This window comes from Carcharhinus amblyrhynchos, unplaced genomic scaffold (genome assembly GCF_965287045.1).
Source record: "Carcharhinus amblyrhynchos unplaced genomic scaffold, sCarAmb.v2.hapA scaffold_43, whole genome shotgun sequence".
Classification (NCBI taxonomy): Eukaryota; Metazoa; Chordata; class Chondrichthyes; order Carcharhiniformes; family Carcharhinidae; genus Carcharhinus; species Carcharhinus amblyrhynchos.
Genome location: NW_027649784.1, coordinates 1 through 71338, shown reverse-complemented (window position 1 = coordinate 71338; position 71338 = coordinate 1). Strand labels below are relative to the sequence as shown.

The window sequence follows — 71338 nt, the reverse complement described above, 5'->3', positions numbered from 1 at the left end:
ATGGGGGGGGCGTGCTTTGTGAAGTGGTCCTTTCCTTACTGACCTCCCTCACGATCGTTCACCTCCACCATCCCCCCACCCCCCACCAATAAATATCCCCTCCACTTTATATGTTGGCGCATCTGTACTGTTGACCCATTGTGTCTCTCGCCCGAGGAGGGGGGGGCAGTGCGGGCATTTTTAAGCTAATAGCGTTGTTCGATCATGTGATGTGTAATTATAGAGAAAAGTGAACGAACTGGAAGCAAAAACAAACACCAAAACAGTTGCTGACAATAAATCACTTATTGTTTGAAGTCTCATTTTATTTTTTTCTTTGCCAGGTGAGCAGTGTTTGCGCTCAGCAAGTGTCGAGGAGTAGAATTAAAGTAAGGTTAATTTATTAATGTCACGAGTAAGGCTTACGTTAACGCTCCAGTGACGTTACTGTGAAAATCTCCCAGATCGCCCACACTCCGACACCTGTTCAGGTAACACTGAGGGAGAATTTAAGTTTAAGGTTTATTCATTAGTGTCACAAGTTGGCTTACGTTAACGCTGCAATGAAGTTACTGTGAAAATCCCCCAGTAGCCACACTCCAGCTCCTGTGAGTAACACTGAGGGAGAATTTAAATTTAAAGTTTATTAATTAGTGTCACAAGTTGGCTTACATTACGCTGCAATGAAGTTACTGTGAAAATCCCCCAGTCGCCACACTCCAGCGCCTGTTCAGGTAACACTGAGGGAGAATTTAAGTTTAAAGATTATTTATTAGTGTCACAAGTAAGGCTTATATTAACACGACAGTCGCTACATTCCAGCATCTGTTTGGATAATACTGAGAAAGAGTTTAAATTTGAAGTTCATTTATTAGTGTCACAAGTAAGGTTTACATTAGTACTGCAATGAAGTTACAGTGAAAATCCACACAGACAGTGACCCAAACTGGGAATCGAACCCGGGTCGCTGGTGCTGTGAGGCAGCAGTGCTAACCACCGTGCCACTGTGCTGCCCTTGGTGGGCAGTGGGGTATAACAGTCACAGATTGGAAAACACCTTCTCATCCTCCCAATGTGTTTTGACTTGACGTTTTCCCCCACGATTCCTCAATGACTGTCTGCCTCCGAGATTCCTTAAGCACAGGAGTGGGAGGGAAACCTTAAGTAATTTGCCAGCGTATGAAATAGGAGCAGGAATAGGCCATTCGGCCCCTCAGGCCTGCTCCACCACTTGATGAGAGTGTGACCGATCTACTAAAGTTTGTTTTATGACTGTTGCAAGTCGGCTTACATTAACACCGCAATGGAGTTACTGTGAACATCTTCCAGTCGCTGCACTCCAGCGCCTGTTCAGGTAACACTGAGGGAGAACTTAAACTTTATTTATTAGTGTCACAAGTAGGTTTACATTAACACCGCAATGGAGTTACTGTGAAAATCCTCTAGTCGCCACACTCCAGCGCCTGTTCGGGTAACACCGAGGGAGAATTTAGCACAGCCAATGCACCCTAACCTGCACATGCTCTGGATTGGGCAGACATGGGGAGAACATACCAACTCCACACAGGAGGTGACACAGTGGGTTTGCACTGTTGCCTCACAGCGCCAGGCATCCGGGTTTGATTCCCGGCTTGGGGGTTGCAATCTGTGTCCAGCCTGCATGTTCTGCACACCCCCCCATGTCTGTCTGGGTTTCCTCCGGGTGCTCCAGTTTCCTCCCCCAGTCCAGAGGCCACACTAAATTCTCCCTCAACTCATCCAACCTTTCCTCATAAGCCACTCGTTCCAGGTATCAACCTCCTGTGAGCCACCTCCAACGTATTTCCACCCCACGGTCGGCTCAGTGGGGTCCTCACATACCTGCCCCCACCCCAGGACTGGTCAGCGCTCACCAGGAAACAGAGAGCTTCAGGGGAACTGGGCAACGTGCTGGCACCCACTTCCAGATGAGCAGTAACTCTTCGCCTGCGTCCAACAGAGAAAGCGTTTTCTATGGACGCGGCAGTAGGAAGCTTCCCCCAATGCTGACAACAATTCCTCCATCCCCCTCCCGCACTTTGTAATCCCCACTACGTTGGGGTGGGGAGCGACACAGCCAGTGTCAGAGATGTCACAGAAACATAGAAAATGGGAGCAGGAGTGGGCCATTCAGCCCTTCAATCTGCTCCGCCATTCTTCACCACCATGGCCGTTCATCCAACTCAATAGTCTAATCCTGCTTTCTCCCCATATCCTTTGATCCCATTTGCCCCAAGTGCGATATCCAGCCTCCTCTTGAATACATTTGGCACCAACTACTTTCTGGGGTAGTGAATTCCACAGGCTCACCGGGTGAAGAGCTGTCTCCTCACCTCTGTCCTAACCTGAATCCTCAGACTGTGATCCCTGGTCCCCACCATCGGGAACACACTTCCTGAATTTACCATCTAATCCTATTACCCGGTCTGGCCTACGTGAGACTCCAGAGCCATAGCCAATGTGGTTGATTCTCAACTGCCCTCCAAGGGCAATAAGAACATAAGAAATAGGAGCAGGAGTCGGCCATCTAGCCCTTCGAGCCTGCCCCGCCATTCAATAAGATCGTGGCTGATCTGAAGTGGATCAGTTCCACTTTCCCGCTTTCTCCCCATAAACCCTTAGTTCTCTTGTCTATCAGAAACCTATCTACCCGTGACTTAAATATATTCAGCGAGGCAGCCTCCACCACTTCAACGGGCAAAGAATTCCAGAGACTCACCACCCTTTGAGTGAAGAAGTTCCTCTTCAACTCTGTCCTAAATTGCACCCCCCCCCCCCCCCCCCCCCCCACCATCTTATCTTGAGGCTGTGCCCTCTAGTCCTGCTGTCCTTTCTAAGTGGGAAGAATCTCTCTACCTCTACCCTATCCATCCCCTTCATTATCTTGTAACCTGTAACCTGCAACTAGGGATGGGCAATAAATGCTGGCCCAGCCAGTGACGCCCATATCCCACGAATGAAGAAAAGATTCAATCTTCTGACCTCCAGTGAATACAATCCTAACTAACTCAATCTCATATTAAGAAGTCTCTCAACACCAGGTTAAAGTCCAACAGTTTATTTGGTATCAAACGCCACGAGCACTGCTCCTTCGTCAGGCGAGTGGGAGTTCTGTTCACAAACAGGGCATATAAAGACACAGACTGAATTTACAAAATAGTGGCTGGAATGCGAGTCTTTACAGGTAATCAAGTCTTAAAGGTACAGACAATGTGAGTGGACAGAGGGTTAAGCACAGATTGAAGAGATGTGCGTTGTCTCCAGACACAGTGAGACTTTGCAAGCCCAGGAAAGTCGTGGCGGTTACAGATAGTGTGACATGATCCCGGTTGAGGCCGTCCTCATGCATGCGGAACTTGGCTATCAGTCTCTGCTCAGCGACTCTGCGCTGTCGTGTGTCGTGAAGGCCGCCTTGGAGAATGCTTACCCGAAGATCAGTGCTCTGAAAGCTCGTGGCTTTTGCTACCAAATAAACCTGTTGGAGTTCAACCTGGTGTTGTGAGACTTCTTACTGTGTTTACCCCAGTCCAACGCCGGCATCTCCACATCAGTCTCACACGACAGATCTGCTATCCCCGGAATCGGCCTGGTAAATCTTCACTGTGCTCCCTCCAGAGCAAGGACGTTCTTCCTCAGGTAAGGAGACCAAAACTGCACACAATACTCCAGGTGTGGCCTCACCAAGGCCCTGTATAATTGCAGCAAGACATCCCTGCTCCTGTACCCGAAAACTCTTACAATGGAGGCCAACATGCCATTTGCCTTTTTTACCGCCTGCTGCACCTGCATGCTTACCTTCAGCGACTGGTGCGCAAGGACACCCCGGTTTCCTTGTACATTCCTTTCTCCTACTTTCAGATAACCTGCCTTCCTGCTTTTGCTACCAGAATGGATCACCTCACACGTGCCCACGTTATACTGCATCAGCCATGCACTTACCTACACACTCAGCCTGTACAAATCACACTGAAGCATCTCTGCATCCTCCTCGCAGATCACCCCCCCACCCAACTTTGTATCGTCTGCAAATTTAAAGATCTGGATTCCCTTATCGTTAATGTATATGTTGTGAATTGCGGTGATCCCAGCACCGATCCAGAAGGAAAAAAGGACGGGCTGAATGGCCCCTTCCTGCACTGTATGGATTCTATGGGATAGAACAAAGAAAAACACAGCACAGGAAACAGGCCCTTTGGCCCTACAAGCCCGCACCGCCCATTTTAACACTGTGCCTCATTCTAATCCTCCTCCTACCTACGACTTTTGTCTACGCCTCTTGGACTCCACAATAAAGGGGTGCAAATTTAGAGAATTATATGTGCGCCAGATTAAGGGAGGTCTAATTTAGGGACAATTTGTTAACACCAATCAGCCTAAGAGCGCGTTTTTGGGGTGTGGGAGGAAACCGAAGCACCCGGAGAAAACCCACGCAAGCACAGGGAGGATGTACAAACTCCCACAGACACCGACCCAAGTCGGAGATCCGACCCAGGTCCCTGTATCTGCACAGCAAACAGTGATAGTCACTAAGCTGATAGCGTTGCCCGTCAGTTGGTCCAGTTTAAGCGTACACTAACGACGTGAAGCACTAGGCAGCTCTCGCAGCAACATCCAACAGCAGCCCTGGCAGGACCCACCGCGTGTATGCCCCTTGTTGGACGACAAGGCGGACAAGGGATGTCCTCATTACAGGAGGGATGTGGAAGCTATTGAAAGGGCGCAGAGGAGGTTTACAAGGATGTTGCCTGGATCGGGTGGCATGCCTCATGAGGATAGGTTGAGGGAGCTGGGTCTTTTCCGCTTGGAGAGACGAAGGATGGGGGGGGGGGTGACCTGATAGAGGTGTATAAGATGTTGAGAGATATTGATCGAGTGGATTCTCAGAGGCTTTTTCCCAGGGCTGAAATGGTCGCTACGAGAGGACACAGGTTTAAGGTGCTGGGGAGCAGGTACAGAGGAGATGTCAGGGGTAAGTTTTTCACTCAGAGGGTGGTGAGTGAGTGGAATCGGCTGCCATCGGTGGTGGTGGAGGCAAATTCGATAGGGTCTTTTAAGAGACTTCTGGATGAGTACATGGGACTGAATAGGATTGAGAGTTATAGGTAAGCCCAGTAAGATGGGATATCATCAGTGCAACTTGTGGGCTGAAGGGCCTGTTTGTGCTGTAGTTTTTCTATGTGGTGGGAGACGCTATCCCGATGCAAGTTTTTCCATCGCTGTGCAGAATTGCCTGCTGTGCCTTTTTGCTTGCGAGCAGCACTTGATAACCCCTGCGTCTCTCTCCCTCTCACTCACTTCCCACTGATAAAGGGAGGAGAGTGTGCGGGGTGAGAGATAAAAGTGGGTGCCGGGCAGAAGGACGTATATTTGTCGGACTGTTCCAGAGTCAGGGAGGTCGCGATTACTCGCTTGTCTCGCCGCTGGATTCTTCTGGGGAGTCAGGACCCTCGCGTTTCCGTGCCAACAACGCCGCGTCTCTGGGAGAAGATAAGTGGGGGGGGGGCCTTCCCTCTGGAGAACGGTGTGGGTAAGCATATCTGCATTCTACTCTCCATCATGTCTTTGTTCTGATGTCGGGGGTCGGGGGGGGTGGGTGGTGGGGGATAAGGGCTGAAGGAACCTCCAGGCACGTTTTGTTTCGGAATCCAGAATCTGTCCCGGTTATATACAGACTGAAGCTCCCTTCTCTATGTCTCCAGCTCTCGCAGTTCACCCCAGTGTTATAGGAAAGGTGGGCTTGCAATTGTCTTAAGCTCTGAGATTTCCACACAAAATCTGCTTGCCCCTCGATCTCTTTTAAGACGCTCCTTAAATCCTACATCCTACACCCTGCTTTTATTGATTCCTCCCATCGGTTCTTCCCCCTTTCTTGCTTGTCGATTTGTGTCCAACATCCCTGTGAAATGCTTTGAGATAGAATCGTAGAATTCCTGCTGTACAGGAGGTCCATCGAGGCTGCACCCACAACAATCCCACCCAGACCCTTTCCTGTAGCCCCACGTATTTACCCTGCTAATCCCCCGACACTAAGGGGCAATTTAGCATGGCCAATCCACTTAACCTACACATCTTTGGACACTAAGGGACAATTTAGCATGGCCAATCCACTTAACCTACACATCTTTGGACACTAAGGGACAATTCAGCATGGCCAATCCACCTAACCCGCACATCTTTGGACACTAAGGGGCAATTTAGCATGGTCAATCCATCTAACCTACACATCTTTGGACACTAAGGGGCAATTAGCATGGCGAATCCACCTAACCCGCACATCTTTGGACACTAAGGGGCAATTTAGCATGGCCAATCCACCTAACCCACACATCTTTGGACACTAAGGGGCAATTTAGCATGGCCAATCCACCCAACCTACACATCTTTACACACTAGTGAGCAATTTAGCATGGCCAATCCACCTAACTTACACATCTTTGGACACTAAGGGGCAATTTAGCATGGCCAATCCACCCAACCTACACATCTTTACACACTAGTGAGCAATTTAGCATGGCCAATCCACCCAACCTACACATCTTTACACACTAGTGAGCAATTTAGCATGGCCAATCCACCCAGCCTACACATCTTTACACACTAGTGAGCAATTTATCATGGCCAATCCACCTAACTTACACATCTTTGGACACTAAGGGGCAGTTTAGTATTGCCATCCAACTTGCTCATCTTTGGGACTGTGGGGGGAAACTGGCTCACCGGGAGGAAACCCTTGCAGAAATGGGGAGAATGTGCAGAACTCGCACAGACAGTCAACCAAGCTGGGGATTGCACCTGGAAGTTCCCCTCTGAGCCACTCACCATCCTGAATTGGAATTTCATCAGCTGTTCCTTCACAGTCGCCGGATCAAAATCCTGGAACTCGCCCCCTAACAGCACTCCGGAGAACCAACTCCACACGGACTGCATTGGGGGTCAAGAGGGTGGCTCACCCACCACCTTCTCAAGGGGCAATTAGGGATGGGCAATAAATAATCCAGCAAGCCCATGAACTAAGATTAAAGAAATGTAGAACGTGGCTTGAAGGGGAACCCCAAGTGCTGGTGTTCCCCAGGTATCTGCTGTCCTAAGTGGTAGAGGTGGTGGGTTTGGAAGGTGCTGTCTAAGGATCCTGGTGAGTTTCATTTTGTGGACCATACTTACTTTAGTGACCTGGTCTGATGCGTAAGAACTTGCCTCGCTATGATGCTAAAGTGGTTTTTTTTTTGAAAAGGTAAAGTTTACTGATTAGTCACAAGTGAGACTTGCATTAACACTGCAATGAAGTCAATGTGAAATTCCCCTAGCCGCCACACGCCAGCACCCTGTTCGGGTCAATGCACCCGAACCAGGCAGCAGTGCTAACCACTGTGCTGCCCCCACTCTTCAATAATGAGTGACCTATGGTTATTATTGTGTTTAAAGCTTTATTTATGAGTGTCACAAGTTGGCTTACATTAACACTGCAATAAAGTTACTGTGAAAATCCCCTAGTCGCCACACTCCACGCCTGTTTGGGATAACACTGAGGGAGAATTTAGCACGGCCTGTGCACCCTAACCAGCACGTCTTTCGGACTGTGGGAGGAAACTGGAGCATCCGGAGGAAACCCACGCAGACACGGGGGAGAACATGCAGAATCTGCATAGACAGTGACCCAATCGAACCCACTGCTGCTTCACAGCTCCAGGGTCCTGCGTTCGATTCCTGGCTCAGGTCACTGTCTGTGTGGAGTTTGCACGTTCTCCTCGTGTCTGCGTGGGTTTCCTCCGGGTACTCCGGTTTCCTCCCACAGTCCAAAGATGTGCGGGTTAGGTGGATTGGCCGTGCTAAGAAATTGCCCCTTAGTGTCCAGGGATGCGTAGGTTAGAGGGATTAGTGGGTATAATATGTAGGGATGTGGGATTGTGGTCGGTGCAGACTTGATGGGCCGAAGGGCCTCTTTCTGCACTGTAGGGTTCTATGATTCTAACTGCTGTGGTGTCAATAAGCAGGTCACATCAGATCTGGGAGAATCCCTCAACATGAAACTCAGTGGGTGGTTCTGTTGGTAATGTGGAGTCAGATGCTTCTGGGTTCTAGTCTCACTCTCAACACACACAATCCAAGCTGATCATTTCATAAGACCATCAGAAATGGGAGCAGAATGAGGCCATTCGGCCCATTGAGTCTGCTCCGCCATAGTTGATATTTTGCTCAGCCCATTCTCCTGTCTTTTCCCTGTAACTCTTGATTCCCTTATCAATCAGGAACTGATCCACCTCTGTCTTAATTTAAAGACACTCAATGACCTGGCCTCCACAGCCTTCTGCGGCAAAGAGTTCCACAGATTCGTCAACCAGTGGCACAGTGGTTAGTGCTGCTGCCTCACGGCGCCAGGGACCCAGGTTCGATTCCCAGCTTGGGTCACTGTCTGCGTGGAGTCTGCACGTTCTCCCCGTGTCTGCGTGGGTTTCCTCTGGGTGCTCCGGTTTCCTCCCACAGTCCAAAAGACGTGCTGGTTAGGGTGCCTTGGCCGTGCTAAATTCTCCCTCAGTGTTACTGGAACAGGCGCCAGAGTGTGGCGACTAAGGGATTTTCACAGTAACTTCATTGCAGTGTTAATATAAGTCTACTTGTGACACCGATAAATAAACTTTAACCTTAAATTTTCCCTCAGTGTTACCTGAACAGGCGCTGGAGTGTGGCAACTAGGGGATTTTCACAGTAACTTCATTGTAGGGTTAATGTAAGCCAACTTGTGACACTAATAACTAAACTTTAACAGGCTCCGGAGTTTGTTGACTGGGGGATTTTCACAGTTACTTCATCGCAGTGTTAACGTAAGCCTACTTGTGACACCAGTAAATAAAATTTAACAGGTGCCGGAGTTTGACGACTAGGGGATTTTCACAGTAATTTCATTGCGGTGTTAATGTAAGCCGACTTGTGACACTAATAAATAAACTTTAAACTTAAATTCTCCCTCAGAATTATCCAAACAGGCACCGGAGTGTGGCGACTGAGGGATTTTCACAGTAACTTCATTGCAGTGTTAATGTAAGCCTACATGTGACAATAATAAATAAAATTTAACAGGTGCTGGAGTGTGGCGACTAGGGGATTTTCACAGTGACTTCATTGCAGCGTTAATAGAAGACCACCTGTGACACTGATACATAACTTACACTGAGAGACAATTTAGTACTTGTGACACTAATAAACAAATACACTTTCAACCTCTGGCTGAAGAAATTCCTTCTCATCTCGGCTCTAAAGCGCGTCCCTTCACTCTGAGGCTGCGTCCTCGGATCCTGCTCTCTCCTACTCAAGCGGGCGGTGCCGAGAGAGTACCGCACTGTCGGAGGAGGGAAGGAATTCTGTCCACGTTGCGTCACTGCCAGCGAGGACAGAGAATTTGGCGCTCAGCCACACATTCACCACAGCGGGCCGGGGGGGATCACGGCCCTGAGGGAGGTCAGAGAACCCGACCTTCTCTGCCTCTCCATCTCGAGCACCCCACAGGGAGAAGAATAAGGGGAACTCAGCCTGGTATCCTGGCCAATATGTGCCTCTCACCTTTCCCCCAGCTACTCTTGTAGCCAACGTCTGCACAGCAAGATCCCATAAACAGCAGTGAAAAGACGATTGGATCATCAGTTTCCAGTGCAATTGCTCTCGGGACTTAGATTTGATTTATTACTGTCACATGTATTGGGATACAGTGAAAAGTATTGTTTCTTGCACGCTACATATACAAAGCATACTGTTCATAGAGTACATAGGGGAGAAGGATTTGATTTGATTTATTATTGTCACATGTCTTGGGATACAGTGAAAAGTATTGTTTCTTGCATGCTATATAGACAAAGCATACCGTTCATAGAGTACATAGGGGAGAAGGATTTGATTTGATTTATTATTGTCACATGTCTTGGGATACAGTGAAAAGTATTGTTTCTTGTGCACTATACAGACAAAGCATACCATTCGTAGAGAAGGAACCCATAAGACCATAAGGCACAGGAGTAGAATTAGGCCACTCGGCCCATCGAGTCTGCTCCGCCATTTAATCATGGCTGATATTTTTCTCATCCCCATTCTCCTGCCTTTTCCTCAATAACCCCTGATCCCCTTATTAATCAAGAACCTCTCTATCTCTGTCTTAAAGATTCTGAATGACCCAGCCTCCGCAGCCTTCTGCGGCAAAGAGTCCCACAGATTCACCACTCTCTGACTGAAGAAATTCCTCCTCATCTCTGTTTTAAAGGATCGCCCCTTTAGCCTGAGGTTGTCTTCAAAGGAGAGGGTGCACAATGTCGTGTTACAGTCATAGCTAGGGTGTCGAGAAAAATCAACTTAATGCGAGGTAGGTCCATTCAAAAGTCCGACAGCAGCAGGGAAGAAGCTGTTCCTGAGTCGGTTGGTACGTGACCTCAGATTTTTGTATCTTTTTCCCGATGGAAGAAGGTGGAAGAGAGAATGACCGGGGTGCGTGGGGTCCTTAATTATGCCGGCTGCTTTTCCCGAGGCAGTGGGAAGTGTAGACAGAGTCAATGGATGGGAGGCTGGTTTGTGTGATGGATTGGGCTACATTCAAGACCTTTTGTAGTTCCTTGCGGTCTTGGGCAGAGCAGGAGCCCATACCAAGCTGTGATAGAACCAGAAAGAATGCATCTGTAAAAGTTGGTGAGAGTCGTAGCAGACATGCCAAATTTCCTTAGCCTTCTGAGAATGTAGAGGCATTGGTGGGGCTTTCTTAACTATACTGTCGGCATGGGGCGGGAACTAGAGCAGGTTATTGGTGATCTGGACTCCTAAAAACTTGAAGCTCTTGACCATTTTGACTCCGTCCCCGCTGATGTGGACGGCGGGGTAGATAATGTCCATGACACTGAAGCCAACCGCAGCCTGACGAAGGAATTAAATTATCTCTTTCCTGTCATTTTATCAGAATTGGACCTTCAGAGTACCAACTCATTTCCTGTTCTTTGATATGCAGATTGACAGCGGTGAGATATGGAATTGTTCAAACATTCTGTCCTGCTCCCTGCCTGTCCCAGATAAGGCATTTCGCTGCTCCATGCCAGAGCAGCAGATTTGTTAACGCACCCCAGCCTGCGTCCCAACCCGCTCCGAGTCTCTCACAGCCAACTGATCTAGTGTCCACTGGCCCCCCACCGAGCATCTGGACTCCTCATACAAACACAGAATTGGTATGGTGTAGAACGAGGCCGTTAGATGGATGGTGTCTGTCCCAGTACTCTGTCGAAAGTCAGTGTTCCATGGTCCCCCTGTTCCCCAGCCTTCTCCCCGTATCCCAGCACTTTCCTCCATTGCAGAACAGATTCCATTGAATCTGCCTCCACCGCACTCTCGGATGGTGCATTCCCAATCCTAATCCCTCACCCAGTGTCAAGGTTTCTTCTTGTGTCTCCATCTCTCTCTCCAGCTACATCTCTTTCTCTCTGTCTATCTCCATCTCTCCCTCTCTCTCTCTCCATCTCTCTCTGTCTCTCGCTCTCTGTCTCATTCTCTCCATCTCTTGCTCTCTCTGTTTCTCTCTCTCTCTCTCCATCCCTTGCTCTCCGTCTCTCTCTCGCTCTCTCTCTCCATCCCTTGCTCTCCGTCTCTCTATCTCTCTCTCTCGATCTCTTTCTCTCTATCTCTCTCCATCTCTCTCTTCATTTCTTTTTCTCTCCATCGCTCCTTCTCTTTCTCTCAATCTTTCTCTCTCCACCTCTCTTACTTTGTCCATCGCTTCTCTTTCTTTCTCTCTCCCTTTCGCTCTCCACCTTGCTGTCTCTTTCTTTCTCCATCTTTCACTCTCTCCAACTCTCTCCCCCTCTCTCTCCATCTCTCTCTCTCCATCTTTGTCTCTCTCTCTCTCTCTCTCCACCTGTCTCTCTCTCCATCGCTGTTTCTCTCTATCTCTCTCTCTTCATCTCTCTCTCTCCATCTCTCTCTCCATCTCTCTTTCTCGCTCCATCGCTCTCTCTCTCACCATCTCTCGCTGTCTCTCCATCTCTCTTTCTCTATTTCTATCTCTATCTCTCTCTCCATGTCTTGCTCTCTCTCTCTCTCTCTCCACCTCCCTCTCACTCCATCTCTGTCTCCTTCTCAAATTTCTTTTTCTTCACTTTCTCATCCCATTTCTCTCTCACTCTCTCTCTGTCCCTCCCTCTCTCTCTCTCTCTCTCTCTATCTCTCTCCATCTCTCTCTCTCTCTCTCTCGCCCTCTCTCAATCCTCTCACCCTCCCTCTCTCTCCTCCCCCCTCCCTCCCTCTCATTCTCCTCACCCTCTCTCTCTCTCTCTCTCTCTCGCCGTCTCTCCCCCTCCCTCTCTTATCCCCCTTTCCCCTCTCTTGCTCCCTGTCTTTCTCCCTCCCTCCCTCTGTCTCACCCCTCTCTCTCGTACCCCTCTCTATCCAACCACTCTCCCTCCCTTCTTCCCCACTCCCTCGTTCCCCCCATCGCTCCCCTTTCCCATCTCTCTCCACCTCCCTTTCTGACCCCCTCTCTTTCTCTCTCTCTCTCTCTCTCTCCCACTCCCCTGTCTCTCTCTCTCTCTCTTTCTCTTTCTCTCTCTGCAATGCCACCTCCAGCAGACACACGTGGCCAAAATTTTAGTCATCTGTCCAAATCTCCCTAAGTGTCAAACTGGGCGGCACAGTGGTCAGCACGGCCGCCTCACAGCACCAGGGACCCGGGTTCGATTCCCGGTTTGGGTCACTGTCTGTGCGGGAGTCTACAGGTTCTCCCCGTGCCCACTAACACTATGCCACCCTGGATTGCAGGATGAACTTCAATAAATTGAACCCCAAACCACTCTTCCATCCCATATTCACTGGAGTTTCGAAGAGTGAGAGGGGACCACTAAATTCAGAAACTTATAAAATTCGAACAGGGTTAAGACAGGGGTAGATTCAGAAAGAATGTTCCCGATGGTGGGGGTAGTCCAGAACTAGGGGTCAGAGTTTAAGGATAAAGACTGAGGTGAGGAGAAGTTTCTTCACCCAGAGGGTGGTGAATGTGTGGATTTCACTCCCACAGAAAGTAGTTGAGGCCAAAACGTTGTGTGATTTCAAGAAGAAATTAGACGGAGAACAGAATCCCTACAAAGCAGAAGGAGGCCATTTGGTCCAAGCCCTAACTGCAGATATTTACCCTGCTCATCCCCTGACACTAAGGGGCAATTTCGCATGGCCAATCCACCTAACCCGCACATCTTTGGACACTAAGGGGCAATTTAGCATGGCCAATCCACCTAACCCGCACATCTTTGGACACTAAGGGGCAATTTCGCATGGTCAATCCACCTAACCCGCACATCTTTGGACACGAAGGAGCAATTTAGCATGGCCAATCCACCTAACCCGCACATCTTTGGACACGAAGGGGCAATTTAGCATGGCCAATCCACCTAACCCGCACATCTTTGGACACGAAGGGGCAATTTAGCATGGCCAATCCACCTAACCCGCACATCTTTGGACACGAAGGGGCAATTTAGCATGGCCAATCCACCTAACCCGCACATCTTTGGACACTAAGGGGCAATTTAGCATGGCCAATCCACCTAACCCGCACATCTTTGGACACGAAGGGGCAATTTAGCATGGCCAATCCACCTAACCCGCACATCTTTGGACACGAAGGAGCAATTTAGCATAGCCAATCCACCTAACCTGCACATCTTTAGTTATTAAGGGGCAATTTAGCATGGCCAATCCACCTAACGTATACACCTCCGGAGACCAGAATGCTAGCTCTTGGGGTTAAAAGGATCAAGGGATATGAGGGGGAAGACGGGGGTGGGGCGGGGGGCATCAGTGAATTGAATTTGATGATCAGCCATGATAATAATGAATGGTGGAGCAGGCTCGAAGGGCCGAATGGCCTACTCCTGCTTCCAGTTTCTATGTTTCCATTGGGATGTCAATGACCAGGGGTTGATCCCTCAGTGGAGATGGGTCAGGAGTATGGAAGTGATGGTCGAGACTTACAATTGTTGTGTTTCTGGTTTTCACTCTTAGGAATGAGGCTGTTGAGAATGTTGTATCTGCAAATCTTCTGCCTCCAATTCCTCTTCAAGGATTCTTTATCTGTGCCCCAGTGCAACTCATATATCGATCTGGAAGGTAAGAGAGGTACCAACTGTAGTCATCGGTCCCTTGTGTCCTTCCCTCATCCTCTCCCACCGGAGACAGAGATCCTCTTACTGAACTACAACAACCTCCCCTCCGTCCCCTCAACCTCCTTCCAAAGCCTCCCGCACCTCAAAGACCTCGATCTCTCCCACAACCAGATTCAACACTTTGACCCAGTCTCTCCACTCCCCTTGGAAAAGTTGGATCTCTCGTCCAACTCCTTGACCACAATCCCCGACTTCAGGAACCTCCGGAACCTCAAGAAACTGGTCCTCGACCACAATCAGATTCCCGATCTCCCCGCGGGAGCGTTCGACGTCTTGGTGTCTCTGGAAGAGCTCAGCATCAAGGGGAACGCAATCCGGGTCATCCCCGATGGCATCTTTGACCACTTGGAGGATCTCACACACTTGATCCTGTCTGGGAACCGGATCGAGAGATTCCCTGGAAACTCTCTGCAAAACGCCCCAAATCTCGACACCTTGGACATCTCGAGCAACAAACTGAGTTCAGTTCCTCAAGACTTTGCGAGCATCCTTGCCCCTTACATCTATCTTTACAACAACCCCTGGCACTGCAATTGCGACACTGTGAAGAACTTTGCAGAATGGATTCAGGATGTCGATGGAAACATTTACGATAGTACAGGACTGTCCAATTCCAGGAGCGTTGTTTGTTCCAGTCCGCCGGCATGGAAAAAGATCCCGATTATCGATGACCGGCTCGTGCGCATCTGTCACGTTGTGACGACCATCGGAACGACCCTTCCGACACCCACAGGCACAGAAAGATCCCACATATCCCCTTCCACTGTCAATTTATTCAAGACATCTCCTCCCCTGGAGATTTGTGCCTCGTACACCGATCTGGAAGGTAAGAGAGGAAGCAACTGTAGTCATCGGTCCCTTGTGTCTGTTCCTCATCCTCTCCCACCGGAGACAGAGATCCTCTTACTGAACTACAACAACCTCCCCTCCGTCCCCTCAACCTCCTTCCAAAGCCTCCCGTACCTCAAAGACCTCGATCTCTCCCACAACCAGATTCAACACTTTGACCCATTCTCTCCACTCCCCTTGGAAAAGTTGGATCTCTCGTCCAACTCCTTGACCACAATCCCCGACTTCAGGAACCTCCGGAACCTCAAGAAGCTGGTCCTCGACCACAATCAGATTCCCGATCTCCCTGCGGGAGCGTTCGACGTCTTGGTGTCTCTGGAAGAGCTCAGCATCAAGGGGAACGCAATCCAGGTCATCCCCGATGGCATCTTTGACCACTTGGAGGATCTCACACACTTGATCCTGTCTGGGAACCGGATCGAGAGATTCCCTGGAAACTCTCTGCAAAACGCCCCAAATCTCGACACCTTGGACATCTCGAGCAACAAACTGAGTTCAGTTCCTCAAGACTTTGCGAGCATCCTTGCCCCTTACATCTATCTTTACAACAACCCCTGGCACTGCGATTGCGACACTGTGAAGAACTTTGCAGAATGGATTCAGGATGTCGATGGAAACATTTACGATAGTACAGGACTGTCCAATTCCAGGAGTGTTGTTTGTTCCAGTCCACCGGCATGGAAAAAGATCCCGATTATCGATGACCAGCTCGTGCGCATCTGTCACGATGTGACGACCATCGGAACGACCCTTCCGACACCCACAGGCACAGAAAGATCCCACATATCCCCTTCCACTGTCAATTTATTCAAGACATCTCCTCCCCCGGAGATTTGTGCCTCGTACACCGATCTGGAAGGTAAGAGAGGAAGCAACTGTAGTCATCGGTCCCTTGTGTCCTTCCCTCATCCTCTCCCACCGGAGACAGAGATCCTCTTACTGAACTACAACAACCTCCCCTCCGTCCCCTCAACCTCCTTCCAAAGCCTCCCGCACCTCAAAGACCTCGATCTCTCCCACAACCAGATTCAACACTTTGACCCAGTCTCTCCACTCCCCTTGGAAAAGTTGGATCTCTCGTCCAACTCCTTGACCACAATCCCCGACTTCAGGAACCTCCGGAACCTCAAGAAACTGGTCCTCGACCACAATCAGATTCCCGATCTCCCCGCGGGAGCGTTCGACGTCTTGGTGTCTCTGGAGGAGCTCAGCATCAAGGGGAACGCAATCCGGGTCATCCCCGATGGCATCTTTGACCCCTTGGAGGATCTCACACACTTGATCCTGTCTGGGAACCGGATCGAGAGATTCCCTGGAAACTCTCTGCAAAACGCCCCAAATCTCGACACCTTGGACATCTCGAGCAACAAACTGAGTTCAGTTCCTCAAGACTTTGCGAGCATCCTTGCCCCTTACATCTATCTTTACAACAACCCCTGGCACTGCGATTGCGACACTGTGAAGAACTTTGCAGAATGGATTCAGGATGTCGATGGAAACATTTACGATAGTACAGGACTGTCCAATTCCAGGAGCGTTGTTTGTTCCAGTCCACCGGCATGGAAGAAGATCCCGATTATCGATGACCGGCTCGTGCGCATCTGTCACGTTGTGACGACCATCGGAACGACCCTTCCGACACCCACAGGCACAGAAAGATCCCACATATCCCCTTCCACTGTCAATTTATTCAAGACATCTCCTCCCCCGGAGATTTGTGCCTCGTACACCGATCTGGAAGGTAAGAGAGGAAGCAACTGTAGTCATCGGTCCCTTGTGTCTGTTCCTCATCCTCTCCCACCGGAGACAGAGATCCTCTTACTGAACTACAACAACCTCCCCTCCGTCCCCTCAACCTCCTTCCAAAGCCTCCCGCACCTCAAAGACCTCGATCTCTCCCACAACCAGATTCAACACTTTGACCCAGTCTCTCCACTCCCCTTGGAAAAGTTGGATCTCTCGTCCAACTCCTTGACCACAATCCCCGACTTCAGGAACCTCCGGAACCTCAAGAAACTGGTCCTCGACCACAATCAGATTCCCGATCTCCCCGCGGGAGCGTTCGACGTCTTGGTGTCTCTGGAAGAGCTCAGCATCAAGGGGAACGCAATCCGGGTCATCCCCGATGACATCTTTGACCACTTGGAGGATCTCACACACTTGATCCTGTCTGGGAACCGGATCGAGAGATTCCCTGGAAACTCTCTGCAAAACGCCCCAAATCTCGACACCTTGGACATCTCGAGCAACAAACTGAGTTCAGTTCCTCAAGACTTTGCGAGCATCCTTGCCCCTTACATCTATCTTTACAACAACCCCTGGCACTGCGATTGCGACACTGTGAAGAACTTTGCAGAATGGATTCAGGATGTCGATGGAAACATTTACGATAGTACAGGACTGTCCAATTCCAGGAGTGTTGTTTGTTCCAGTCCACCGGCATGGAAAAAGATCCCGATTATCGATGACCAGCTCGTGCGCATCTGTCACGATGTGACGACCATCGGAACGACCCTTCCGACACCCACAGGCACAGAAAGATCCCACATATCCCCTTCCACTGTCAATTTATTCAAGACATCTCCTCCCCCGGAGATTTGTGCCTCGTACACCGATCTGGAAGGTAAGAGAGGAAGCAACTGTAGTCATCGGTCCCTTGTGTCCTTCCCTCATCCTCTCCCACCGGAGACAGAGATCCTCTTACTGAACTACAACAACCTCCCCTCCGTCCCCTCAACCTCCTTCCAAAGCCTCCCGCACCTCAAAGACCTCGATCTCTCCCACAACCAGATTCAACACTTTGACCCAGTCTCTCCACTCCCCTTGGAAAAGTTGGATCTCTCGTCCAACTCCTTGACCACAATCCCCGACTTCAGGAACCTCCGGAACCTCAAGAAACTGGTCCTCGACCACAATCAGATTTCCGATCTCCCCGCGGGAGCGTTCGACGTCTTGGTGTCTCTGGAGGAGCTCAGCATCAAGGGGAACGCAATCCGGGTCATCCCCGATGGCATCTTTGACCCCTTGGAGGATCTCACACACTTGATCCTGTCTGGGAACCGGATCGAGAGATTCCCTGGAAACTCTCTGCAAAACGCCCCAAATCTCGACACCTTGGACATCTCGAGCAACAAACTGAGTTCAGTTCCTCAAGACTTTGCGAGCATCCTTGCCCCTTACATCTATCTTTACAACAACCCCTGGCACTGCGATTGCGACACTGTGAAGAACTTTGCAGAATGGATTCAGGATGTCGATGGAAACATTTACGATAGTACAGGACTGTCCAATTCCAGGAGCGTTGTTTGTTCCAGTCCACCGGCATGGAAGAAGATCCCGATTATCGATGACCGGCTCGTGCGCATCTGTCACGTTGTGACGACCATCGGAACGACCCTTCCGACACCCACAGGCACAGAAAGATCCCACATATCCCCTTCCACTGTCAATTTATTCAAGACATCTCCTCCCCCGGAGATTTGTGCCTCGTACACCGATCTGGAAGGTAAGAGAGGAAGCAACTGTAGTCATCGGTCCCTTGTGTCTGTTCCTCATCCTCTCCCACCGGAGACAGAGATCCTCTTACTGAACTACAACAACCTCCCCTCCGTCCCCTCAACCTCCTTCCAAAGCCTCCCGCACCTCAAAGACCTCGATCTCTCCCACAACCAGATTCAACACTTTGACCCAGTCTCTCCACTCCCCTTGGAAAAGTTGGATCTCTCGTCCAACTCCTTGACCACAATCCCCGACTTCAGGAACCTCCGGAACCTCAAGAAACTGGTCCTCGACCACAATCAGATTCCCGATCTCCCCGCGGGAGCGTTCGACGTCTTGGTGTCTCTGGAAGAGCTCAGCATCAAGGGGAACGCAATCCGGGTCATCCCCGATGACATCTTTGACCACTTGGAGGATCTCACACACTTGATCCTGTCTGGGAACCGGATCGAGAGATTCCCTGGAAACTCTCTGCAAAACGCCCCAAATCTCGACACCTTGGACATCTCGAGCAACAAACTGAGTTCAGTTCCTCAAGACTTTGCGAGCATCCTTGCCCCTTACATCTATCTTTACAACAACCCCTGGCACTGCGATTGCGACACTGTGAAGAACTTTGCAGAATGGATTCAGGATGTCGATGGAAACATTTACGATAGTACAGGACTGTCCAATTCCAGGAGCGTTGTTTGTTCCAGTCCACCGGCATGGAAAAAGATCCCGATTATCGATGACCAGCTCGTGCGCATCTGTCACGATGTGACGACCATCGGAACGACCCTTCCGACACCCACAGGCACAGAAAGATCCCACATATCCCCTTCCACTGTCAGTTTATTCAAGACATCTCCTCCCCCGGAGATTTGTGCCTCGTACACTGATCTGGAAGGTAAGAGAGGAAGCAACTGTAGTCATCGGTCCCTTGTGTCCTTCCCTCATCCTCTCCCACCGGAGACAGAGATCCTCTTACTGAACTACAACAACCTCCCCTCCGTCCCCTTAACCTCCTTCCAAAGCCTCCCGCACCTCAAAGACCTCGATCTCTCCCACAACCAGATTCAACACTTTGACCCAGTCTCTCCACTCCCCTTGGAAAAGTTGGATCTCTCGTCCAACTCCTTGACCACAATCCCCGACTTCAGGAACCTCCGGAACCTCAAGAAACTGGTCCTCGACCACAATCAGATTTCCGATCTCCCCGCGGGAGCGTTCGACGTCTTGGTGTCTCTGGAGGAGCTCAGCATCAAGGGGAACGCAATCCGGGTCATCCCCGATGGCATCTTTGACCCCTTGGGGGATCTCAGACACTTAATCCTGTCTGGGAACCGGATCGAGAGATTCCCTGGAAACTCTCTGCAAAACGCCCCTAATCTCGACATCTTGGACATTTCGAGCAACAAACTGAGTTCAGTTCCTCAAGACTTTGCGAGCATCCTTGCCCCTTACATCTATCTTTACAACAACCCCTGGCACTGCGATTGCGACACTGTGCCCAATTTAATAGACTGGATTCAACTCAATAATGGAAACATTTACGATAGTATGGGACTGTCCGATTCCAGGAGCGTTGTTTGTTCCAGTCCACCGGCATGGAAAGAGATCCCGATTATCAATGACCGGCTCGTGCGCATGTGTCACATTGTGACGACCATCGGAACGACCCTTCCGACACCCACAGGCACAGAAAGATCCCACATATCCACTTCCACTGTCAATTTATTCAAGACATCTCCTCCCCCGGAGATTTGTGCCTCGTACACCGATCTGGAAGGTAAGAGAGGAAGCAACTGTAGTCATCGGTCCCTTGTGTCCTTCCCTCATCCTCTCCCACCAGAGACAGAGATCCTCTTACTGAACTACAACAACCTCCCCTCCGTCCCCTCAACCTCCTTCCAAAGCCTCCCGCACCTCAAAGACCTCGATCTCTCCCACAACCAGATTCAACACTTTGACCCAGTCTCTCCACTCCCCTTGGAAAAGTTGGATCTCTCGTCCAACTCCTTGACCACAATCCCCGACTTCAGGAACCTCCGGAACCTCAAGAAACTGGTCCTCGACCACAATCAGATTCCCGATCTCCCCGCGGGAGCGTTCGACGTCTTGGTGTCTCTGGAAGAGCTCAGCATCAAGGGGAACGCAATCCGGGTCATCCCCGATGGCATCTTTGACCACTTGGAGGATCTCACACACTTGATCCTGTCTGGGAACCGGATCGAGAGATTCCCTGGAAACTCTCTGCAAAACGCCCCAAATCTCGACACCTTGGACATCTCGAGCAACAAACTGAGTTCAGTTCCTCAAGACTTTGCGAGCATCCTTGCCCCTTACATCTATCTTTACAACAACCCCTGGCACTGCGATTGCGACACTGTGAAGAACTTTGCAGAATGGATTCAGGATGTCGATGGAAACATTTACGATAGTACAGGACTGTCCAATTCCAGGAGCGTTGTTTGTTCCAGTCCACCGGCATGGAAAAAGATCCCGATTATCGATGACCAGCTCGTGCGCATCTGTCACGATGTGACGACCATCGGAACGACCCTTCCGACACCCACAGGCACAGAAAGATCCCACATATCCACTTCCACTGTCAACTTATTCAAGACATCTCCTCCCCCGGAGATTTGTGCCTCGTACACTGATCTGGAAGGTAAGAGAGGAAGCAACTGTAGTCATCGGTCCCTTGTGTCCTTCCCTCATCCTCTCCCACCGGAGACAGAGATCCTCTTACTGAACTACAACAACCTCCCCTCCGTCCCCTCAACCTCCTTCCAAAGCCTCCCGTACCTCAAAGACCTCGATCTCTCCCACAACCAGATTCAACACTTTGACCCAGTCTCTCCACTCCCCTTGGAAAAGTTGGATCTCTCGTCCAACTCCTTGACCACAGTCCCCGACTTCAGGAACCTCCGGAACCTCAAGAAGCTGGTCCTCGACCACAATCAGATTCCCGATCTCCCTGCTGGAGCGTTCGACGCCTTGGTGTCCCTGGAGGAGGTCAGCATCAAGGGGAACGCAATCCGGGTCATCCCCGATGGCATCTTTGAGCAGCTGGAGGAACTCACACACTTGATCCTGTCTGGGAACCGGATCGAGAGATTCCCCAATAACTCACTTCACAGCCTGAGAAATCTGACAACCTTAGACATCTCCAACAACCAGATAAGGACAGTCCCTCAGGAAATTTTTGGGATAAATCGTGCCCTTTGTCTCCTTCTGTCTGGGAACCCGTTGCATTGTAGCTGTGATATTCAGTATTTGATCAAATGGATGGAGAGAGAAATGTCTTGTGGCAATGGAACCTTTGATGACAAAGGCATTATTTGCAAGACCCCCATTAGCATGGAAGGGCGACCCCTCTTTCAGCTTTCCCTGTCGGAACTATGCAAATCCACCATGCCTGGATACGGAGCCCTGACGGTTCACAGCAGCCCTCAGGCCACCAGTCGATCCCACCCGACCTCCGCCAGCCCCAAGGATGCAGTTCACCGCAGGGGCTGGATGTTTGGCCTCTCCGAGGCGCTGGGCCCCTGGGGTTCGGGCTGCTACCTGCTCTTCCTCCTGCACTGCCTTGCCCTCGCCCTCATGCTGCTGGCCAACTGCCTCCTGCTGTTGTCCATCGTTCGCTTTCACCGCAGGTGCCTCGTGCCCATGAGGGAGCTGGCCCAGAGGCCCTTTGGCATCAAGCTGGTGCGGTACAGCCTGCTGCTGCCCAACCCTCAGCAGATCTACCCAGCCCCCGGCCCCGACGGCGAGCCGGGGGGGAGCAGCGAGAGGGATGACGACTGAACCCGCAGCGTCAGCGGGAGGGGGAGCCCCCCCCCCCCCACCCCCCCCCACCCCCCCCCCCCACCCACCCCCCCCCACCCACCCCCCCCCCCCCCCCACCCACCCCCCCCACCACCAGTCAAAGGCTCCTACTGATGCCTTTGTGCATTTGTATTGGGAAATCTAACATAAGATCAGAGCAGGCCATTCGGCCCCTCAAACCTGTTCCGCCATGCAATGAGAACATGCTAATGTGATTGGAGCCTTAAATTTGCAGCCCCTCCACCCCTGCTAATCCTGATAACCTTTTACCCCCCCCCCAACTGTTGTTAATCAAGAATCTATCTAACCCTGCCTTACAGACATTCACGTGCGTTCAGTTTCCGCAGCTTATTTTCATATTCATCAGTGGGACACGGCGTCACAGGCTGGGCCAGCATTTATTAACCATCCCTAGTTACCCTTGGAGGGCAGTTGAGAGTCAACCACATTGGCTGTGGCTCTGGAATCACATTTGATTTGATTTATTATTGTCACGTGTATTGGGATACAGTGAAAAGTATTGTTTCTTGCGCGCTGTACAGACAAGCATACCGTTCATAGAGAAGGAAAGGAGAGGGTGCAGAATGTAGTGTTACAGTCATAGCCAGGGTGTAGAGAAAGATCAACTTAATGCGAGGTAGGTCCATTCAAAAGTCTGACAGCAGCAGGGAAGAAGCTGTTCTTGAGTCGGTCGGAACGTGACCTCAGACTTTTGTATCTTTTTCCCCGATGGAAGAAGGTGGAAGAGAGAATGCCCGGGGTGTGTGGGGTCCTTAATTATGCCGGCTGCTTTTCCCCGAGGCAGTGGGAAGTGTAGACAGAGTCAGTAGATGGGAGGCTGGTTTGTGTGATGGCCAGACCGGGGTAAGGACGGCAGATTTCCTTCCCTAAAGGGAACCAGATGGGTTTTTCCAACAATGGGTCATCAGTAGATTCTTAATCCCAGATTTTAAAAAAATTTAATTCAAGTTCCACCATCTGCCGTGGCGGGATTCGAACCCAGGTCCCCCTGAACGTTAACTGAGTTTCTGGATTAACAGTCTAGCGATAATACCACTGGGCCTCCTTTGAGGAAGAGAGTCCCAGAGAGTCATCGCCCTTTGAGAGAAAACATGTCTCCCCATCTCCATCTCAGATGGGACCCATTGTTTTTAGACAGCGGCCCCCTTGTTCCAGTTTCTCCCACAAGGAAAAAACATCCTGTCTACATCCCACCCTGTCAACAGCTGTCAGCATCTTAAAGCCACAAAAGTCTGAGGTCCCATACCAACCGACTCAAGAACAGCTTCTTCCCTGCTGCCGTCAGACTTTTGAATGGACCTACCTTGCATTAAGTTGATCTTTCTCTACACCCTCGCTATGAATGTAACACTACATTCTGCACCCTCTCCTTTCCTTCTCTATGAACGGTATGCTTTGTCTGTATAGCGCGCAAGAAACAATACTTTTCACTGTATCCCAATACATGTGACAATAATAAATCAGATCAAATCCTTCTCCCCTGTGTACTCTGTGAACAGTATGCTTTGTCTGTATAGTGCACAAGAAACAACACTTTTCCCTGTATCCCAATACATAACATAAGAACATAAGAAATAGGAGCAGGAGTAGGCCATCTAGCCCTTCGAGCCTGCCCCCGCCATTCAATAAGATCATGGCTGATCTGTCGCTGCTCAGTTCCACTTTCCCGCTTTCTCCCCATAACTCTTAATCCCCTCTCTTATCAAAAACCCATCAACCCGCGTCTTAAAAATATTTAGCGAGGCAGCCTCCACCACTTCAACGGGCAGAGAATTCCAGAGATTCACCACCCTTTGAGTGAAGAAGTTCTTCCTCAACTCCGTTCTAAACCGCCCCCCTTTTATCTTGAGGCTGTGCCCCCTAGTCCTACTGTCTTTTTTGAGCGGGAAGAGTCTCTCCACCTCTATCCTATCCATTCCATTCATCATCTTATACGTCTCAATGAGATCTCCCCTCATTCTTCTAAACTCTAACGAGTACAAGCCCAGTTTATTCAGCCTCTCCTCATAGCTCAACCCCCTCAACTCCGGTATCAGCCTAGTAAACCTCCTCTGCACTCCCTCCAAGGCCAAAATATCTTTGCGCAGGTGCAGCGCCCAAAACTGCACACACTACTCCAGCTGCGGCCTCACCAATGCCCTATACAGCTGCAGCAAGACCTCCCTACTTTTATATTCAATCCCCCTCGCTATGGAGGCCAGCATCCCATTTGCCTTCCTGACCACCTGCTGCACCTGCAAGCTGGGTTTTTGCGACTCATGCACAAGGACCCCGAGGTCCCTCTGTACCGTCGCCTGCTGCAGTTTCTCGCCCCGTAAGTAATAGTCCTTCCTACCATTCTTCCTACCAAAGTGGACCACCTCACACTTGCCAACATTGAATTCCATTTGCCAGTTCCTGGCCCATTCGCCCAGCCTATCTAGATCCTTCTGCAGACTCTCCACACCCTCCGCACAATTTGCCGTTCCCCCAATCTTGGTGTCATCAGCAAATTTCGACACCGTACACTCGGTTCCCTCCTCCAGATCATCTATATAAATGGTAAATAGCTGAGGCCCCAGCACCGACCCCTGGGGCACTCCACTAATCACCATCCGCCAATCCGAATAGCACCCGTTGACCCCCACTCTCTGCCTCCTATTTGACAACCAATCCTCTACCCACGCTAACACCCTACCCCCAACTCCATGTCCCTCGACCTTCTGCAATAACCTCTTGTGAGGTACCTTGTCAAACGCCTTCTGAAAATCCAGAAAGACCACATCCACCGGCTCTCCTCTATCCACCGCCCTAGACACGTCCTCATAGAACTCCAGTAAATTTGTCAGACACGACTTCCCTTTAATGAAATCGTGCTGCGTCCGCTCTATCAAGCAATTCCCTTCAAGATGCCTCGCAATTTCCTCCTTAATGACAGATTCTAACATTTTACCTACCACAGACGTTAAACTAACCGGCCTATAATTCCCCGCCTTTTGCCTGGCACCCTTCTTAAACAACGGCGTAACATTAGCCGTTTTCCAATCATCCGGCACTTCCCCGGAATCCAGCGACGTCTGGAAGATAACCACCAAGGCATCCACTATCACCTCCGCCATTTCTTTCAGATCCCTCGGATGCATTCCATCCGGTCCTGGGGACTTATCCACAATCAGCCCCTCCAGTCTGTCGAGCACCGCCTCTCTAGTAACAGTAATGTCATTAAGACCCTCCAGTCCTACCACCTTTCCATCGCTAACACCCGGCAAATTATTCACGTCCTCCTCCGTGAAGACAGAAACAAAAAAGTTATTCAATACCTTAGCCATATCCTCATCCCCTACCACTTGGTCCCCTTTCTCATCCTCTAAAGGACCAACATTCACCCTAGCCAGCCTCTTCCTTTTTATATATTTATAAAAACTCTTGCTATCCTTTTTTATATTAAGTGCTAGCCCAGCTTCATAGTTTCTCCTACCCTTCTTTATCAACTTCTTTGTCAATCTTTGTTGACATTTAAACCTCTCCCAATCCTTTTCTCGCCCACTACTCTTAGCTACTCTAAATTCCTCCGCTTTTAATTTAACACTTTCCTTCACCTCCTTCGTTATCCACGGCTTATTACCTCTCTTCCTACTATCCTTTTTGACCATCGGAATAAATTTCCGCTGAGCACCAAGAAAGATCTCCTTAAAGATCCTCCACTGCTCCTCAGCAGACCCTCCCTCCAACGCGCTCCCCCAGTCAACATTCGCCAATTCTTCTCTCATCCTACCGTACTCCCCTCTATTCAAACAGAGGACGCGTGTCCGGGAACCCACTTTCTCCTCCTCCATCTGCACCAGAAACTCCACCATACAATGATCACTCTCCCCAAGAGGATCCTTCACCACAAGGTCCCTAATTCTACCCGCCTTATGTGACAATAAATCAAATCCTTCTCCCCTATGTACTCTATGAATGGTATGCTTTGTCTGTATAGTGCGCAAGAAACAATACTTTTCACTGTATCCCAATGCATGTGACAATAATAAATCAAATCCTTCTCCCCGATGTACTCTATGAATGGTATGCTTTGTCTGTATCGAATCCAAGAAACAATACTTTTCACTGTATCCCAATACATGTGACAATAATAAATCAAATCAAATCCTTCTCTCCTATGTACTCTATGAACGGTATGCACTTCCTGTATAGCAGGGACATCCTTCCTCAGATAAGGAGACCAAAACTGCACACAGTACTCCAGGCGTAGCCTCACCAACGCCCCATACAATTTTACCAAAACATCCCTGTCGCTGGACCCCCATGGGGTGAAGAGGGCAATCATATAACACAGCAATATCGTTCCCTATTTATACCCCTAATTTAGGGTAAAATAGATAACTAATTAATCTAAATCAAACAAGCTGTGTGATACATTAAAGGGACAGCTCCTCATAGGGGTTCCACCTCAAACAAAAATCAGATTACAAATGGAAGAACAAAGAAAATTACAGCACAGGAACAGGCCCTTCGGCCCCTCCAAGCCTGCACTGACCGTGCTGCCCAACTGAACTAAAACCCCCTACCCTTCCGGGGACCATATCCCTCTATCCCCAACCTCTTCATGTATTTGTCCAGACGCCCCTTAAAAGTCACTATCGTATCTGCTTCCACTAACTCCCCTGGCAGTGAGTTCCAGGCACCCACCGCCCTCTGTGTAAAAAAAACTTGCCTCATACATCTCCTTTAAACCTTAGCCCCTCGCCCCTTAAACCTGTGCCCCCTCCCTTGCAATTGACTCTTCCACCCTGGGGAAAAAGCTCCTGACTATCCACTCTGTCCGTGCCTCTCATAATCTTGTAGCCTTCTATCAGGTCGCCCCTCAACCTCTGTCGTTCCAGTGAGAACAAACCGAGTTTCTCCAACCTCTCCTTACAGCTAATGCCCTCCATACCAGGCAACATCCTGGTAAATCTTTTCTGTACCCCCTCCAAAGCCTCCACATCCTTCTGGTAGGGTGGGCGACCAGAATTGAACACTGTATTCCAAGTGCGGCCTAACTAAGGTTCTATAAAGCTTCAACATGACCTGCCAATTTTCAAACTCAACACCCCGGCCGATGAAGGCAAGCATGCCGTATGCCTTCTTGACGACCTTCTCCACCTGCATTGCCACTTTCAGTGACCTGTGTACCTGGGCGGAACGGTGGCCCAGTGGTTAACACTACTGGTTCACAGCATCAGGGACCTGGGTTGGATTCCCAGCTTGGGTCACTGTCTTTGCGGAGTCTGCACATTTTCCCCGTGTCTGCATGGGTTTTCCTCCGGGTGCTCCTGTTTCCTCCCGCAGAAAGTTGGGCGGGTTAGGTGGATTGGCCGTGCTAAATTGCCCCTTAGTGTCAGGGGGACTAGCCAGGGTAAATATGTGGGGTTACGGGGATAGGGCTTGGGTGGCATTGTGGATGGTGCAGACCTGATGGGCTGAATAGCCTCCTTCTGCACTGTCGGGATTCTGTGACTCCAAGGCTCCCATTGCAGCGGGATCTTGAACCAGTGGGCTGACGAATGGCAGATGGAGTTTAATTTAGACAACTGCGAGTTTTGGTAGATCGAACCAGGGCAGGACTTACTCCGTTAAACACTCCCAGGACAGGTACAGCACGGGGTTCGATACAGAGTAAAGCTCCCTCTACACTGTCCCCCCATCAAACACTCCCAGGACAGATACAGCACGGGGTTAGATACAGAGTAAAGCTCCCTCTACACTGTCCCCCCATCAAACACTCCCAGGACAGGTACAGCACGGGGTTAGATACAGAGTAAAGCTCCCTCTACACTGTCCCCCCATCAAACACTCCCAGGACAGGTACAGCATGGGGTTAGATACAGAGTAAAGCTCCCTCTACACTGTCTCCCCATCAAACACTCCCAGGACAGGTACAGCACGGGGTTAGATACAGAGTAAAGCTCCCTCTACACTGTCTCCCCATCAAACACTCCCAGGACAGGTACAGCACGGGGTTAGATACAGAGTAAAGCTCCCTCTACACTGTCCCCCATCAAACACTCCCAGGACAGGTACAGCACGGGGTTAGATACAGAGTAAAGCCCCCTCTACACTGTCCCCCATCAAACACTCCCAGGACTGGTACAGCACGGGGTTAGATACAGAGTAAAGCTCCCTCTACACTGTCCCCCCATCAAACACTCCCAGGACAGGTACAGCACGGGGTTAGATACAGAGTAAAGCTCCCCCTACACTGTCCCCATCAAACACTCCCGGGACAGGTACAGCACAGGGTTAGATACAGAGTAAAGCTCCCTCTACACTGTCCCCATCAAACACTCCCAGGACAGGTACAGCACGGGGTTAGATACAGAGTAAAGCTCCCTCTACACTGTCCCCATCAAACACTCCCAGGACAGGTACAGCATGGGGTTAGATACAGAGTAAAGCTCCCTCTAAAGTAAAATTTATTTATTAGCTCCAAGTAAGGCTTACATTAACACCGCAATTAAGTTCCTGTGGAATTCCCCTCGTCACCACACTCTGACACTTGTTTGGCCCAATGCATCCAAACCAGCACATCTCTCAGACACTGGGAGGAAACTGGAGCACTCAGAGAAACCCACACAGACACAGGGAGAACGTGCTACTCCACGCAGACAGTGACCCAAGCCAGGAATCGAACCTGGGTCCCTGGTGCTGTGGGGCAGCAGTGCTAACCCACTGTGCCACCGTGCTGGCCCCACATAAGTCTACAGCTCACTCAGTCCACTCAACATAAATCTGTATTTGTTACATTTACTTTAACTCATTCTCTTCAGTTCATTTACCTTCAACCTTTTTAATTCTAGTTTAACCTTAATTCATTAACTACAAGTTTTTTGACTGAAATGAAATCCTGTCTACGTCAAGGGAGATGAAGTAGAAAGGGTCGAGAGCTTCAGGTTTTCAGCTGTCCAGATCACCTGTCCTGGTTCCCCCCACGCCGACACTAAAGTTAAGAAAGCCCCACCAACGCCTCTCTCAGAAGACAAAGGAAATTTGGCATGTCCGCTACGACTCTCACCAACTTTTACAGATGCCCCATAGCAAGCATTCTTTCTGGTTGTATCACAGCTTGGTATGGGCTCCTGCTCTGCCCAAGACCGCAAGGAACTACAAAGGGTCATGAAGGAAGCGCGCAAGAAACAATACTTTTCACTGTATCCCAATACATGTGACAATAATAAATCAAATCCTTCTCCCCTATGTACTCTATGAACAGTATGCTTTGTCTGTATAGCGCGCAAGAAACAATACTTTTCACTGTATCCCAATACATGTGACAATAATAAATCAAATCAAATCCTTCTCCTCTATGTACTCTATGAACAGTATGCTTTGTATAGCGTGCAAGAAACAATACTTTTCACTGTATCCCAATACATGTGACAATAATAAATCAAATCCTTCTCCCCTGTGTACTCTATGAATGGTATGCTTTGTATAGCGCACAAGAAACAATACTTTTCACTGTATCCCAATACGTGACAATAATAAATCAAATCCTTCTCCCCTATGTACTCTATGAATGGTATGCTTTGTATAGCGCGCAAGAAACAATACTTTTCACTGTATCCCAATACATGTGACAATAATAAATCAAATCCTTCTCCCCTATGTACTCTATGAATGGTATGCTTTGTATAGCGCGCAAGAAACAATACTTTTCACTGTATCCCAATACATGTGACAATAATAAATCAAATCCTTCTCCCCTATGTACTCTATGAATGGTATGCTTTGTATAGCGCGCAAGAAACAATACTTTTCACTGTATCCCAATACATGTGACAATAATAAATCAAATCCTTCTCCCCTATGTACTCTATGAATGGTATGCTTTGTATAGCGCGCAAGAAACAATACTTTTCACTGTATCCCAATACATGTGACAATAATAAACCAAACCAAATCAAATCCTTCTCCTCTATGTACTCTATGAACGGTATGCTTTGTCTGTGTAGAAACAATACTTTTCACTGTATCCCAATACAATGATAAATCATGCGAAGTGGCCAAACTCTAGTTTAATTTTAGTTCCAATTTTAACTCTTTATCTTTAAGTTTTTGACTGAATGCAAATACTACCCAGATGGACAAACTGGCCAGGTCTGCTTCCCAGTACAAATCTTCCTCTTGGTCCTCCTCTGAAGCTATCTCCAGGGCACACATTGCTGCTGTGACTCCCATCTGTCTGGCGAGGACAAAGACTCAAAACACTTCTTTTATCTTAAGCTTCGCACACCCTTCCAGAAAGTTCTCTGGACGTCAGCCAATGGCACCACTGGAATCTGATGGCAACGTTCGCTTGCAGCCAGTGGCGTCAACTCGTCAGCTGCTGCCAAACGGTTCCACCAGGACGGCACGTGAGGTACGGTACCCTCACCGAGCACGGTGACAGAGGCTCAGGGGATGCCTAACGCCAGCCTAAACAACCGTCCTTATTTGGTCGACAAAGGAACGCCAAGTGACCTCTCCCAGGACGGGTCGTAGGGTCACGGAACAGCAAGGGAACAGGCCCTTCAGCCCAATTGGTCCACCCTGCAGAGCCTTGGAGGGTTGTGGGATTGGAGGAGGAGATGACAGAGAAATGGGGTGGATGAGGACTGAGGGAGTGCTGCATGGTTGGAGGTGTGGGGGGGGACATTCATGTTAAGCTGGAGGCCTCACCGCCGCCATTTTGAGGGAGGAATGCAAGTTCTCTCCTGCTCTTCAGAAGGGGTGAGGCAGTCACGGTGCTGTTTGGGGGAGCTTTCTGTTTCCAAATTGGTTGTCAAATTTCCCACGCTACAACAATGCCTGTGATTGGCTGTGAGGCACTCTGGGACATCCAGGGACCCGGGTTCGATTCCCAGCCTGGGTCACTGCCTGTGCAGAGTCTGCACATTCTCCCCGTGTCTGCGTGGGTTTCCTCCGGGTGTTCACGCACCACACCTGAGAATTAGGTGAACTGGCCATGCTAAATTGCCCCTTAGTGTCCAAAGACATGCGGATTAGGGGGATTGGCCATGCTAAATTGCCCATTAGTGTCCAAAGATGTGTGGGTTAGGTGGATTGGCCATGCTAAATTGCCCCTTAGTGTCCAAAGATGTGTAGGTTAGGAGGATTGGCCATGCTAAATTGCCCCCTAGTATCCAAAGATGTGCAGATTAGGTGGATTGCCATGCTAAATTCCCCTTAGTGTCCAAAGATGTGTAGGTCAGGTGGATTGGCCGTGCTAAATTGCCCCTTAGTGTCCAAAGATGTGTAGGTTAGGGGAATTGGCCATGCTAAATTGCCCCTTACTGTCCAAAGATGTGCAGGTTAGGTGGATTGGCCATACTAAGTTGCCCCTTAGTGTCCAAAGATATGCAGGTTAGGTGGATTGGCCATGCTAAGTTGCCCCTTGATGGGCTGAATGGCCTCCTTCTGACTGTAGGGATTATATAATTCACGTAGAGTCATAGAGGTTTACAGCATAGGCCCTTCGGCCCAACTTGCCCATGCCACCCCTTTTTTTTAAACGATTAAGTTAGACCCAATTGCCCACATTTGGCCCATATCACTCTATACCCATCGTGCCCATGTAACTGTCTAAATGCTTTTTAGAAGACAATATTGTACTTGCCTCTACTGTTACCTCTGGCAGCTCGTTCCTGACACTCACCACCCTCTGTATCAAATAATCACCCCTCTGGACCCTTTTGCATCCCTCCCCTCTCACCTTAAACCTATGCCCTCTTGTTTTAGATTCCCCTACCTTTGAACCAATCACTCCAGGGCACGGTGGCACAGTGGGTTAGCACTGCTGCCTCACAGCACCAGGGACTCGGGTTCGATTCCCGGCTCGGGTCACTGTCTGTGCGGACTCTGCACATTCTCCCCGTGTCTGTGTGGGTTTCCTCCGGGTGCTCCGGTTTCCTCCCACAGTCCGAAAGACGTGCTGGTTAGGGTGCATTGGGCCGTGCTAAATTCTCCCTCAGAGTTACCCCCCCCACCCGAACAGGAGTGTGGCGACTGGGGGATTTTCGCAGTAACTTCATTGCAGCGTTAATGTAAGCCTTATTTGTGACGAATAAGTGAATTTTTTTTTGAAAAAAAAACGGAGTTGGGCGCGGGGACCTTGGGTGGTGTGGGGGAGGGGGGGGCTGGGAGCGGGGCAGGGTCCAATGGGCAGGACCTCAAACTCGCACCAGTGGTTACTGGGGCAAAGGTCTCTCTGACAAACACAACTACAAGCGTCAGTGGAGAGAGACAGAGAGAGAGCAGGGCATGTCCAACTGAACCAGCAGAGAAGTCGGACATCCCCGCGAGGTCTCCCGTACAGAATCCGCTGGCCATGGGTTTTGGGATCTTGCTGTGTCTCGTCCCCACTGTATTGGCAGTGGACGGTGAGTCTGCTTTACAAAGGCTTAACCACCACACCCCCCTCCTCCGAACGCACCCCCCCTGCCCAACCCCCAGGCCAAGGTAGAGTTGTACAGTCCCCTATTGGGCCCTTTTCAGCAAAGACTATTCCACTGCGAGAGGCATCACAAACCAGCCCCAGTTTTGTCTCCAACTAAATCTTACACCGTGTCCACTCCCACAGCCGCTCCCTCGAGTGGGCACCGGTTGGTATTTATTGCCCATCCCTTAATTGCCTCCCCGCCCCCCCACCCCTTGAGAAGGTGGTTGGTTAGCCGCCGTCTTGAACCTGCCTGAGGCGTAGGTGTGCACCCAGACTGCTGTCAAGGGAGGGAGTTCCAGGATTTTGACCCAGCCGCAGTGAAGGTACGCCGCTATATTTCCAAGTTGGGGTGGCACAGCGGGTTAGCACCGCTGCCTCATGGCATCAGGGACCCTAGTTCGATTCCCAGCTCAGGTCAGTGTCTGTGTGGAGTTTGCACATTCTCCCTGTGTCTGCGTGGGTTTCCTCCAGGTGCTCCAGTTTCCTCCCACAGTCCCAAAGATGTACAGGTTAGGTGGATTGGCCGTGCTAAATTGCCCCTTAGTGTCCAAAGATGTGTAGGTTAGGTGGATTGGCCATGCTAAATTGTCCCTTAGTGTCCAAAGATGTGTAGATTAGGTGGATTGGCCATGCTAAATTGCCCCTTAGTGTCCAAAGATGTGTAGGTTAGGTGGATTGGCCATGCTAAATTGCCCCTTAGTGTCCAAAGATGTGTAGATTAGGTGGATTATCCATGCTAAATTGTCCCTTAGTGTCCAAAGATGTGTAGGTTAGGTGGATTGGCCATGCTAAATTGCCCCTTAGTGTCCAAAGATGTGCAGGTTAGGTGGATTGGCCATGCTAAATTGCCCCTTAGTGTCCAAAGATGTGTAGATTAGGTGGATTGGCCATGCTAAATTGCCCCTTAGTGTCCAAAGATGTGCAGGTTAGGTGGATTGGCCATGCTAAATTGCCCCTTAGTGTCCAAAGATGTGCAGGTTAGGTGGATTGGCCATGCTAAATTGCCCCTTAGTGTCCAAAGATGTGCAGGTTAGGTGGATTGGCCATGCTAAATTGTCCCTTAGTGTCCAAAGATGTGCAGGTTAGGTGGATTGGCCATGCTAAATTGCCCCTTAGTGTCCAAAGATGTGCAGGTTAGGTGGATTGGCCATGCTAAATTGCCCCTTAGTGTCCAAAGATGTGCAGGTTAGGTGGATTGGCCATGCTAAATTGTCCCTTAGTGTCCAAAGATGTGCAGGTTAGGTGGATTGGCCATACTAAATTGCCCCTTAGTGTCCAAAGATGTGCAGGTTAGGTGGATTGGCCATGCTAAATTGCCCCTTAGTGTCCAAAGATGTGCAGGTTAGGTGGATTGGCCATGCTAAATTGCCCCTTAGTGTCCAAAGATGTGCAGGTTAGGTGGATTGGCCATGCTAAATTGCCCCTTAGTGTCCAAAGATGTGCAGGTTAGGTGGATTGGCCATGCTAAATTGCCCCTTAGTGTCCAAAGATGTGCAGGTTAGGTGGATTGGCCATGCTAAATTGCCTCTTAGTGTCCAAAGATGTGCAGGTTAGGTGGATTGGCCATGCTAAATTGTCCCTTAGTGTCCAAAGATGTGCAGGTTAGGTGGATTGGCCATGCTAAATTGCCCCTTAGTGTCCAAAGATGTGCAGGTTAGGTGGATTGGCCATGCTAAATTGCCTCTTAGTGTCCAAAGATGTGCAGGTTAGGTGGATTGGCCATGCTAAATTGCCTCTTAGTGTCCAAAGATGTGCAGGTTAGGTGGATTGGCCATGCTAAATTGACCCGACTGTCAGGGGATTAAACAAAGAAGAAGATCGGAGCAGGAGGAGGCCATTTGGCCGTTCCAGCCAAAGATAGCAGGATAAATTTGCGGAGTTACGGGAATGGGTGGGATGGAGTTCGGTGCGGAGCCGATGGGCTGAATGGCCTCCTACACTGTGGCCATTCCACGAGAACCAAGGTCGTTACCTTGGTCATCTTTACCTGTGGGATCTTGCTGTGCATGGATTGGCTTAACCACCCGGTGGCGTCGGTTGACTCGCGGGTCGAAGAACGCTCCAGGAGCCTCCACGTCCTCTCGGCACGTCCAGCGGCGGTGGGCGCTATGTAAATTCAGGTCATTTCTTTTTTTTTCCTTCTTTTGTGTCTCTACCAGTTGTTCTTTTGGACACTGAGTTGGAACAGGACGAACTCAACTGGTTGGTGACTCCTGCTAATGGGGTAAGGCCCAGACTGACACTGGGGCGCATTAATATTAAGGTCTTGCGATACGATCGGGGAGGGAAGGGATGGGGGCTTCCCAGACAGTCTCACGGTGTGGCATCTCGGGGTCTCAGGGACATAGATGGACTCCCAGCCGATTGTGGTCACCAATGGGTCAGAACTCCTGACTCCAGGCCCCTCACCTCCCACACACCTTGCCTGCGTTCTCTCCCCCCCCCCCCTCCCCCCCACCACATATATACACACACACACACACACGCATGTGTGCGCACACAACCACTGGTATAAACAGACCATGTTCAAATAAACTCTAGGGGGCGATCTTCCTCGTTCTGCCAGTCGCCACTCTACACAGAGCACCTTGCCACTGCCATCCTGGCACCCTGGCACTGCCTGCTGGGCACCCTGGCACTGTGCGCCTGACAGTACCTACCGGGCAATAGCCAATGCCAAGGAAGCAGGGCCTGAGGGGGTGGGGCCTATAGGGAGGCAGGCTAGGGGAATGCTGAGCACTCTGCAATGGGGATCGGATGGGGGAGATCCTGAACACTTTTCAACCGGCGATAACTGGAGGTGGGAAGGGGGGAGCCAATCGGCTGACCTCTGTGGGGCAGAGGGTGTAGTGATCAGCCATGGAAGCCAGTAATAGCGGGGGCGAAATAGTGACAGGTCTCTTTTCCCTGTGCTGTTGCGTGGAACAGAGAGACCTGCGCATGTGCAATTGCGCCCCATGCTGTCAGCTGCCAGCTTTCTGGTGAGCTTAAGCCCTGCCTTCTCCCCCCACCCAACCCCTGCTGGTGGGAAACGGATTTAGCAAGATTTACTTGCACGTAAGAGCGGCATAAGATTTGACTTGTTGCCTCACCGAGACGATGGATCTGAAACCCCCCCGTTTTCACATCCGTCTGGCTTCTCTGTTCCGTGAACTGAACCTATTTAAACTGAGTCTTTCACAACAACTACAGGAAATAGAAGAAAGTAGGCTGAACTACAGCAACAGCAGGGAGATATCTGCAACGAAACGCCGGGAGCAGAGAACACTTACGTGACCCAAATTCTACCAGTTAATGTCAATTTCAGTTGCTTATGGTCCATTGTTATTTGCCATCTATATTAATGATTTGGATGAGAATATAGGAGGCATGGTTAGTAAGTTTGCAGATGACACCGAGATTGGTGGCATTGTGGACAGTGAAGGAAGTTATCTCGGATTGCGATGGGATCTTGATCAATTGACGAATGGCAAATGGATTTTAATTTCGATAAACGCTGGGAGATGCATTTTGGTAGATCGAACCAGGGCAGGACCGACTCAGTTAATGGTAGGGCGTTGGGGAGAGTTACAGAACAACGAGATCTAGGGGTATACCTCCTTGAAAGTGGAGTCACAGGTGGACAGAGTGGTGAAGAAGGCATTCGGCATGCTTGGTTTCATCGGTCAGAACATTGAATACAGGAGTTGGGACGTCTTGTTGAAGTTGTACAAGACATTGGTAAGGCCACACTTGGAATACTGTGTACAGTTCTGGTCACCCTGTTATAGAAAGGATACTATCAAACTAGAAAGAGTGCAGAAAAGATTTACTAGGATGCTACCGGGACTTGATGGATTGAGTTATAAGGAGAGGCTGGATAGACTGGGACTTTTTCTCTGGAGTGTAGGAGGCTGAGGGGTGATCTTATAGAGGTCTATAAAATAATGAGGGGCACAGATCAGCTAGATAGTCAATATCTTTTCCCAAAGGGAGGGCAGCCTAAAACTAGAGGGCATAGGTTTAAGGTGAGAGGGGAGAGATACAAAAGGGTCCAGAGGGGCAATTTTTTTCACACAGAGAGTGGTGAGTGTCTGGAACGGGGTGGCAGAGGTAGTAGTAGAGGCAGGGACAATTTTGTCTTTTAAAATCATTTAGACATTTACATGTGTAAGATGGGTATAGACTGTCTGTACGGAGTCTGCATGTTCTCCCCGTGTCTGCGTGGGTTTCCTCTGGATGCTCCGGTTTCCTCCCACAGTCCAAAGATTTGCAGGTTAGGTGGATTGGCCGTGCTAAATTGCCACCTTAGTGTCCCAGATGCGTGGGTTAGAGGGATTAGCGGGTAAAATATGTAGGGACATGGGGATAGGTTCTGGGTGGGATTATTGTCAGTGCAGACTCGATGGGCTGAATGGCCTCTTTCTGCACTGTCGGGATTCTATGGATAGAATGGTTGGATCACAGAATCCCAACAGTGCAGAAAGAGGCCATTCCGCCCATCAATTCTGCACTGACCACAATCCCACCCAGGCCCTATTCCTGTAACCCTTCATTTTTACCCTGCCAATCTCCCTTAGAGTCAGGGCAATTTAGCATGGCCAATCCATCTAACCAGCATGTCTTTCAGCGTGTGGGAGGAAACCGGAGTACCCGGAGGAAATCCACACAGACATGGGGGGTGGGGGGGACAAGCAGACTCTGCACAAACAGTGACCCAAGGCTGGAATTGAACACGGGTCCCTGGCGCTGTGAGGCAGCACTGCCAACCACTGCGCCACCCTGCCACCCACAAATATGGGCCATACGCTGGCAATTGAGACTTATGGTTTAATAAAAAGGGGACAGTATGGACAAATTGGGCCGAAGGGCCTGTTTCCATGCTGTTAAACCTCTATGACTCCGTAACTCTCTATGTCTCTATGATCTCAATGACTCTATGACCTCTATGATCTCAATGACTCTATGATCCGATGACCTCTATGACCTCTATGACTCTATGACCTCTATGCCCTATGAATTCTATGACCTCTATGATCTTATGACCTCTATGACCCTATGAACTCTATAACTCTATGACCTCTATGACCCTATGACTCTATGACCTCTATGACCCTATGAACTCTATGAATCTATGACCCTATGAACTCTATGACTCTATGACCCTCTGAACTCTATGACCTCTATGACCCTATGAACTCTGACCCTATGACCTCATGACCTCTATGTCTCTATGACCCTATGAACTCTATGACTCTATGACCCTATGACCTCATGACCTCTATGACTCAATTAACTCTATCACCCTATGAATTCTATGATCCTATGAACTCTATGACTCAATGACCTCTATCATCCTATGACCTCTATGACCTGATGACTCTATGACCCTATGAACTCTATGACTCAATGACCTCCATCATCCTATGACCTCTATGACCTGATGACTCTATGACCCTATGACCTCTATGACTCAATGACCTCTATCACCCTATGACCTCGATGACCCTATGACCTCTATGACTCTATTTCTCCACATGATCCCATTGTTTACTCCATTCTGGCTGGGGAGCTGTTGTGTTTGGAAGGGAGGAGGGTAGGGATGTTGGAAGGAATGAAGAGTTTATTAATTTTGTTGCGTTTTCTCTCTCGTGGCAGTGGGAAGAAACGGTGGCTGTGGACAAAAACTTCAACACCATGAGGACTTATCGGGTTTGCAATGTTGAAGGCCCAAACCAGGACAACTGGTTACGGAGCGCCTACATAGCGAGGGGCGAGGCCCAGATGGTTTACGTAACCCTCAGATTCACCGTGAGAGACTGCAGCTCCATCGTCAGCGTTGGCGGCTCTTGCCGGGAGACCTTTGCCCTCTACTACCTCGAGACGGACTCCAAGGGCGCCCCGGAGGCCAGCACCGCTGCCCGGATGAAGGCCGCCTACACCAAGGCCCGGGACATCACCGCCCAGCACGTCTTCGCCCTCAGCGGCAGGGGCAAGGTCAACCGGGCCACCGTGCCCATCGGGCCACTGGGCAAGGCCGGCTTCCACCTGGCTTTCCGCGACCGGGGGGCCTGCGTCAACCTCCTCAGCGTGCGGGTCTCCTACAAGAAGTGCCCGCCCACCGTCGCCAACCTGGCCCGCTTCCCCGAGACCCCGGCAGGCGGCAGCCTGACCTCGCTGGCCATTGCCCTGGGTGCCTGCGTCGCAAACGCGGAGGAGGACTCTGTGCCCCTCAAGATGTACTGCACCAGCGAGGGAGACTGGGTGGTGCCTATCGGGAGTTGCAGGTGCCAGGCTGGGTACCAAAGCAACGAGGAACTCACCGAGTGCGCAGGTAATGGGATCGCCAGCTAATCTATTCCCCTGGCACTTGCCAGGCCTTCCTGGTCCATGTATCTTTGGAATGGTGAGTGGTTGGAACTGGGCATCATTGGTCTTGCCCCTCTATAATTGCCCCTTGAGAAGGTTGATTGATGATTGACTGAGGTAGCAGAGAGACGATACCTACCTAGTCCAGGCACTAGATGGGTGGAATGGCCCATTTTTTCCATAAGATATGGGAGCAGGATTAGGCCATTCGGCCCATCGAGCCATTCTATCATGTGCCCCTCATCCCCATTTTCCTGCCTTCTCCCCATAACCCTCCAACCCATTAAAAATCTGTCCATCTCCTCCTTCAATTGACTCACTGTCCCAGCATCCATCGCACTTTGGGGTAGCAAATTCCACTAATAAATAACGTTTATTTCTTAGTGTCACAAGTCGGCTGACATTAACACCGCAATGAAGTTACTGTGAAAATCCCCGAGTCGCCACACTCCCGCGTCTGTTCAGGTAACACTAAGGGGCAATTTAGCATGGCCAATCCACCTAACCTGCACATCTTTGGACACTAAGGGGCAATTTAGCATGGCCAATCCACCTAACCTGCACATCTTTGGAGACTAAGGGGTAATTTAGCATGGCCAATCCACCTAACCTGCACATCTTTGGACATTAATGGGCAATTTAGCATGGCCAATCCACCTAACCTACACATCTTTGGACATTAATGGGCAATTTAGCATGGCCAATCCACCTAACCTGCACATCTTTGGACATTAATGGGCAATTTAGCATGGCCAATCCACCTAACCTACACATCTTTGGACACTAAGGGACAATTTAGCATGGCCAATCCACCTAACCCGTACATCTTTGGACACTAAGGGGCAATTTAGCATGGCCAATCCACCGAACCTGCGCATCTTTGGACACTAAGGGACAATTTAGCATGGCCAATCTACCTAACCCTCACATCTTTGGACACTAAGGAACAACTTAGAATGGCCAATCCACCTAACCTGCACATCTTTGGACACTAAGGGGCAATTTAGCATGGCCAATCCATCTAACCTGCACATCTTTGGACACTCAGGGGCAATTTGGCATGGCCAATCCACCTAACCTGCACATCTTTGGACACTCAGGGGCAATTTAGCATGGCCAATCCACCTAACCTGCACATCTTTGGACACGAAGGGGCAATTTAGCATGGCCAATCCACCTAACCTACACATCTTTGGACACTAAGGGGCAATTTAGCATGGCCAATCCACCTAACCTGCACATCTTGGGACACTAAGGGGCAATTTAGCATGGCCAATCCACCTAACCTGCACATCTTTGGACACTGAGGGGCAATTTAGCATGGCCAATCCACCTAGCCTGCGCATCTTTGGACACTAAGGGGCAATTTAGCATGGCCAATCCACCTAACCTACACATCTTTGGACACTAAGGGGCAATTTAGCATGGCCAATCCACCTAACCTGCACATCTTGGGACACTAAGGGGCAATTTAGCATGGCCAATCCACCTAACCTGCACATCTTTGGACACTAAGGGGCAATTTAGCATGGCCAATCCACCTAACCTGCACATCTTTGGACACTAAGAGGCAATTTAGCATGGCCAATCCACCTAACCTGCACATCTTTGGACACTAAGGGGCAATTTAGCATGGCCAATCCACCTAACCTACACATCTTTGGACACTAAGGGGCAATTTAGCATGGCCAATCCACCTAACCTGCACATCTTTGGACACTAAGGGGCAATTTAGCATGGCCAATCCATCTAACCTACACATCTTTGGACACTAAGAGGCAATTTAGCATGGCCAATCCACCTAACCTGCACATCTTTGGACACTAAGGGGCAATTTAGCATGGCCAATCCATCTAACCTGCACATCTTTGGACTGCGGGAAGAAACCCGAGTACCTGGAGGAAACCCACGCAGACATGGGGAGAATGTGCAAACTCCACACAGACAGTGACCCCAAGCCGGGAATCGAACCCAGGTCCCTGGCGCCGTGAGGCAGCAGCACTAACCCACTGTGCCACCCACAGATTCACAACCCTTTGGGAGAAGTATTTTCTCCTCACCTCTGTTTCAAATTTGCTACCCCTTATCCTAAGAGTTTGACCTCTCGTCCTAGAATGTCCCACAAGAGGAGGCTTCACATCTGCTTTATCCACACCCTTTATCATCTTCTACACCTCAATTTGATCTCCTCTCTGAATTCCAGAGAGGACCGGCCCAAACGGTTCAATCTCTCTTCATCTCATCTCTGGAATCAATTGAGTGAACCTCCTCCGAGCTGCCTCCCACACCTTTCCTCAAATACGGTGACCAAAATCGAGCACAATACTCCAGGTGTGGCCTCTACGGCCCTCGGAGGGGGGATAGGGGGAGAAGAGGGCCACAAATATTCACAATCCTCCCAGTGCAAGGAACCCCCGACCCTGAGACTGTGATCCCCTGCCCCCCTGGTTCTAGAGAGAACTTACCTGCCACACTGTGCCAACCTCCTCTTTCTGGGTAATGCGGATTAGCGCGTCAAACACTTTTGTGTACCCTCGTGTTAACAGATAGACACCATTCTGTCGGCAGTCCTCCTCTACCGAATGCTTTCTTCCTCGATTTCTATCGATTCCCACGGGGGGAGTGGGGGAGAATGTGGGACTCGCTCCCACGGGGAGTGGGGGAGAATGTGGGACTCACTCCCACGGGGAGTGGGGGAGAATGTGGGACTCACTCCCACGGGGGAGAATGTGGTTTGTTCTGGTGATTCAGTCACGAGAGAGGTACCAAACTCAACTTGGAAGTAATAATGTGGCTGAGTGTCCACCTTATCGCAACGCGTTGAACTGGATCCATTCCTTTCCAACAGCGATGGGAGACCCTCTTGTTCAGATGTCGTCGGAGCGAGGCCCCGCCCAGGAGGCTTCAGGCCCCTCCTCCTGCAGCCGATTGGAGGGCCAGCTGCGAGCCAATCAGCAGCTGCTGGAAGAGCAGGCCAAGGCTTTGGCTCGGTTGACCCAGATGGTGGACGCCCTCAACGTCACCCTCCTCACCATCTGGCAGAGTCTTCACACGCTGCCCAGAGACCACCCACCACCGGCCCATGGTACGAGCGCTCCGGGAGCCGATGGCGGAGAAGGGAATTGAGGGAGCGACCGAGCGTGTGCAAGGAGGTGGGAAAAGGCCGATCCTCGTCGTCCGCCTAAATTCACGGCACTCGCTGGGAAAGGTCTGGGCACCGCGGGGCAATTGTTCATGGGATTCCTTCCTTACTCTCACTCCCACAAGCTCCGACCCAGGGTTGACTGTTCTGATCCCTGGTCCCCCTCAATGCCATAGAACCCGACAGTGCAGAAAGAGGCCCATTGGGTCTGCACCAACTCTCTGACAAACATCATTCCCCTCTGCCCGTTACCCAACGCATGGTCAATCCACCCAACCTGCACATCTTTGGACACTAAGGGACAATTTAGCATGGCCAATCCACCTAACCTGCACATCTTTGGACACTAAGGGGCAATTTAGCATGGCCAATCCACCTAACCTACACATCTTTGGACACTAAGGGGCAATTTAGCATGGCCAATCCACCTAACCTATACATCTTTGGGCACTAAGGGACAATTTAGCATGGCCAATCCACCTAACCTGCACAACTTTGGACACTAAGGGACAATTTAGCACGGCCAATCCACCTAACCTGCACATCTTTGGACACTAAGGGGCAATTTAGCATGGCCAATCCACCTAACCTACACATCTTTGGGCACTAAGGGACAATTTAGCATGGTCAATCCACCTAACCTACACATCTTTGGGCACTAAGGGACAATTTAGCATGGCCAATCCACCTAACCTACACATCTTTGGACACTAAGGGGCAATTTAGCATGGCCAATCCACCTAACCTGCACATCTTTGGACACTAAGGGGCAATTTAGCATGGCCAATCCACCTAACCTACACATCTTTGGACACTAAGGGGCAATTTAGCATGGCCAATCCCCCTAACCTGCACATCTTTGGACACTAAGCGGCAATGTAGCCCCTTAATGTCCAAAGGAAACCGGATCACCCGGAAGAAACCCATGCAGACACGGGGAAGAACCTGCAAACACAGACCCAAGCGGGAATCAAACCCAGCTCTCTGGCGCTGTGAGGCAGTGGTGCTAACCATCATGGCACCGTGTTGTCCCTCACACGCGCAGCCCTCCCTTAGTGGAAAAACCGCTCAAAAATAAAATATTATGACTCAGCCATGAAAAATATTCACAGCATGTGTATTAATTGTGTAGAGTGTCAGGGATGGTGATGCTCTGGGTATGAAGGTAGAGGAAACTCTCCACTCAGGTCTACTGAATACAGTCACCAGCGAACATCGTATGAGGCACACAAGAGGCAAGATGTGACGGTCTCAAAAATCACTGCCTGACCCAATCTTTCATTAAAACATCAAATCAGAATCGATTTAATCATTCTCCAAGCACAAGTTGAACAGAATAAGTATTTGACATCTTGCTGTGATAAATCAGTGTGAGGGTGCAGGCCCCAACTCCCAGTGAAAGGGCTAGGCCTCAACTCCCAATGTGAGGGGGCAGGCCCCAACTCCCAGGATAAGCAACAGGCCCCAACTCCCAGAGTGAAAAGGCCCCAACTCCCAGAGTGACAAGGCCCCAACTCCCAGTGGAAGGGCAAGGCTTCAGCTCCCAGTGTGAGGGGCAGGCCCCAACTTCCAGTGCGAGGGGCAGGCAACAACTCCTAATGAAAGGACTCGGTCCCAACCCCAAGTATGAGGGGCAGGCCTCAACTCCCAGTGTAAGGGACAGGCCCCAACTCCCAGTGTAAGGGGCAGGCCTCAACTCCCAGTGTAAGGGACAGGCTCCAACTCCCAGTGTAAGGGACAGGCTCCAACTCCCAGTGTAAGGGACAGGTCCCAACTCCTAGTGTAAGGGGCAGGCCTCAACTCCGAGTGTAAGGGACAGGCTCCAACTCCCAGTGTAAGGGACAGGCCCCAACTCCCAGTGTAAGGGGCAGGCCTCAACTCCCAGTGTAAGGGACAGGCTCCAACTCCCAGTGTAAGGGACAGGCCCCAACTCCCAGTGTAAGGGACAGGCTCCAACTCCCAGTGTAAGGGGCAGGCCCCAACTCCCAGTGTAAGGGGCAGGCCCCAACTCCCAGTGTAAGGGGCAGGCCCCAACTCCCAGTGTAATGATTAGGCCCCAACTCCAAGTTTGAGGGGCAGACCTCAACTCCCAATGAAAGGACTAGGCCCCAACCCCAAGTATGAGGGGCAGGCCTCAACTCCCAGTGTAAGGGACAGGCCCCAACTCCCAGTGCGAGGGGCAGGCCTCAACTGCCAGTGAAAGGACTAGGCCCCAACTCCAAGTTTGAGGGGCAGGCCCTCAACTCTCAGGGTGAGGGACAGGTGCCAACTCCCAGTGAAAGGACTAGGCCCCAACTCCTGGCGGGAGGAACAGGCCCCAACCCCCAGTGTGAGGGGCAGGCCTCAGTTCCCGGTGTTGCGGACAAGGCCCCGCCATGAGTTGAATGTGAGGCCAGGTTCCCAGGCGTAAAGAAATTAAATCAAGGCTCCACGAGGTGACCCCCACCCCCACCGCCACCACCACCACCACCCCCACCACCACCCCCGCCCCCCCCGGCACCCCACCACCACTACACTCTTAACACGGTCCACACAACCGTTGGTCAGTAAGTGCCAGGCCTCCTTGTTGAGGCAAACACGCAACAGGACAACTCAAACTGGTTCATCAAAGGCAATAATTTGTACTCAAACTGTGATAGGACAATTACTATTGAAACCAACCCCCCCCCCCACAAGAGAGCTGCATTATCTTACCTAGATGTCCAAACTGGTCATCTTTGCCCGAGTTTAGGAGGGAACTTTACCCTGGATTGAGCATGAGACTCGGAAATAAGAGGGTAACGGGTATGACACCCCCCCCCCCACCCCAGCACTGACCCCAACTGCCCATTACTGTGGCCCCCTAATCTCCAAACTGGGCGCCCAACCAATACAGTGGCGGGAAAACCCCCTGCCCGAGTCCCCCATCCCAAACTGGCACACGGCCCCAATCCCCAGCCCGATTTTCCCCAAACCGCCCCCTCCCTCCGACACGATCGCTCCCATCACCAAAACTTTACCCCTCCCCCCCCCCCCCGCCATCATCCAACTGTGTACCCACCGAATGACACACCCTAGCCCTTGGCACGTGCGTCAGAAGTTTATTTATTAGTGTCACAGGTCAGGCTTACATTGACACCGCAATGAAGTTACTGCGAAAATCCCCCAGTTGCCTGTTCGGGTAACACCGAGGGAGAATTTAGCACGGCCCAGTGCACCCCTAACCAGCACGTCTTTCAGACTGTGGGAGGAAACCGGAGCACCCGGAGGAAACCCACGCAGACACGGGAGAATGTGCATGCTCCACACAGACAGTGACCCAAACCGGGAATCGAACCTGGTGCTGTGAGGCAGCAGTGCTAACCCACTGTGCCCCCGTGCGATTGGAGGGAACACTGGGCCCTGTGGTTGTAACCTAATGCTACATTCGAATCCATTTACAACACCACGCATTTACCCTGGTTAGTCCCCTTGACCCTAAGGGGCAATTTAGCATGGCCAATCCACCTAACCCGCACATCTTTGGACACTAAGGGACAATTTAGCATGGCCAATCCACCTAACCCGCACATCTTTGGACACTAAGGGACAATTTAGCATGGCCAATCCACCTAACCTGTACATCTTTGGACACTAAGAGACAATTTAGCATGGCCAATCCCCTAACCTACACATCTTTGGACACTAAGAGACAATTTAGCATGGCCAATCCACCTAACCTACACATCTTTGGACACTAAGGAGCAATTTAGCATGGCCAATCCACCTAACCTGTACATCTTTGGACACTAAGAGACAATTTAGCATGGCCAATCCACCTAACCGACACATCTTTGGACACTAAGGGACAATTTAGCATGGCCAATCCACCTAACCTGTACATCTTTGGACACTAAGAGACAATTTAGCATGGCCAATCCACCTACCTACACACCTTTGGACACTAAGGGACAATTTAGCATGGCCAATCCCACCTAACCTGTACATCTTTGGACAATAAGAGACAATTTAGCATGGCCAATCCACCTAACCTACACACCTTTGGACACTAAGGGACAATTTAGCATGGCCAATCCACCTAACTGTACATCTTTCTGGACCCTGGGAGCAATCCGGAGCACCCGGAGGAAACCCACACAGACACGGGGGACGATGCAAGGCCTCCGCACAGACAGTGACCCAAGCCAGAGTCGAACCTGGGTCCCTGGCGCTGTGAGGCAGCCGTGCTGAGCGTTGAGCCCCCGTCGTCCATCTGCCCCTTGAGGGTGTTCCCGCCTCAGTCCGACTTTTAACCCCCCCCCCCTCCTCCCCCACCTCCCCTTCATTCCCTCTGTGTCCACGTGGGTCTGGGTGTCTCATATACCTACGTGATGGCTGAGTGACCACAAAGGCACTCACCCCCCCTCACTCCCCACCAGGGTGGAGAGTTCCAACGATTTGCAGCCCCCTTTTTGAGCGAGGAAATTTCACCCCTGCATCCAAAATGGCTGACCCTGTCTCCCAAGACCGTGAGGCCCTCCCACGTTTTGAGATTCTCCCACCCAAGGGGAGGGGGGGGGCAGGCCCTCCCCCCCTCAGCATTAACCTCCCCCCCCCTCAACCCCCGAGTGCGACCAATCCCTCATTCTCCTACACAAAGCTCCCGTTTGACTAGGCCGGGAGATCGAGACCTCGAGATGGAAACTTTTCCCACTCCGAGTTGGGAGTTTGGTCAGCCTTCTTGGATCGCTAGGCCAGGAAGAGAGCTCCCCTCCATCCCCTCCACCTCCCCCCCCCCAACCCTAGCCCGAGGAATGTGACTAGTACCGCCATCGTGGACGGTTACCGAGTTGGAAGGGTGAAGGGAGCTCCCTGGCTCCTGGGGAGAGACTGGGCCTTCGGGTGGAGGACTCTGTCAGGGCCTTGGTGACCGTCTCCGGCCTCCTCCGCTTTCTTGAAATTGGGAGGCTCAGGCCAGGCCCGCCAGCAGGGGCAGGCCGAGTGGGAGGATGAGGCAAGGCCTACAGGCCCTGGATGGGTGCAGCAGGGATGGTAAAGGGGGCACGGGCTGAAGGGCGGTTTCCAGGCAGTTTGATGGGCAGCTAATGGAGGTCCTTTCTGTTTGGCGTTTCAGTTTAGGGACATTTCCTCTCCACACACTGTTTTCCACCTTCTTCGTACTCCTGCTTAGAGATCCACATCTGCTGGAAGGTCCCCTGTGCAGAAACAGTCAACTCAACATGAGGAGATCAATCAACCCCAACTAATGTGTTCCTCTAAACACACTGACCCACTCACATCCCATCTCCCTCGCTCCCCATCTCCCTCGCTCCCCATCTCCCTCGCTCCCCATCTCCCTCGCTCCCCGCCCTCTCCCCGTATCCCTCGCTCCCCGCCCTCTCCCCATCTCCCTCACTCCCCGCCCTCTCCCATATCCCTCGCTCCCTGCCCTCTCCCCGTGTCCCTCGCTCCCTGTATCCCTCGCTCCCCGTATCCCTCTCTCCCCGTATCCCTCGCTCCCCATCCTCTCCCCATATCCCTTGCTCCCCATATCCCTCGCTCCCCGTATCCCTCACTCCCCGCCCTCTCCCCATATCCCTCGCTCCCTGCCCTCTCCCCATATCAATTGCTCCCCATATCTCTTGCTCCCCATATCCCTTGCTCCCCATATCCCTCGCTCCCCGCCCTCTCCCCGTATCCCTCACTCCCCGTATCCCTCGCACCCCGTATCCCTCGCTCCCCGTATCCCTCGCTCCCCACCCTCTCCCCGTATCCCTCGCTCCCCGTATCCCTCGCTCCCCGCCCTCTCCCCATCTCCCTCACTCCCCGTCCTCTCCCCGTATCCCTTGCTGCCAGTATCCCTCACTCCCCGTCCTCTCCCCATCTCCCTTGCTCCCTGCCCCCTCCCCATATCCCTCTCTCCCCATATCCCTCGCTCCTAGTATCCCTCTCTCCCCATATCCCTCGCTCCCCGCCCTCTCCCCGTATCCCTTGCTCCCTGCCCCCTCCCCCTATCCCTCGCTCCCCGCCCTCTCCCCATATCCCTCGCTCCCCGTATCCCTCGCTCCCCGTATCCCTCGCTCCCCGTCCTCTCCCCGTATCCCTCGCTCCCCGCCCTCTGACCATATCCCTTGCTCCCCATATCCCTTGCTCCCTCTCCCATCTCCCTCAGCCTGTGTATCTTGTCCATCCCTCGATCAGGGTCATTCTGCTGGGGAATCACAGGTCAATATATATCCGAAGACGGTGATTGGTTAATGGATACTATCTACTCCAGCATTCAGATATTCCATTCCGACACCGACAACAACCTGCTCTGAAGACTCTGCGCCGAACCCACTGCACTCACCAGAGAGGCGAGAATGGAGCCACCAATCCAGGGGCTGAACCTTCGCTCCACTGTGCTGTTATTGGCTATCAGCTTCAGCCGCATGCTCTGATTGGAGGAGAGGGGATGGCAAAATGAGGAATAATTAACAATGATTGTCCACATTCGCCCTCTGACCCCCCATTCACCTTCTGACCCCCATTCACCCTCTGACCCCCCATTCACTTTCTGACCCCCATTCACCCTCTGACCCCCCATTCACCCTCTGACCCCCCATTCACCCTCTGACTCCCCCATTCGCCCTCTGACCCCCCCATTCGCCCTCTGACCCCCCCATTCGCCCTCTGACCCCCATTCGCCCTCTGACTCCCATTCACCCTCTGACCCCCCATTCACCCTCTGACCCCCATTCACCCTCTGACCCCCCATTCACCCTCTGACCCCCCCATTCACCCTCTGACCCCCCATTCACCTTCTGACCCCCAGTCACCCTCTGACACCTCATTCGCCCTCTGACCCCCATTCGCCCTCTGACCCCCCCCCATTCACCTTCTGACCCCCAGTCACCCTCTGACCCCCCATTCACCTTCTGACCCCCAGTCACCCTCTGACCCCCCATTCACCTTCTGACCCCCAGTCACCCTCTGACACCCCATTCGCCCTCTGACCCCCGTTCGCCCTCTGACTCCCGTTCGCCCTCTGACTCCCATTCGCCCTCTGACTCCCCAGCCACCCTCTGACCCCCATTCGCCCTCTGACTCCCATTCGCCCTCTGACCCCCCCAGTCACCCTCTGATGCCCATTCGCCCTCTGACCCCCCATTCACCCTCTGACCCCAATTCACCCTCTGAAACCCATTCACACTCCAACCCCATTCATACTCTGATCCCCCATACGCCCTCTGACCCCCCCATCTGCCTTCTGACCCCCTCATTCACCCTTTGACCCCCATTCATCCTCTGATCCCCATTCACCCTCTGACTCTCTCCCCATTCACCCTCTGAAACCTATTCACACTCCGACCCCATTCATACTCTGATCCCCCATGTGCCTTCTGACCCTCCCATTCACCTTCTGACCCCCATTGGTACTCTGACTCCCCCCATTCGCCCTCTGAGCCCCCCCCCCCATTCGCCCTGTGACCCTCTCTATGTTGACTTTGCCATTCTCTCCCCCAATGCCCTGAAGTATCCCCCTCACCACGTCCCCCCTGCCCCGGCCCCCCAATGCTGCCTTGCAGCACTGCCCTGCAATGCTGCCCCAACAGGGCATTAGCGGTACAGCAGCCGTTCAATGTTCAGATAGGAAACTGGCAACTGAAGGGACAATGGGGGGAAATGGGGGCAATGGGGCAACGGGGAAATAGGGCAAATGGGGGAAATGGGGAATGGGAAAATGGGGGCAATGGGGCAAATGGGTGAAATAGGGCCAATGGGGGAAATGTGGGCAATGGGAGCAATGGGGGAATTGGGACAATGTGGGAAATGGGGAAGAGGGAAAATGGGGGCAATGGGGGCAAAGTGGTGGCTTCACTGAGGGGGGGGGGGTTGCAAGCTGGGGTTAAGCTGCCCCTGGTGGCCCGAGCCAACTCATTGTAGCCCTGGAACAGCAACAGTGTAGAGATTCTCAGCATGGTGACAGGCCATTCAGCCCATCCTATGCTGGAAAACCTTCCCAGTATCTGCGATCAGACTCCCCCCATCTATTTACCCCAATGTTGGTCGGTCACTGCACTCTGCAAGAGCACAACCAAGGTCTTCTTATATGGGAATGAGTAGATTAAACATTCCTGGGCATTGCAGTTGGTCAGGACTGCTTTAATAATCATGTTTTAGGATAAAAAGTTCGAGAGTTAATAATTATGATTGCAATGACATGCTATTCAGACCTCCCAGCACTGGTGTCGCTGCAGTGCGGAGGGCTCACCGCCCTGCTATTCAAACCTCCCACCATTGCTGTCGCTGCAGTGTGGAGGACTCACCGCATTGCTATGCAGTCCTCCCACCAATGGTGTCGCTGCAGTATGGAGGACTCGCCGCCCTGCTATTCAGACCTTCCACCACTAGTATCGCTGCAGAGTGGAGGACTGGTTGGACTTAAATCGGCTGGACTTCAACCTGGTGTTGTCAGACTTTTTACTGTGCGGAGGACTCACCGCCCTGCTATTCAGTCCTCCCAGCATTGGTGTCGCTGCAGCATGGAGGACTGGCCGCCCTACTATTCAATCCTCCCACCACTGGTGTCGCTGAACAGTGGAGGACTCACTGCCCTGCTATTCAGACGTCCCGATGTGGATGTGCCGTCGTTGGACTGGGGTAAACACAGTAAAAAGTCTGACAACACCAGAACTCTCCATTCACCAGTTCTGGCCAGAACTCTCCACTCACCTGACGAAGGAACTAACCCGAAAGCTAGTAAGTGTACTATCAAATAAATCGGTTGGACTTAAACCGGGTGTTGTCAGACTTTTTAACTGTATTCAGACCTCCCACCATTAGTGTCGCTGCCATGTGGAGGACTCACCGCCCTGCTATTCATTCCTCCTACCACGGGTGTCGGTGCACTGTGGAGGACTCATCCCTGCTATTCAGTCCTCCTACCACTAGTGTCGCTGCAGTGTGGAGGACTCCTCCCTACTGATCAGTCCTCCCACCACTGGTGTCGCTGCAGACACACCGTCCTGCTATTCAGAATTCCCACCTCCCACCACTAGTGTCGCTGCAGTGTGGAGGATTCACCGCCCTGCTATTCAGACCTCCCACCACTAGTGTCGCAGCAGTTGGCATTAAACCCCGCCGGTTTTGAATGAGGATGAGCAACGGCGCGGGAGGTTGATGAGTAAATTTTAAAAAACTTCCAATCAATCGCCCTAGAGAGCTTAAAAATAATAATTCTGGGGCGGATGAAGAAAGGGGGCGTGAATGGAATAGGCTGCCACAGAAGTTTATAAATTTGCCAAATTCCCTCCCAGCGGTGACCCTCAGGATGGGCCTATTTGTCACAGGCTGGCCATTGGGGCTGGATGGGCCTAAAGGTGCTTGAGGAATACTACAGTGTGTGTTAAAACAGAGCAACGGTCCTTTACGCGAGAGATCAAAAGGCCACACGAACCATGAGCAATGCCACCAGGAGGGCGGCAAAGAAAATTTGCTAACTTCCGCCACGAAATCCAGCAGGATCTCCCCACTCCTTGGCATCAGAAGCCCAAAGAAGATGGGAAGACCAGACCATGATTGACGTTTTATCCACTTGGGTCCAGCCAGAATTACGCCCCCTTTTAACTCATGCCCACTCCGTGATTCCAATCCACTCTCCCCTCCACCCCCCCCCCCCGCCTCCCACATGGAGCATGCCATGCCCACCCCCACTCCCATCCTCGTCATCCGGAGGGCGCAGAGCAGGGTGGCAAGGGAGTTCGGGCCTCATGCAGGTGGCGAAGACAAAGAAAAACGGGCCCACAACCACCCCCCCGCCCCACCGTACTCACGGGAGGGGTTTTCTGCGAGAGTTCTCGGTTGAGCCTGTCCGTGAAGCCTTGAAGCAAAGTGTTGCCCCCGGTGACGATCACACTGCCATACAGTCCCTACAGGGAGACAAGAGTGGCAGGTTACCCAGGTGACCAGCTCCACGCCAACATCCCCCAACCACTTTCTCCCACTAAAGCAGGGCTAAACAAATTGTATTTATTTATTTATTCATTTGTGTCACAAGCAGGCTTATGTTAACAGTGCAATGAAGTTACTATGAAAATCCCCAAGTCGCCACAGTGCGGTGCCTGTTAAAGTTTATTTATTAGTGTCACGAATAAGGCTTACATTAATATTGCATTGAAGTGACTGTGAAAATCCCCTAGTCGCCACACTCTGGTCCCTGTTTGGGTAACACTGAGGGAGAATTTAGCATGGCACAGTGGTTAGCACTGCTGCCTCACAGCGCCAGGGACCCAGGTTCGATTCCCGGATTGGGTCAGTGTCTGTGCGGAGTCTGCACATTCTCCCCGTGTCTGCGTGGGTTTCCTCTGGGTGCTCCGGTTTCCTCCCACAGTCTGAACGACGTGCTGGTTAGGGTGCATTGGCCACGCTAAATTCTCCCTCAGTGTATCCAAACAGGCGACTAGGGGATTTTCACGGTAACTTCATTGCAGTGTTAATGTTAGCCCTACTTGTGATACTAATAAATAAACTTTAAACTTAAAGTCTCCCTCAGTGTTCAACAAACAGGCGCTGGAGTGTGGCGACTCGGGGTGTTTCACAGTAACTCCATTGCAGTGTTAATGCAAGCCTAACTTGTGACACTAATAAATAAACTTTAAACTTAAATTCTCCCTCAGTGTTATCTGGACAGGCGCCGGAGTGTGGCAGCTAGGGGATTTTCACAGTAACTTCATTGCAGTGTTAACGTAAGCCTACTTGTGACAACAAAAAATAAATTACACTGCGGGGGAACTTAGGACGGCCAATTCACCCAAACCAGCACATCTTTCGGACTGTGGGATGAAACTGGAGGAAACCCACGCAGACACGGGGAGAACGTGCAGTCTCTGTACAGACAGTGACCCGAGGCCGGGAATCGAACCTGGATCCCTGCCGCTGTGAGACAGCAGCGCTAACTGCTGTGCCACCCGATAAGATTGGCAAGTCCGTAAGTCACCCAGTCTGGGTCTGAGGTATTAGGAAGAAGCAATTTGGAGGATGACCGAACCTCTCACCGTCGTTCTTTCTCCTTGAGCAAGCAAGTCGTTCCGGAGCGCAGGAAGATTGGACAACAGGTGAGTCGGAAAACTATTAGAGATTCTCTTGCGGAAGGAATGAATACTCGTGACGAGATGTGGGTTATGGAGGGATAGGATGGGCCTGTAATCATGGGAGGTTGTTTTGTTTTGTTAAGGAGATTTTGGATTAGTATTTATTGCCCATCCCTAATTATCCCTGAAACTCAGTGGGTTTGCTAAGCTGTTTCAGAGATGGTTTAATGCATCGTACACATTGCTGTGGGAATGGAGACCAAGTAAGGATGACAGATTTCCTCCCCGAATGGACATTCCCTAACGGAGCTCAGTGACTTATCACTGTTGGCTGTGCAGATACATGGATTTGGGCCGGTGTCTGCGGGAGTTTGCGCATTCTCCCCGTGCTTGCGTGGGTTTTCTCCGGGTGCTCCGGTTTCCTCCCACACCCCAGCTCTTAGGTGGATCGGTGTTAACAAATTGTCCCTAAATTAGTCTTCCCTCAATCTTCCCCAATAGGTGTAGACAAAGGTCATAGGTAGAGGAGGGAACTCATAATGTTAAAATGGCGGCGCGGGCTCGTTGGGCCGAAGGGCCTGTTTCCCGAGCTGTGTTGGTCTTTGACATTGATTAGTAAACCAGACGATTTTCTCCGGTAACGATAGTCCTCAGACTTTTAATTCCAGATTTTTATTGAGTTCAAATTTCACCATCAGCAGTGATGGGATCCGAACCCGTGCCTCCAGGTCATTATTACCCCGGGTCTCTGGATTACTAGTGATAATACCACTACACTGCGACCTCCCCAGTTATGAGAATGAGAAGAAGACTCTGCACTTTCTCTTGTTACATAAGTTATTGTGCACATGGCACAGTGGGTTAGTGCTGCAGTCTCCCAGCATCCGGGACCCGGGTTCAGTTCCTGGCTTGGATCACTGTCTGTGTGGAGTCTGCACATTCTACCCCATGACTACGTGGGTTTCTTCCCATAGTCCAAAAGACGTACAGGTTAGGGTGCATTGGCCATGCTAAGTTGTCCCGTAGTGTCCAAAGATGTGCAGGTTAGGTGGATTGGCCATGCTAAATTGCCCCTTAGTGTCCAAAGATGTGCGGCTTAGGTGGATTGGCCATGCTAAATTGCCCCTTAGTGTCCAAAGATGTGAGGCGAAGGTGGATTGGCCATGCTAAATTGCCTCTTCGTGTCCACAAATGTGTAAGGTTGGGGGGATTGACCATGCTAAATTGTTCCTTAGTGTCCAAAGATGTGCAGATTAGTGGGGTAAGTAAGTGGGAGAGAGTCTGGGTATGATGGTGTATTGGAGAGTTGGTGCAGACCCGATGGGCTGAATGGCCTCCTTCTGCACTGTCGGGGTTCTGTGATGGTGCGAAATGTGGTGTTCGTGCATTTGTCCTGATGTGCCTGGAACAGAAATAGCTCCAATAAGATATCTCTCTCTCTCTCTCTCTCTGCGCAGCGATAGATAAATGATGGGACGTAAAATGTGGCAGCCTCTTAAAGATAACGCGAGGTGGGCTGTAAATCCTGCTGGGTGCTCGCTGTCTCAACTGGGAACTAATCCCTTTCCGGGGTATAGTTTCCTGGCTGTGCGGCGGAATGAGAGGGTAAAGTCAGGAGGGGGGGCGGGATTAAATCCTTCAGACACGACCGCAGGTCAGTGTCCTCCCAGTCCACTCACCGGCCGAATGTCAATGTCACACATCCCAATGCTGGTGGTGACGACGTGACTGACCCCCAGCATTGTGTTCCCCGACAGACCCTGGAACACACAGGCAAGACGTCAAAATATAACACGGCACAGGTGCAGCCCAATCCATCACACAAACCAGCCTCCCATCCATTGACTCCGTCTACACTTCCCACTGCGTCGGGGAAAAGCAGCCAGAATAATCAAGGACCCCACACACACCCCGGACATTCTCTCTTCCACCTTCTTCCGTCGGGATAAAGATACAAAAGTCTGAGGTCCCGTACCGACCGACTCAAGAACAGCTTCTTCCCTGCTGCTGTCAGACTTTTGAATGGACCTACCTCGCATTAAGTTGATCTTTCTCTACACCCTAGCTATGACTGTAACACTACATTCTGCACTCTCTCCTTTCCTTCTCTATGAATGGTATGCTTTGTCTGTATAGTGCACAAGAAACAATACTTTTCACTGTATCCCAATACATGGGACAATAATAAATCAAATCAAATCCTTCTCCCCTATGCACTCTATGAACAGTATGCTTTGTCTGTTTAGCGTGCAAGAAACAATACTTTTCACTGGGTCTCAATACACGTGACAATAATAAATCAACAATTTTATTCATTAGTGGGACATGGGTGTCGCTGGCTGGACCCACTATTTATTGCCCATTCCTAGTTGCCCCTTGAGAAGGTGGTGGTGAGCTGCCTACTTGAATCGCTGTAGCCCGTGTGCTGTGGGTTGACCCACACTGCCGTTAAGGAGGGATTTTGACCTGGACTAAGGAAGGGCCGATATATTTCCAAACCGGGATGGTGAGTAGCCCGGAGGGGAACTTGCAGGTGGTAGGGGTTCCCATGTGTCTGCCGCCCCTTGTCCTTCCAGATGGTAGAGGTGGTGGGTTTGGAAGGCGCTGTGTAAGGAGCCTTGGTGAGTCGCTGCGGTGCATCTTGTAGATGGTACACAGGACTGTGCCGGGGGTGGAGGGAGTGAGTGTTTGTGGATGGGGTGCCAATCAAGCAGATAGAGGGGCAGGCCATTCGGCCACCCTGATCTGAGCTGTCTCACCACCTCAATTCCATCTTTGCCTCCCATTTCCTCTCTTGTGATCGCAGCCCAGTCCCCTCAGGAATGCAGCCCAGCCCCTCGCGAACGCGGCCCAGCCCCTCACGAACGCGGCCCAGCCCCTCGCAAACGCAGCCCAGTCCACCATGCAAACCAGCCTCCCACCCGTTGACTCCGTCTGCTCTTCCCGCGGCCTCGAACAAAGCAGCCAGCTCGTGGGGTTGGCCATGCAAAATTGCACACCTCATTGCACTGAGTGTCAGACAGCGCGATGCCTCAAATCCTTCTCAATCGCTCGAACTGGCATGAACAATGCCAGGGGAGGTGTGCCGAGGTATAACTATCAGCAGTGATTGTTGGGGGTCTCGCAGTCGCTCAGAGGAGCTCGTGTGCAGGGTCTTTCTGTAACTCCACAGGAGTGATTCTTCCCGACACGGGTTTCAACACGTTGGCAGCTCCCAGCCAAGGCCCAAGCCCTTACCTTAACATTGGAGGGGTCGAACAGGCCTTCCGGTATCCGTAGCCTCTCAGCTCCGTAGTCGCAGTTGTACCCGTTGGGCATCTCATAGTGGATGGTGGGCATTTGGGCAGCAACCCTGAGGCAGAGCGAAAGGAAGGAGCAGAGTTAGGAGGTGCCACGGTTTTGTGGGAGAATGGCCGACTCTCAGAGCCCCATGACGATCTGTACACTTGAGAAACGAAAAGGAAGCGCTTACTGTTCATCGTACGGTGAGTCCGACACCTGAAGTACGGAAGCTTGGAAATCCTGGATCACCTCCTGTCCGCCCGGAAAGAAAGGAGGGCATTGTTAATCTCTCGGGGCTCATCCCGCGCGATAAGGAATTTCCCCTTCAGCCAAAGGGGGGGCACCCCCCTGTGGGAAAAGGTCCCACAAATCCCAGTCCCATCACACAAACCAGCCTCCCATCCATTGACTCTGTCTACACTTCCTGCTGCCTCGGGGAAAAGCAGCCGGCATAATCAAGGACCCCACACACCCCAGACATTCTCTCTTCCACCTTCTTCCGTCGGGAAAAAGATACAAAAGTCTGAGGTCACGTACCAACCGACTCAAGAACAGCTTCTTCCCTGCTGCTGTCAGACTTTTGAATGGACCTACCTCGTTGATCTTTCTCTACACTCTAGCTATGACTGTAACGCTACATTCTGCACACTCTTTCCTTCTCTACGAACGGTATGCTTTGTATAGTGCACAAGAAACAATACTTTTCACTGTATCCCAATACACGTGACAATAATAAATCAAATCCTTCTCCCTTGTGTACTCTATGAATGGTATGCATTGTCTGTACAGTGCGCAAGAAACAATACTTTTCACTGTATCCCAATACATGTGACAATAATAAACCAAATCAAATCCTTCTCCCGCCTGTACTGTATGAACGGTATGCTTTGTCTGTATAGTGCGCAAGAAACAATACTTTTCACTGTATCCCAATACATGTGACAATAATAAATCAAATCCTTCTCCCCTATGTACTCTATGCTTTGTCTGTATAGTGTGTAAGAGACAATACTTTTCACTGTATCCCAGTCCATAAGACCATGAGGAAAACGATCAGAATTTGGCCATTCAGCCCATCAAGTCTGCTCCGCCATTCGATCGTGCCTGATAAGTTTCTCAAACCCAATCTCCCGCCTTTTCCCTATAACCTTTGACCACCACCACCACCCACCCCACCACCACCAAGCAAGAAATATCTATCTCTGTCTTAAAGACACTGAGTGACCCGGCCTCCTCTGTGGCAAAGAGTTCCACAGATTCCCCACCCTCTGGCTGAAGAAATCCCTCCTCACCTCTGTTCTAAAGGGCAGTCCCTTAACTCTGAGGCTGTGCCCTCGGATCCTAGTCTCCTGCACGTGACAATAATAAAATCAGATCAAGTGTACCCCTCCCTCCTCCCTGTCTTGCACAGAAGCCAAGACCCTCAGGGAGTTGGGGGAGTGGGGGGGGGCGGGAAAGTTTCTGCAGCCCTCCTTCTCTGAGGGAGACAATGGAGGTAGAGCGACCCCAGCATGCATTGCGGCTGCAAAAGCGCTCTATCATTCCCAACAGGGGCAAAGCTCCCCACCTCCCCCGCCACCCAGGATCAATAACCATGGAGGGGCGATTACCAAAAAGAGATTGTCTTTGGACTTCTCGTGGGTTGTTAAAAAAGGAACGCTGGAGGCCAGAGAAGAAATGACAGCCCACTCGCCGTCATTTGCCCCAAAGCGACAAAGCCTTGGGGTCCTCCAGTCAGCCTTGGGGGAGGAAAGATGGCCAGCTGTTGGGTTGGGGAGTGGGTTGAGCTCGGTTGGGTGTTCAATCCCCACGCTGGCCGAGCTCACCTCGCCTTCGCCACCTCACCCCCCCCCCCACCTCACCTTGGGGTGTGGTGACCCTCAGGTGAGATCGCCACCAAGGACCCCACCTGCCCCCCCAACTCAAAGAGTAAAGCCCCCTATGGTCTACGGTGATCCAATTGTGGGGAGGAGGGGGCAATGAAAGTTCTTCCCCATTTCCAATTGGCCGTGAGGAGGTGAAGATGGGCGTTTTCAGGCAGCTGATGGTATGGTTGGTGGTGGGGCGGTGGGGGGGGGGCAGTCAGAAACAAGAGGGTCAGGGGACGAAACCTCCAGCCGCCCCGGATTTGTGCCAGCTCCTTTCACCCCTTACCACCACCCCCACCCCCCCAAGGGGTAGCTCTGACCTACGTTGCACATGTAGTTGTGCCAGGACTTGGTGACGTGAGAGATCTTCTCCTTCTTCTTCCAGTTTGGAGACGCACCTTCACGCACGGGTTCCTGCGCCAACAAGGAAGAGGAAACCTGATGAGCCGTTTCCGTGGCGTCGTGACCTTCGACCCCCCCACCCCCCCGGCCCAACCTCAACTTCTCCCCTCGGGTCAATCTTTCCGCATGGCTTATTATCGGACGATGGTGGGCAGGGTGGTTATAACTCACTCCCAGGGATCTGTTACTGTATGTATAAACCATTCCGAACCCCTCAATTAATTCAGTCTGTCACTCACTCCCGGGTATCTGTTATTCTGTATATAAACCACCCCGAACCCCTCGATTAGATTCCAGTCTGTAACTCACTCCCGGGTATCTGTTATTCTATATATAAACCACCCCGAACCCCTCGATTAGATTCCAGTCTGTAACTCACTCCCGGCTATCTGTTATTCTATATATAAACCACCCCGAACCCCTCGATTAGATTCCAGTCTGTAACTCACTCCCGGGTATCTGTTATTCTATATATAAACCACCCCGAACCCCTCGATTAGATTCCAGTCTGTAACTCACTCCCGGCTATCTGTTATTCTATATATAAACCACCCCGAACCCCTCGATTAGATTCCAGTCTGTAACTCACTCCCGGGTATCTGTTATTCTATATATAAACCACCCCGAACCCCTCGATTAGATTCCAGTCTGTAACTCACTCCCGGGTATCTGTTATTCTATATATAAACCATTCCGAGCCCCTTGATTAATTCAGTCTGTAACTCACTCCCGGGTATCTGTTATTCTATATATAAACCACTCCGAACCCCTCGATTAGATTCCAGTCTGTAATTCACCCCCGGTATCTGTTATTCTATGTATAAACCATCCCGAGCCCCTCGAATAGATTCCAGTCTGTAACTCACTCCCGGGTATCTGTTACTCTATATAGAAACCACCCCGAACCCCTCGATTAGATTCCAGTCTGTATCTCACTCCCGGGTATCTGTTATTCTACATATAAACCACCCTGAACCCCTCGATTAGATTCCAGTGTGTAACTCACTCCCGCATATCTGTTATTCTATATATAAACCACCCCGAACCCCTCGATTAGATTCCAATCTGTAACTCACTCCCGGGTATCTGTTATTCTATATATAAACCACCTCGATCAGATTCCAGTCTGTAACTCACTCCCGGGTATCTGTTATTCTATATACAAACCACCCCGAACCCCTCGATTAGATTCCAGTCTGTAACTCACTCCCGGGTATCTGTTATTCTATATATAAACCACCCCGAACCCCTCGATTAGATTCCAGTCTGTAACTCACTCCCGGGTATCTGTTATTCTATATATAAACCACCCCGAACCCCTCGATTAGATTCCAGTCTGTAACTCACTCCCGGGTATCTGTTATTCTATATATAAACCACCCCGAACCCTTCGATTAGATTCCAGTCTGTATCTCACTCCCGGGTATCTGCAATTCTATATATAAACCACCCCGAACCCCTCGATTAGATTCCAGTCTGTAACTCACTCCCGGGTATCTGTTATTCTATATATAAACCCCCCCGAACCCCTCGATTAGATTCCAGTCTGTATCTCACTCCCGGGTATCTGTTATTCTATATATAAACCACCCTGAACCCCTCGATTAGATTCCAGTCTGTATCTCACTCCCGGGTATCTGTTATTCTATATATAAACCACCCCGAACCCCTCGATTAGATTCCAGTCTGTAACTCACTCCCGGGTATCTGTTATTCTATATATAAACCCCCCCGAACCCCTCGATTAGATTCCAGTCTGTAACTCACTCCCGGGTATCTGTTATTCTATATATAAACCACCCCGAACCCCTCGATTAGATTCCAGTCTGTAACTCACTCCCGGGTATCTGTTATTCTATATATAAACCACCCCGAACCCCTCGATTAGATTCCAGTCTGTAACTCACTCCCGGGTATCTGTTATTCTATATATAAACCACCCTGAACCCCTCGATCAGATTCCAGTCTGTAACTCACTCCCGCAATCTGTTATTCTATATATAAACCACCCCGAACCCCTCGATTAGATTCCAGTCTGTAACTCACTCCCGGGTATCTGTTATTCTATATACAAACCACCCCGAACCCCTCGATTAGATTCCAGTCTGTAACTCACTCCCGGGTATCTGTTATTCTATATATAAACCACTCCGAACCCCTCGATTAGATTCCAGTCTGTAACTCACTCCCGCATATCTGTTATTCTATATATAAACCACCCCGAACCCCTCGATTAGATTCCAGTCTGTAACTCACTCCTGGCTATCTGTTATTCTATATATAAACCACCCCGAACCCCTCGATGAGTCAGTAACTCACAGCTCTGGTTCTGCGCCTTTCTTCCCCGTGGGTCGCCTACCTTCGAGGCGATGGTATAGGGTGGCGTGATTTCCATATTCATCTCCTGGAACAGCTCACGACACTGCATTGAAATGAAGTCACCAGCCAAAGGTGATTTGACAATCCCTGTAGGAGGGGAGGGTGGGAGGGGAGAGTGGGAGGGGAGAGTGGAAAACGAGAAGGTGAGAATTGCACCGTGTCCCAGCAATGCTGAGCTGCAATACCCTGGCGGAATTAGTGGGTGTTTGCTGCTGGGTGCCGGGGGGGGAGAATTCAGGTGCCCAACCCCGTGACTGCGGCACAGTGGGCAGAGTGGTTCGCACTGCTGCCTCACCGCGCCAGGGACCCGGGTTCAATTCCGTATGCAGCTAAGGAGGCTGAGGTGGGGACAACCTGTTGGTAGTTTACAAAATTTTCAAGAGGTCTCACAGCGCCGGGGGACCCGGGTTCGATTCCCGGCCTTGGGTCACTGTCTGTGCGGAGACTGCACATTCTCCCCGTGTCTGCGTGGGTTTCCTCCGGGTGCTCCGGTTTCCCTCCCGCCGTCCGAAAGACGGACCCTTTTCCCAGAGTCGAAATGTCCGTTTTTGGGGGACGTTGTTGTCAGGTAAAAAGGGGAGAGTTTAAAGGAGATGTGAGAGGGGAGGTTTTTTTTGACACAGAGGGTGGCGAGTGCCTGGAACGTGCTGCCAGAGGAGATGGCAGGAATAGATATAATGGTAATGTCTAAGAGGCACCTTGGCAGAACCATGAACAGGTAGGGAATAGAGAAGTTTATTAGCATCACAAGTAGGCTTATATTAACACTGCAATGAAGTTACTGTGAAAATCCCCTAATTGCCACACTCTGACGCCTGTTGGGGTAAAACTGAGGGAGAATTTAGCAGACCAATGCACCCTAACCAGCACGTCTTTCGAACTGTGGGAGGAAACCAGAGCACCCGGAGGAAACCCACGCAGACATGGGGAGAATGTGACACAGACAGTGATTCAAGCCAGGAATCGAACCCGGGTCCCTGGCGCTGTGAGGCAGCAGCGCTAACCATTGGGCTAATGTCACTGTCTGTGCCGACTCTGCACGTTCTCCCCGTGTCTGCGTGGGTTTCCTCCGGGTGCTCCGGTTTCCTCCCACAGTCCGAAAGACGTGCCAGTGAGGGTGCATTGGCCCGTGCTAAATTCTCCCTCAGTCTTACCCCCGAACGGGCGCCAGAGTGACAGGGAGCTTTTCGCACTAACTTCATTGCGGTGTTAATGTGAGCCTTACCTGTGACACTATAAATAAAACTTATTGTGGGAGGTCTGTGGAGGGTAGGGTACAGTTCGATGATTGAGGGGGGGGGAGTTTGGGGTAAGTGTTGAACCTCGGGGTGGCCAGGAGCCAAGGCAAGAGGATGGATGGAAGGGAGAGAAACAACTTGCAGACTCGCTGGTGTCAGAACAGGAAAGGAAGTGAAGGCTCCCCAACCTTGCTGGAGGACATAGCCATCATGCACTGGGATGGCGGTGGTGTGCGTCGCACCACTGTCCAGTACGAGGCCGGTGGACCGTCCATTGGCGAAACTGTGACAGCCACAGGAGGGTGGGGAGAAGGAGAAGGCAGTCAAGGAAATCCACAGATAGAGGAACAAACCGCGGTAAAGAGTCACACCACGGACAGACAGGGTTAATAATCACCCTGAGTCTTCAAGCGCCAAGGACTTTCGTCTGGCCGGACATCTGGTGAGGCGACAATAATCTCTCCCTCAGCGTCAAACGAAACGAAGGAGATTGTCATCGACTTGAGGAAGCGGAGAGGAGAACATGCCCCTGTTTACGTCAACGGGAGTCATGATGTGGAGATGCCGGCGTTGGACTTGGGGTAAACACAGTAAGAAGTCTCGCCACACCAGGTTAAAGTCCAGCGGGTTTATTTGGTAGCAAAAGCCACGAGCTTTTGGAGCGCTGCCCCTTCGTTCGGTGAGTGGGAGTTCTGAGACCCCCATTCCGAAACTCCCACTCACCTGACGAAGGGGCAGCGCTCTAAAAGCGAGTGGCTTTTGCTACCAAATAAACCTATTGGACTTGAACCAGGTGTGGTGAGACTTCTTACTGTACATCAACAGGGACAAAGTAGAAATGGTCGAGAGCTTCAAGTTTTTAGGTGTCCAGATTACCAAAACCTATAACCCCACCCCCCCTCACCGACACTATAGTTAAGAAAGCCCCACCAACGCCCTCTACTTTCTTAGAAGACGAAGGAAATTTGGCGTGTCCGCTACGTCCCTCACCAACTTTTACAGATGCACCATAGAAAGCATTCTTTCTGGGTGTATCACAGCTTGGTCTGGGCTCCTGCTCTGACCAAGACTGCAAGGAACTACAAAAGGTTGTGAATGTAGCCAAATCCATCACACAAACCAGCCTCCCATCCATTGACTCTGTCTACACTTCCTGCTGCCTCGGGAAATGCAGCCAGCATAAATCAAGGACCCCACACACCCCGGACATTCTCTCTTCCACCTTCTTCCGTCGGGAAAAAGATATAAAAGTCTGAGGTCATGTACCAACCGACTCAAGAACAGCTTCTTCCCTGCTGCTGTCAGACTTTTGAATGGACCTACCTCACATTAAGTTGATCTTTCTCTGCACCCTAGCTATGACTGTAACACTACATTCTGCACACTCTCCCTTCCTTCTCTATGAACGGTATGCATTGTCTGTATAGTGCGCAAGAAACAATACTATTCATTGTATACCAATACACGTGACAATAATAAATCAAATCAAATCTGGATCTGAAAGGAGCGACTAGTAGCCACAGACACAAACTGGGACATCACTGATAACTTGTAATAATGATGGATTAGGTCAGCTGACATGATTACGTCTTCACGCTGATTGGATTTCACAATTCTGTAAGTGTGCAGTGATTGTGATTGCTTTTAATATCTGTACCATATGCATGATATAACCTTAATCAATAACTGTGAGTGGATAGAGATAACTCCTTGTACATTGATTGGCATTTGTAGTCAAATTTGAAACTATGGCTGGAATTTTATCCCCCCACCCGGCATGGGAATCACAGCAAGGGGGACGGACCTTGCCCATTCTGCTGACCTCGGGCATGATATTATGGGATGAGCAAGGCCGTAAGATCCCTGCTGTTCAACTGCTTGTGCATTCCTGAATTCTGGGCTCTGGTTAGTGACAGACTGTGACCTGTGACTCTACAGGATCCTGGCTATAGCTTGCATTCAGATAGCTGTTTAACAGAACTCTGAGACTTGGTCTGCTCACTTGAAGGGAACAAAGTTGTGATCAACTCAGAGACTGAACAGCAAAGCCCGCAACTGAATGTTGAGGGGCTGAAAGGCCCCTTGCAGCCTCAACAGATACTGGAGTTGACTGCCCGGCCAGGAGACAGTAGCATTGGGGTATTGTCAGTGAACTGGCGATCCAGAGGCCCCAGGCTAATGATCTGGGGAGATGGAAGGGGTGAAGGGACATGGGTTCCAATCCTACCATGGCAGCCGAGAGAATTTAAATACGATTAATAAAATCTGGATTGGAAAACTTGTCTCAGTAGCGGTGACCTTGACGGATACCATGGATTCTCGTGAAAACCAATCTGGTCCCCTTTAAGGAAGGAAATCTGCCGTCCTTGCCTGGTCTGGCCTACATCGAGCCCACAGCCAATGTGGTTGACTCTTAACTCCCGGGCAAGGCGCACATTGGGCAATTAGGGATGTCCGAGCCAGCAACGCCTCGAAAGATTAAATTTAAAACAGACTTCCCAAAGCCACGGAGTGGTGCACACTGACTCGGGTCAATGCGGGGGGACGTGTTTCCCAGCCCTGGGAGCGCGCGCGCCCCTTCTTTGCGGCGATCTAAAGGATACGCGGTGAGCACGGCAGTCTTGCAGAGGAAGAAGGCGGGAATGTTGTAGTGTTCAAACATCAGCTCGGTCAGCTTCTCCCGTTTAGCACGAGTGTTCCACTGCAACGGAGGAGGAGGCTCTGTGAGGCAGAGGTCCCAACAACAGCAACAACAACCTGCATTCATAGAGCCGCTGGGACTCCTGCGGCGAGTAACTCACCTCCCCAAAGATTGTCCGCCATCCACAAGGACACAGGCCAGGAGTGTGATGGAATACTCGCCTGGACGGGCGCGGCTCCCAACAACACTCAAGAAGCTCGACGCCACCCGGGACAAAGCAGCTTGATTGGCACCCCATCCGCAAACACTCACTGCCTCCACCAGCTCCGATGCATCCCTGTGTACCATCTACAAGATGCACTGCAGCGACTCACCAAGGCTCCTTACACAGCACCTTCCAAACCCAACACCTCTACCAATCTAGAAGGACAAGGGGCAGCAGGTACCTGGGGAACGCCACCACCCGAAAAATCCCCCTTCACGCAGCTCACTGTCCCAACTGGGAAATATGTCGGCTGCTCCTTCACCGTTTCATTCCCATGGAGCTTGGAATTCCAACGAAGGGGCATTGCCACCTGCTGCCCATCCTGGACAGGTCCAACACGGGGCTAGATACAGAGTAAAGCTCCCCCTACACTGTCCCCCCCATCAAACACCCCCAGGACAGGTACAGCACGGGGTTAGATACAGAGTAAAGCTCCCTCTACACTGTTCCCCCATCAAACACTCCCAGGAGAGGTACAGCACGGGGTTAGATACAGAGGAAAGCTCCCTCTACACTGTCCCCCCATCGAACACTCCCAGGACAGGTACAGCACGGGGTTAGATACAGAGTAAAGCCCCCTCTACACTGTCCCCCATCAAACACTCCCAGGACAGGTACAGCACGGGGTTAGATACAGAGTAAAGCTCCTTCTACACTGTCCCCCCATCAAACACTCCCAGGACAGGTACAGCACGGGGTTAGATACAGAGTAAAGCTCCCTCTACACTGTCCCCCCCATCAAACACTCCCAGGACAGGTACAGCACAGGGTTAGATACAGAGTAAAGCTCCCTCTACACTGTCCCCATCAAACACTCCCAGGACAGGTACAGCACGGGGTTAGATACAGAATCAACCTGTGGTCTGTCCATGTTGTGTCTCTGATGTGTTGCGGAATCCTGCTTACCGGTGCCTCCGACATGAGAACAGGGTGCAGGTTTGGCTCAGATTTGATGTGTTTGGAGTAGGTATGATCCAGAATCGCTTGGAAGCAATCCCAGTCCTCAACTGTGGGAGAATACAGCAGAAAGGACACTGTAAACACAGCAGCATGTTCAGGAGAGATTCAGATACACAGACAGAGTGAAACAGAGAGAGAGAAAAACAGAGGGAGACAGGGCGAGACAGAGAGAGAGAGAGAAAGACTCAGGCAGAGGGAGAGACAGAGAGAGAGAGAGAGAGAGACAAAAGAGAGAAAGAGAAGCACAGAGAGAGAAAGAGAGTGAAACAGAGACAGGGAGAAACAAAGAGAGACAGAGCAAGACAGTGAGAGGTAGAGAAAGAGAGAGAATCAGAAAGAGAGACAGAGAGAAAGAGAACACGCACACACACACACACACACACGTATACTCACACACACACAGGCACAGAGAGAGGGAGAGACAGAGAGAGAGAGACACACAGACGAGACAGAGATAGGGAGACAGAGAGAGAGGGGGAAACAGAGAGTGTCAGAAAAGGAGAGATATAGAAAGAGGGAGAAACAGAGAGAGAGGCAGAGAGTGAGAAAGAAAGAGAGAGACAGACAGAGCAGGAGAGAAACAGAGACAACATAGACAGAGGGACGGAGAGAGAGAGAGAGAGAAACAGACACACACACACAGACTGAGACAGAGAGAGAGAGATTGAGACAGAGAAACAAAGGAGGACAGAGCAATCAGAAAAATATTGGATGAATGAACGGAAGGAAGAGAGAGAGAAAGGGAGCAGAAAAGAGAGAGAACAGGGGAGATAAGAGGAGAGAGAAGATAGAGAAGGAGAGAGCAGGATAAAGAGGAAGAGAGCAGAAGAGAGAGAAAGCGGGAGAGGAATGGAGAAAAAAAGGAGGGAGAGAGAGGGAACGAAAAGGAAGGAGACAGAGATGGAAAGAGAGGAGGATTGTGAAAGGGAGGCAGATAAAGGATGAAGAAGAGAGATAGAGTTAGTCACGAACAAAGAGAGAGGAGAAAGAGGATTTAGTGAAAAATAGAAAAAAAATCCTGGAAAATAAACACAGGAACTGAGAGAACAGAGATAGCTGAAGGAGATAAAGCACAGAGCAAGAACATAGAGAGAGAGAGAGAGATTTGCAGAAAGTAAGCAGATAAAAAAGGCAATTGAACTCCAGATGACCCCTGCCAGTAATTAAGCTTCACACCGAACTGGCCTTTGTGAACCTAAAGGGGGCAGCATTTCACGCGGCCAGCTATGACCAGTGTCCAGGCCCCACGCTTCAAACCTCGAAGGCTTGGGGAGAGAGATTCAACAGGGAAAGTCGATATCTGCGGACCCAGGGCATTGGGGGAACAACTCGGAGGGGCACAGGGGGCGCTGACAGAGGCATGTGGGGCCAGATGGTTCCTTCTGACCTGTATGGTTCCATACATCAATCGACTGAACAAGAGGGGAAGCCAGATCCTGTTCCTTAGTCAGCGATAAGTACAAGTTGGGATCGGAGTTTTTTCTCCCCCGACATTGAGTCTGCACCAACTACAATCCCACCCAGGCCCTACCCCCATAACCACACGTTTTTACCCTGCTAATCCCCCTGACACTAAGGGGTAATTTAGCATGGCCAATCCACCTAACCCTGCACATCTTTGGGCACTTAGGGGCATCTTAGCATGGTCAATCCACCTAACCTACACATCTTTGGACACTAAGGGGCAATTTAGCACGGCCAATCCACCTAACCTGCACATCTTTGGACACTAAGGGACAATTTAGCATGGCCAATCCACCTAACCTGCACATCTTTGGACACTAAGGGGCAATTTAGCATGGCCAATCCACCTAACCTGCACATCTTTGGTCACTAAGAGGCAATTTAGCGTGGCCAATCCACCTAACCTACACATCTTTGGACACTAAGGGGCAACGTACAATAGCCAATCCATCTAGCCTACACATCTTTGGACACTACGGGGCAACGTACAATGGCCAATCCATCTAGCCGACACATCTTTGAACACTAGGGCAATTTCGCATGGCCAATCCACCCAACCCGTACATCTTTGGACACTAAGGAGCAATTTAGAGTAGCCAATCCACCTAACCCGTACATCTTTGGATGTGGGAGGAAACTGGAGCACCCGGAGGAAACCCACGCAGACACAGGGAGAATGTGCAGACTCCACACAGACAGTGACCCAAGGCTGGATTCGAACCTGAGTCCCTGTGAGGCAGCAGCGCAAACCACTGTGCCACCATGTTGACCCTTTCTGACAGGGTTAGAGGTCAACTGAACGTCAGACATAAAATGGTCCAGGTGGTTTCTGGATTAATCTTGACCGTGGAAGGGGTTCAGAGGGGAAATATTCTCCTCACCTTTCGCAACATAGATACTTCTGTTTGCAAAGGGAGTGCAAAGGAATACAGAGGTCTTCCCACAGTTGAGACCATATCTGGGACACCGTTTGCAGTTTTTTGACCTCCACGTCTGGAGAAAGATTGGACTTGTGTTGGAGACGGGACAGGGAAGTTCGCTAGATTTGTCCCTGGGTTGTCCTAGAATGAGAGACTGAGCAAATTGCGTCGATGTTCTCCTGGCGAGTAGAAGAATGAGAGACAATCTTGATGGAATCTCCCAAATGCGGAGGGGCTTTGACAGGGTGGAGGCTGAGAGATTGTTCCCCGCTGGGGTCCCGGGGGAATCGAAAACTTTGACGGTGGTGGAGGGGCGGGGCACAGTCTCAGGATAAGGGGGCGGCCATTTTGGATTGCGATGAGGAGAAATGTCTTCCCTCAAAGGGGTTGTCATTCGTTGAAACTCTCTCCCCACAATGATTGTCGCTGGTCCACGGTAGAATATATTGAAGGAAGGGTCAGACAGATTTTGGCCTTGGGATAGGGGTTACGGGTGGGAAAATGGAGTTGCAGTCCCAAGATCGGCCACCGAATGTTAGAGCAGGATGGGTGGGCCGAATGGCCTTCTCCTGCTCCTATTTCTTGTTGATTAACTGGTTCTCTGTTTTCCGGGGATAACGGAACGGGTCTGTCCAATGAGGGAGGGAGTGTCTGCATGGGACACAGGGGTCGTTGCCCATCCCCAGTTGCCCTTGGGGGGCAGTTGAGAGTCAACCACATTGGCTGTGGCTCTGGAGTCACATGTAGGCCAGGCCGGGGTAAGGACAGCAGATTTCCTTCCCTAAAGGGAACCGGATAGGTTTTTCCGACAATGGGTCATCTGTAGATTCTTAATTCCAGATTTTTTTTTAATTGAATTCAAATTCCACCATCTGCTGTGGCGGGATTCAAACCCAGGTCCCCCAGAACATTAGAGTTTCTAGATTGATTGTCTCGCAATGATACCACTAAGCCATCGCCTCCCCTTCATAAGACACAAGGTGGCACAGGCTGTGTAGGCCCGAAAGCCTCCACTCGGTTTTGTGGCTGTTGCAAGCTTTGAATCACCGAGCTTCGGATAGGGCTGAGGGTCCAGCTGTGTTGCCCCCAACCCCGAGGGAGCAACATCTGGCCAGCGCTCAGTCGCTGAATCAAGTCGCGGGTGGCTAGGCCGAAGGCTTTGAAACCTCTCGCCCCCCACCCCTCCCCTCCCCTCGGCACCCCTCCGCCCCCGTCAGTCACTCACTCATTGCGTTTTTCAGAGGGGAGATGACCTCCACGCCCTCCCGAGGGACGTGGAGGGAGTTGGTGTCAATGTAGTACGTCTTCCCCGACTTGGCATCCTTCTCCCCGTCGATCTCCATGGCTGCCTCGTCATGGTTAATGAGGCCCACTGTGGTGGGGAAATCAGCCTGGAGGGGCAACGAACGCAGAAGAAAAATAAAACCAGCCAAGCTTTCCAGGAGCGATATCACAGAGAGGTTTCGAGTCACAAAAAGACGTATTTATTCGTCACAAGTGAGGCTTACATTAACACTGCAATGAAGTTACTGTGAAAATCCCCTCATCGCCACACTCCGGCGCCTGTTCGGGTAACACCGAGGGAGAATTTAGCACGGCCAATGTGCCGGAACCAGCACGTCTTTCGGGCTGTGGGAGGAAACCGGAGGAAACCCATGCAGACACAGGGAGAATGTGCAAACTCCACACAAGCAGTGACCCGAGCCGGGAATCGAACCCGGTCTCTGTCGCTGTGAAGCAACAGTGCTAACCACTGTGCTGCCATGCCCCCACCCCATTAGAGACGTTGCGAGAGGTTTCGAGTACAGGATGTGTTGTTGCAATGATACAGGGGCCTTGGTTAGGCCACACCTAGAGTGTTGTGTGCAGTTTTGGTCTCATTTTCTGAGGAAGGATGTTCTCACTCTGGAGAGTGCATCAAAGGTTTACCTGATTCCCCTGTGCTGCACACGTCCTGGGAGTGTTTGATGGGGGGGACAGTGTAGAGGGAGCTTTACTCTGTATCTAACCCCGTGCTGCACACGTCCTGGGAGTGTTTGATGGGCACAGTGTAGAGGGAGCTTTACTCTGTATCTAACCCCATGCTGTACCTGTCCTGGGAGTGTTTGATGGGGGGACAGTGTAGAGGGAGCTTTACTCTGTATCTAACCCCGTGCTGTACCTGTCCTGGGAGTGTTTGATGGGGGGACAGTGTAGAGGGAGCTTTACTCTGTATCTAACCCCGTGCTGTACCTGTCCTGGGAGTGTTTGATGGGGGACAGTGTAGAGGGAGCTTTACTCTGTATCTAACCCCGTGCTGTACCTGTCCTGGGAGTGTTTGATGGGGGGGACAGTGTAGAGGGAGCTTTACTCTGTATCTAACCCCGTGCTGTACCTGTCCTGGGAGTGTTTGATGGGGACAGTGTAGAGGGAGCTTTACTCTGTATCTAACCCCATGCTGTACCTGTCCTGGGAGTGTTTGATGGGGACAGTGTAGAGGGAGCTTTACTCTGTATCTAACCCCATGCTGTACCTGTCCTGGGAGTGTTTGATGGGGACAGTGTAGAGGGAGCTTTACTCTGTATCTAACCCCGTGCTGTACCTGTCCTGGGAGTGTTTGATGGGGG

The 71338-nt window shown here is 51.0% G+C and overlaps 3 protein-coding genes across 4 annotated transcripts; 2 read left to right on the top strand and 1 right to left on the bottom strand.

Moving 5' to 3' along the window:
• Positions 1-10658: 10658 nt before the first annotated feature.
• On the top strand, positions 10659-22336 carry LOC145337070 (uncharacterized). The gene is made up of 2 exons (XM_080181817.1): positions 10659-11189; positions 14011-22336. Exon 2 carries the CDS (start codon positions 14013-14015, stop codon positions 22308-22310), a length of 8298 nt encoding a protein of 2765 aa, XP_080037943.1. The 5' UTR covers positions 10659-11189; positions 14011-14012; the 3' UTR covers positions 22311-22336.
• A 10240-nt stretch (positions 22337-32576) lies between these two features.
• Positions 32577-42539, top strand: LOC145337146 (ephrin type-B receptor 1-like). 2 transcript variants are annotated; one of them, XM_080181933.1, is made up of 4 exons: positions 32577-32734; positions 34953-35017; positions 38431-39106; positions 41990-42539. In XM_080181933.1, the coding sequence occupies exons 1-4, from the start codon at positions 32683-32685 to the stop codon at positions 42265-42267; spliced, it is 1071 nt and encodes a 356-aa protein (XP_080038059.1). In that variant the 5' UTR covers positions 32577-32682; the 3' UTR covers positions 42268-42539. The 2 variants fall into 2 exon arrangements, with proteins under 2 accessions (XP_080038059.1, XP_080038060.1); XM_080181934.1 differs by lacking the exon at positions 32577-32734 and adding an exon at positions 33032-33116.
• Positions 42540-47058: 4519 nt separating this feature from the next.
• On the bottom strand, positions 47059-70109 carry LOC145337145 (actin-like protein 6B). Its single transcript, XM_080181932.1, has 12 exons — positions 69958-70109; positions 66295-66395; positions 65086-65183; positions 62671-62765; positions 61225-61331; positions 58788-58877; positions 56786-56847; positions 56551-56665; positions 54993-55073; positions 52057-52152; positions 48591-48677; positions 47059-47457 (listed from the first exon to the last, which is right to left on the bottom strand). The coding sequence occupies exons 1-12, from the start codon at positions 70073-70075 to the stop codon at positions 47377-47379; spliced, it is 1131 nt and encodes a 376-aa protein (XP_080038058.1). The 5' UTR covers positions 70076-70109; the 3' UTR covers positions 47059-47376.
• Positions 70110-71338: the final 1229 nt, after the last annotated feature.

Coding starts and splice junctions, on each gene's coding strand:
- LOC145337070 (XM_080181817.1), top strand. CDS start 14,013: ATGAGGCTGTTGAGAATGTTGTATCTGCAAATCTTCTGCCTCCAATTC.
- LOC145337146 (XM_080181933.1), top strand. CDS start 32,683: ATGGGTTTTGGGATCTTGCTGTGTCTCGTCCCCACTGTATTGGCAGTG. Junction 32,735..34,952: donor CACTGTATTGGCAGTGGACG/GTGAGTCTGCTT, acceptor TGTCTCTACCAG/TTGTTCTTTTGGACACTGAG. Junction 35,018..38,430: donor TGGTGACTCCTGCTAATGGG/GTAAGGCCCAGA, acceptor CTCTCGTGGCAG/TGGGAAGAAACGGTGGCTGT.
- LOC145337145 (XM_080181932.1), bottom strand. CDS start 70,075: ATGGAGATCGACGGGGAGAAGGATGCCAAGTCGGGGAAGACGTACTAC. Junction 65,184..66,294: donor TTCTCATGTCGGAGGCACCG/GTAAGCAGGATT, acceptor CCTCCGTTGCAG/TGGAACACTCGTGCTAAACG. Junction 62,766..65,085: donor AAGACTGCCGTGCTCACCGC/GTATCCTTTAGA, acceptor TGGCTGTCACAG/TTTCGCCAATGGACGGTCCA.